Raw genomic sequence first — 72,089 nt, forward strand, 5'->3', positions numbered from 1 at the left:
AAAGCAGATCTAGACCAGTGGTGCTGGGGAGGAGGAGGGTTTTTGTGAGAAAACTATAATAGTGTACTGCAGTGAAACTAGCTTGCCTGCAAAAACCTGATGCAAATGTAATGCTAGACAAAAAGAGAGTACACAAGTTGATAACCTAACAGAATACACAAACTTATTTTAATTACTTTAAATAAGTTTGTAATCCATATAAATGATGCAATCCAAAGTGCATTTGAACAGTGGTAAATCACTTTCTTATGATGTTTTACATTCATATGAGCAGACAGAGAAGTAAGTTTGATCTTAGTTTGGAGCAGAAGAAATAGAAATAAACCTTGTGTAAATTGTCAGCTTTATGCTAAACCAACATTTTACATGCACATGTTACCAGACACGATCATATTTTTTTATCATGAAAATTCACATTGGATCATAATTACTTCTTTTCTAGTGAGACCTTTGATATTTGTATTCTTTATAATAATTTTTTTTATTGTTTTCCAGAAAAAATAACAAAAAATCCATAAAACAAGATCAATGTGATTTATCTTGTTTTAGAAACATCACTGCAGAAGATATTTTGTTTTTTCAGAGAATGTATTTTCAACATGTGTATTTTAACTGGCAGAGTTGTTATAGTCAAAACAAGTGAAAAAATATACCAGTGCAGAAGAAGTAACCTAATGGAATACATTACAAATGTAATTTTACATCATGTATTCTGTAATCTGTAGTGGAATATATTTCAAAAGTAACCCTCCCAACCCTGCTCGTTGTTGGTACCAACAATTTTCTTGTTGCAATGCGTAGTGTTAAGACAAGAAGTTCTACAGGTGTTATCTCAGACAAAGATTAAACCCAGTTACTCAAAACAGCAGGAAGAGCCACGCATGGGGAGAGAGACACATTTACAGACATGTAACTTAAAGTTACCTGTAAGAGTTCTGTCAAACTAGCCGAAAACGTGCCACAATTTTGCCACTAATTATTTCCACATGCAAAAGAGCTTATGATTTGCCACAAAATGTTTGCCAGAGGTTTGCAGCTCTTCACCATTAATGGTGAACCAGCAGCAAACCTTTGACAACAATGGATAATTTGCCACAAAGCTCATTTGCATGTGAAAATTATTACTGGCGAATTTGCAGAAGTTTGCAGCAAATTTGCCATGAACTTTTACTTGAAAGTTTCCGAAAGTTTTGGTTGTGTTCATTGTTCCCCGTCTGTTCGACGTTGTGTCTGAGAATATCCATATGTCCAGGGGCAGGGTATGCAAATACTAGCTGCCAACTACTCATTGGCCTTTTTTCATAGATCAGAGGTATATTCGGTTCTCAAAAGAGACCCCTAGTGTCACTTCTCCGACACAACGTCTCGTTCCTTCCATCAGGGAACAAAGGTTACATCCGTAACCTAGACGTTATATTTGTAAAATAAATAGCAATTCATCTCTATAGTTTGGGCCCTGTTATTAATTACATTTTTTGTAATACACCAAGTTAGATGTTTCCCTGTATAATTTACAGCATTAGTCGTGAGAGAATATCTTTCATATGTAAACAAAATGGACATTATAAATGAAATATCCTCAAATGAATCAGAAAACAAACAAATCACATCAAAATCGAAATTGAATCAAATCAGTAAATCTTTATCGATACCTAAAGCTAATCTTTTTAATATCTCAATTGTTTCTCACAGACAGGAAAGAGATTAAAAGGAGACTTTTGGGTGGCCCTCAGGGTGTTGCTATGTGGTTGCTAAGGTGTTCTGAGTGTTTTAGTGCATTGCCATGCAGTTGCAAGGGTGTTCTGGGTGTTGCTATGTGGTTCTGGGACAATAAGTCATAAAAATTAGTAGTTTTGTTCAAGACTTGGTGTATCTGGTCTTTTTAGCAGGGATAGTCAATCATGCAATTCCCATGCTGGTTTAGGCTGGTTAGTTGGTTAGTGCTGGTTTTGTGGTCTAGCTGTAAGACCAACATTGCCATGCTTTTCACCAGCAAAACCTAGCTGGTAAAGCTGGTTGACTAGCATGGTCTTTCTGATGAAGCTGGTTAAGCTAGTATAAAAGCCTGGTTGAGACATTAGCACACCAGCATCCAAAGTTGTGGAACCAGCTCCCAAAACACACCAAAGGCAGGTGACCAGCAATGCTGGTCTCTTCAGCAGGGAAGTAGTGTATGTTTAAGATTATGCTAGGCATTCAACTTGCAGTGTATTTGTTCTGTTAAGTATAGAGCTTTCAACATCCATTAAAAACCTGGATGATCCCCAAGGATTCACTGAAGCCACAAGATCCTGAGTAACTCTTTCAACAGGTTTGCTTGGCACATATGTTTTTGTGAATGAACCAGCACAGCAAACTTTGGGTGAAAGGGGCATGATAAAGAATTGACTACTGGCTGACCAATGTTTAGCTTGTGTGTTTTAGAATACACCAACCCATGATCAATAGTTTGTTTTGTGCAACAAAGGCTATCCTAAGCCGATATTTGGCTAAGATGGTGCCACGGATGGCTGCCTCGGTATGGAGCTCTCCAGTTCTTTTGCTGTTGTTGTTAGTTTGTCCTATGTTTAGCAATTTATTGCTAAGAGAGCAGAAGCTTTCCTTGTGTATTCTTGTGAGTCTTTATATTCCTCCACACGCATGTGTGAGCACAGCGCTGCAACAGCTGGCTGATCAGATCACAGACACGGAACAACAATACCCGGACTCACTTGTTAGTATTCTTGGAGATTTTAACAAAGCAAATCTCATATGAGAACTGTCCAAATACAGACCACTTTACACCAGAGAAAGAAATACACTGGATCATTGCTACAAAACAATAAAGTATGCATATCACTCTGTCTCTCAAGCATCTTTGTGACTCTCTGATCACTGTCTGGTTCATCTTCTTCCAATCTACAGGCAGAAACTAAAATCAACTAAACCTGTATTACGGACTGTAAAGAGTGGACCAATGAAGCAGAGCTGGAACTACAAGCCTGCGTTGACAGCCTTGATTGGATTGTTTTTGAGGCTGCAGCTACAGACCTGGATGAGCTCACAGATATTGTGACATCATATATGTGACGATATGTGCATTCCTACTAGGACTTGTAAAACATACAACAACAATAAACCATGGTTTACAGCAAAACACAGGCAGCTTTGTCAGGCCAAAGGGGGTGCTTACAGAAGTGGGAATAAAATATTGTACAATCAGGTCAAAAACAGACTGACAAAGGAGATTAGAGTGGCTAAAAGAAGCTGTTTTGAAAAGCTGAAAAGTTTTCAGCTAACGACTCTGCATCAGTGTGGAGAGGCCTGAAAGACTTACTACAAGACACCATCCCCCAGAACTGTAGGGAATCAACAACTGGCTGACGACCTGAATGTATTTTACTGAAGATTTGAAAAGCCTAGTCACACCCCCCACACCCGCTCCGACCTTCACAACACACAAACATTTACACTTCCTGCAATCACCCTCCTACCCTCTCCTGCTACTCAACCTGCACTTGAGACCTGTGAAGAGGATGTGTGCCAGGTCTTCCAGAAACAGAAGACAAGAAAAACACAGGGCCCAGATCATGTTTAACTCACTTGTCTAAAATCCTGTGCTGACCAGCTGGCCCCCATCTTCACACATATCTTTAACAGATCACTGGAGCAGTGTGACTTTCCCTGCTGCTTAAAAGGCTCCACATTCATCCCCACCCCAAAGAAACCCCAAATCACAGGGCTTAATGACTACAGTCCCGTCGCTCTGACGTCTGTGGTCATGAAGTAATTTGAGAGACTGATATTGGCCCACCTGAAGGACATCACTGAACCCTTCCTGGATTCCCTGCAGTTTGCCAATGGAGCAAAGAGTACTGTGGATGATGTAGTCAATATGGGACTGCATTACATACTCCATACAGACCAGGAGCTTATGCAAGGATACTATTTGTTGACTTCAGTTTGGCTTTTAACACCATCAACCCCACTCTCCTATGGACTAAATTAACCCAGCTCTTTGTTCCTGCCTTCATTTGTCAGTGGATCATCAGCTTTCTGACTGACAGGTAGCAGCTAGTGAGAATGGGAAAAGTCACCTCCAGCACATGTACAATCAGCACTGGTGCCCCCAAGGGATGTGTGCTCTCCCCACTACTCTTCTCCCTGTACACAAATGACTGCACTGCCAAGGACCCTCTGTCAAGCTCCTGATGTTTGCAGATGACATGCAGTCATCAGCCTCATCCAAGATGACAATGATTCTGCATAAAGAAGGGATGTTGAACAGCTGGCCATCTGGTGCATTCAAAACAACCTGGAGCTAAACATGCTCAAAACAGTGGACATGATAGTGGATTTTAACCCCACTCACCATTCTGAACAGCACGGTGGCAGCAGTGGAGTCATTTAGGTTCCTGGGCACTACCATCTCACATGACCTGAAGTGGGAGACCCACATAGACTCAGACATAGGAAGTTCAACCAGCCATAGGCGCTGGTGATACAGTTCTACTCAGCAGTCATTAAGTCTGTCCTCTGCACTTCTATAACTGTCTGGTTTGGTTCAGCTACTGAGTCAGACATCAAAAGACTTCAAAGGATAGTTTGGACTGCTGAGAGGAATATCGGTGCTCCCAACCCACCCTGCTAGAACTGTATACATCCAGAGTGACAAAAATGGCTGGTACAATCACTCTGTTCTGTCCATGTCAAATTCCTTGTGTGTGTAAGCATACTTGGCAATAAAGCTCATTTTTATCCTGACTCCGATCCTGTTGCCTGACTATCTGATTTACAAACAGATGAAAATGTCAGGAGGGCATGAGGAACTGTGCAGGGGCTGATGTGCTATCAGTCATCATGTGGGAGATAAAAGAGCAGCCTAGCGACTGTCAAACAATGGAGGAGAAAAACTAACAAAACAGACTGAGGGTGATATGGAGGATAAGAAGAGGTGTGTGTGTGTGTGTGTGTGTGTGTGTGTGAGAGAGAGAGAGAGAGAGAGAGAGAGAGAGAGAGCGAGAGAGAGAGAGATCAAAACAATGTCTCAAACTGTGCTCAGATTTGCCAAGATGCCAACGTTTGCAACCAAAAATCAAGGAGAGACCAGAGGCATTTCTAGGAACCAGGATATTAAAGACTTGGTGGTGGGCTCTTTTAACTGTAGCTTGTAAACAACCACGTAGCAAATACCCAGAAGCCTTATCAACCACCTGTCAATGCCAGCAACCACCCAGAACAACCTAGCTTCCAAGCAGCTACTTTTGAAAATACTTTTTTCTTCTGAAAATTTAAAAATCGAAAAAACTAATATTCCACTGCAGGGAAACGTCATTGAGGTTTCCTCTGTGTAAGTTCTGTGCTGACCATTTTAATATGCAATTTGAATATGGCACTTCCTCTGGCCGCGTTGACAAGAGAGAGAGAGAAAAAGCAAACAGCAGACGCATGTGAAACAGAAAAACATTGTGCCCGCATGAGTGACTGTGTGTGCTGAGGACTGATGGGCTTTTATGGCCTCCTGCATGACAGGAAGTCAAATGTGAAGAAAGAGCTAAGCTCTTGCCAAACTTAGTGAAGCTAGAGAGAAATATATCAGCGGCTATGAAACAATCATATCAGCATTAAATCACTAAACAAACGCTCAAATCTCGCTCCATTCACAAAACCTCTCAAAAGTGATGACAGAATGTAGCTCATAACCAAATGTTTACATTTTCTGAAGTTGTGAGTTATGCTTGCCTGTGCAAATCGTGTGGCTATGATGCTAGTGTGTTTTGGGTGGTTGCCAGGGTTTGCTATGTGGTTGCTAAGATGTTCTTAGTGTTTTAATACATTGCCATGTGGTTGCTAAGGGGTTCTGAGTGTTCTAAGTACATTATTATGTGGTTGCTAGGGTATTCTGGGTGGTTGCTATATGGTAACTAAGGTGTTCTGAGTTTTATGTGTTATGCTATGTGGTTGCTGGGTGTTTATGGTGGTTGTGATGGTATTGCTATTTGGCTGCTAAGGTGTTCAGGGGGTATTAGTATGTTGCTAAATGGTTGCTTAGGTGTCCTTGGTGGATGATAGGTGTAGCTAGGGTGTTCTGGGTGGTTGCTATGTGGTTGCTTACTGGCCCATATCGAATGGTGCTTGACTGTGCAAAACTTGTCACTATGATGCTAGGGTGTTGTGGGTGCTTCCCAGGGTGTTGTTATGTGGTTGCTAAGGCATTCTGACAGTTTTTAGGCCATGAAAGTTGGTTGCTAGGGTGTTATGGATGGTTGCTAAGGTGCTACAAGGTGGTTGGTCCAGGTCAAAAGAATAGATATGCAAGTGGTGCTTGCCAGTGCAAAACTTGTTTCTGTGATGCTAGGGTTTTTTGTGTGGTTGCCAGGGTTTGCTATGTGGTTGCTAAGATGTTCTTAGTGTTTTTAATGCATTGCCATGTGGTTGCTAGAGTGTTCTGTGTGGTTGCTACAGTGTTGCTATGTGGTTGATACGTGTTCTGAGTGTTTTAAGTGCATTATTATTGGGTTGACAGAGTCTTGCTATGTGGTTGCTAAGATGGTTTTTAGTCCTTTGCTAAGAGTGTATTTAGTCCGTTGCTATGGTTTCTGGGGTGACCTGATACATCAAGGGATGTAGAAAGGAAGTCCCGCCTTACAGGTAAAAGAGCCAATCCTTTTTTATATACAGACATTGCCTGTCAATCAATGTGAGAATACGCATTAGCTATACAAGTCGGGTAAATAGCATTTTTTGTGTAATCTGAGGTAAAGAAGCACAATTATATACCAGTGTTTTCAGATTTTACTGCTGATTTGAAATACACTGATGAGCCAAAATATTATGACCACACGCAGATGAAGCGAATAACATTGATTATCTCCTAACAAGGCCACATGTCAAGATCTGGGTAGATTAGATGGTGAGCGAACAATCAGTTCTTGTAGCTAACGTGTTGAATGCAGGAGTAAAGACCTGAGCGACTTGGTGCCAGATACCACAGGACACCTTCAGGGATCTGTTAAAAAAATAAATAAATAAATAAATAAATAAATAATAATAAAAAAAAAACAACAAGCATCAATTGTGGTCACAAGAACCGTGATCGACTAAATCCTGCCGGTTTCCCGCCTCAGGAAGTCGGGAACAGTGCTCGAAAACACTCGAGACCAGCCTCGAGAGGCTGGTTCCCTTAGTTGAAGCTTCGGAAAGAGGTCCTACCGAGGTGGTAGAACCTCGGAGGGCTGTCCCTCTCTGCTGCAGAGCAACCGAGGTTGCTCGCGAGCGGAGTCCTCAGGAAATCGGTGTCGGTTCCCGCCGCCTCTGACGCTTCGGGCCACATCACTTCCACAAAAATAAAAAACACACATCAATTGTGGTCACAAGGACTGTATCGACTAAATCCTGCCAGTATCTCGCTTCAGGAAGTCGAGAACAGTGCTTGCGGGTCGGCGCTGTTTTGGCGGTACACTGAGGACCAACAGCACTTTAGGCACATGGTCATAATGTTTTGACTCATCTGTGTATGCTCTTTGATCTTAATCTTGATAACCGTTTTGGAGATTTAAGTGTTTCTCCATTTAGTACATAGGTGCTGCACTTGAATGCCACTTATTTACATAGAAAAATAGCTGCCCAGTAGCATACCAAAGATGGCACAGAGTGGACTGACTTGCTAAAAAGATTTGAAATGGCTCAGGACTAGCACTGAAGTTTAATGCTTATAACTAGGGGTTTGTTCAAATACCTAATTCTAATTATGAGCACTAATAATAGTGACGGTTTCCTTAGCAAACACCATTATTTATAGCAGGAAATGGTTTGGCCGACAAAAACCGCAGTTGAGGTATTTAGAAAACATTACTATGTGTGTAAAAGGATTTCATTCATCTAAAGCAATATGCCCTCCAGCCTTCAGACATACATTAAAAGCAGATTTGCATCGGGTACAATGCTCCAAATGAGCCCACACTACTGTTGGGTTTAATCCTATTAGCCATCCCACTAGGGGCCCCTGAAACCTTGCATCACACATACATAACAAGAGACTTAAGCCTGTGCAAAGTTCTATACATCTTCAAGAGCAAATCACATTGACAGAAAGGACTTTCGCCAATATGCTGTTAAACTCTAATCGTAATGTTAAAATGATCTGAGATCAGGTTATAGTGGCCTAAAACAGGGAGATCATCTAAACCTGATGTCAAGTCATCACAGCTCATTATCAAAGTCTATAACAGGTTGTTTAAGTTTCAGGCATTGCTACTTATGTAAACTTTTTCAGGAATTACACTAGAAGAGTAAAATTAAAACCCATCTAATGAATGTGAAAGAGTCAATTGACCTGGGAATGTCACGCTAAGGTCACATTATGTGTGGTCAGGCCTGCTATTGTTCACTTTCAGTGTCTTACGAAAATCGTCTCTTGGTTTGGACAGTTTCAACCACATCAGGAGTTCCTTTACTCAACATCCATTATAAAAAACAATTATGCCCACGCTAAGTGTGGACTTTTTAGACTGTTGAAAATGATATCTTTCAACCTCAGAATCGTCTAAGCACATCATATCAAACCGGCTATCTCGTATTCAAAAGTGCACATTATGGTTGAGAGTTAATGTTGTTTGCTTTTAAGTGAAAAGATTAATATGCTAAACTGTGCACTGTTAAACTGTCATCTATGCTTTTCTCTGAGACAAAATAAAAGCTTCTAAATTACTGGGTACTTTGAGCCTGTTGCAGACATAATTATAATCAGAATACTGTACATTTGGCCTTCTCACATTCCCATTTAAAATCTTTTTTTCTCCTGTCTGGAAAATCCAGACAATGTACAGGCTAAATGGCCCAATAACATGCATTTTATGCTAGCATGTGCACGTTGCAAAGATGTTCATGTTTGCATTTTCATCTGAAACATGGAATAAAGTCTTTTAAAGATGTTTTCTGCTCTTTATATCTGGCTACGTCTTTTACAGACATCAGAGGTATGTGTGCTAACTGGGTATAGTGTATGCTAAGCTAATGCTATCAATGAGCATGTTTACATGTACAATCTTAGACTGATGTCTAATTAGGGTTACACTTATGACATATAAGCTGTTCCTGGGCACTACCCTCTCCTGATAAAGGTATATATAGCATATACCTTTATCAGGGTCATAAATAGTCTTACTGACTTATTCAATGTGCAGAAGTGTTGTGTGCTGCCTGTTTACATTTTGATGTCAAAAGCATGTAGAAGTGGGTTTCTTATGCTGATGTGTTTTTTAATACGAAACATATATTCGGCTTTTAGTTAAAATGTCACATTTATTTTCCATGAAAATCATGGATAGCAGTCAGCAATCAAAACACTCATACACGAAAATGTACCATTTACAGGAGTGTTTGCAAAGTAAGAGAGACAATTAAATGCAATCATATAAAATGTACAAATCTAAATGAGATTACCCTGATAATGTTATCGCTGTGTCAATAATGTACATATTGAACTGAAGCCACTTCCTGATGTGTGACTATGGAGCGCAACAGGGACAGTGCCCACTGTTCAAGTAGCTTTGGTTTTGGAATTAATTTCCCCATTCATTTTCTACATAGGCAGTTATGATCCTTGAACCAAACCAACCAGCTCAGAAATGAATCACAACATTACAACATTGATTTGAAGCAAAAAAGTAATGGAAATAAATTACAAAAAAGTACAAGACTATGTACTTTACTTCAGTTATAAGGGAATATACTACTAATCTCATGAAGCATAGCAAATTACATAACTGAATCAGCAATGTCGGTACATTATGAAACTACTGACTCTGTAGGGAGTGTAGTGTCGGAAGACTTAACATTAATTTTAACAAATTGGTTCTCAACTCACTAGTGATCCAAAAAGACCCTGGAATGTACAGGTGATGTTGTTAAATAAATATTTGGTTAAATGATACTGATATACAAAAATATTCGACAATATAAAAATGTGTCTGTTTTTAGTTATATTGATTGTACGCTAAAAATGTATTCCAGTCTGATGCTGTCGCTCTCAATAACACTTTATTACAATGCTTTGTGGGAGTGGGTGTTCACTGTTCAGCATTGTTCCTGCAAGGTAACAGCGACTTCTCTGATTGGTGGGTTTTAACTGAGGATTGTGCGTAGTGTAGTACTTTTAAAAGTTGAAATCACATTGAGTTATGTCATCTACAGAAGCAAATTCCATCGCTTATCCTCACTGCTTAACCCATGATATTTCAATCTTAAAAAGTTTATACATTAATTGATAAAAATGAATCTCTCAATGGAGAAAATGAATGGGATTTTACTTCCAGAACACATTTGTAGCTCTATTGTTTGTGGCTGAAGTCTGACTGAATGACACTTATTGGGCTTCTGAATAATGAGAAGCAAATTCAACAAATCTCATTTTGCTGCTCATTCATATCACCACTGGTTAAAAAGGAGGACACTCAGCCAAAGAACTTTCTATTACAGTTTGCTTAAAACATGGCACATTAGAGAAGATCAAGACAAGTGAAAGGACTGAACTATGAAACACATAGTTGACAAGTAATCACAAGTGCAATGCATTATATGGCATATAAAGGTAATGGATTATGCATGATATGATACATCTAAAGACTCCTAGACCATCAGAATTCATTTAACCCCATCACATTGCAAAGGCAAAGTTGAGTTTCAATTACACTCAAGATGGAACAAACAGTCTCAAACATTAAAGATCAAAACGATTACAAGCAGATTCAGTTACAGACTATCCACTGATGCTTTGGGATATGAGTATCACTTAGAGTGGACATATATTACTGGCGGCCTCTGGACTGCTTTAGAACTGGCTATGTGATCTCATATGTAGAGGTTTAATAAGCAAAATCTATATAATCATGTGGTCACCCAAATATTCATATATGCATTTATCAGGAAGAAGACATGGGTTAATTAATAGAAACTGTGGCACTATATTTGGTTACCAAAAAAAAAAATGGTAGATGATATTTAAATCCATAATCAGAGATTATTTGGCTTTAAAATAGCCCAAAAGAGTTCTTCAATTTCCAGTTGGGCTGTTGGGGAGTAATACAGTGTTCATACTAGCTTGGGTACAGAGAAGCTGGCTGCTGTACCATACATAGCCATGTAGTAATGTCATATCTCCGTTCTCATCATTCTTTCCTCAGTGTACACCTTACAGCAGCATTGCTATACTTTGTTGATTCTTATCAACAGTCTATTATTCACTTAAGGATGGTGAAGTATGCCAAACAAGGGTCTATCACATTGTTTATGCCTCAGTGAAAAATCTTCGATTGTTGCTAATGTACGCAGATGTATTTCTTCCACCACGACTTTGAAAGCATTTTCATTTTATCTGCAGTACTGTGGACCTTACGTTCCCTCTTGGATCTCCTGTCAGAATGTCGGAGCCCTACAGAGATGGCGGCGTCAAACACCTCTTTCAGGTTTTTCTGAGTGAGGGCAGAGCATTCTACGTAGGCTACCGCGCCAACTTTGTCCGCCAAAGCGTGGGCGTCCTCCTCCAGTACAGGTTGCTCATGGTGGTGTGCCAGTTCGATGAGGACCTTGACGTCTTGCCGAAGGTCACACTGGGTGCCCACCAGCAGCACGGGTGTGAGTGGACAACGGCGGCGAATCTCTGGGACCCATTTTTCACCAATGTTTTGGAAGGAGGCAGGGCTGACTACACTGAAGCACAGCAGGAGGACGTCAGTTCGCGTATAGCAGAAGTGACGCAACTTATCGAATTCATCCTGAGGTAGACAAAGAGAGAGAAAGAGAGATGGAAGGTAAATGTGATGCACATACATCAAGGTACAACTAATCACATTAAACAGGTGCACATTACCCATTATAACTGGGAAATAATCAAACATTTTAAGTTTCTTTTGCTTGGCTGTGGTGCAAAGAAAGAAATCGCAGCAGCTGCAAGCAGTAAATGGTAACCCTTAACTTGGGGTTTACCTTTGCAAATATCGCTGGCAAAGAAGGCATGGGTGGAAACCAAGCAACTTCCTATTGGTTAATGCTGCAAATTCACATTTCAAAGTTCACCATCTTTAACTCTACATGAAATTTGTGTCAGGAAACTCTTTGCCAATAGAAGTCCATCAGACGGAATTCCTTATTGCACGGATACCCATCGATATGACAATATTTCATGCAAATGTAAAGGTGACCGTGCCTTTATGGATAGTGCCCACTCACTTTCAGCAAATCAGTAAGGATTAGTGATAGACAGATATTGGCCATGCCGATTAACCAGACAATATTTCCCGGTTTTGATAAAGTTATCATTGGCCAATCAAGTTGCTGCTTGGCTGATTTAAAGAATCTTTGAATTTTTTTCAGAGTACAAATTCTGTTTTAAAAATTTTAGAATGAATTGAATAAAAATGATTGTTACATTTTAATTTTGTGTTTAGAAATTACTGACATTTATAAGGTTTCATAATGCCTTTTTTTGTAAGCCTTCTAAAAATAATTAGCAGGATTCCAAATTGTTATTCCAAACAATAAAATCTTTTTACAAGCTCTGGAGTGTTTTTTAATTCCCTGAAGCAATTAAATGAAATTATGGGTTGGCACAGTGCACTCTTTAATCTTTTAAACTCAACCAAAGTTTTAGACTCTGGCACACCCTGTCCCATTTATACAGTACAAAATCAAATGAAAGCATAAATCTGCAGAGCTTTTGGAAAGCATGGCCTCCCAAATCTTTGACACAAAATTTAAGCTTGACAGATGAGAGCACTAAACCCTTTCAATGCCTTTGCCACATCTACTTTTTATTATGCAATCATATCATGAACTCATATCTGTCTTCAATTACTGACTCAGCACTTAATGGAGCGTAGACAACAACATATTGACGCACAGGCATCGCCTGTTTGAGTTTATCATTATCAAAGAACTACTGTTTTCTTTTGTTGACATGGACACCTGCAAAATATAATGGAACTAGCCTATATCCAAGCTGGCTAATGACACAAAGTTATAGACGTTTGTGATACTATCATTTGTTTTTCCACTTTTGACACAGTACATACAACCTTAGTCTTTGAAAACTATATAAAAGCCTGCCGTATATCCTCTTATAACTGGAAAGAGAATTCTTATCTTGCTGTGTTTTTTCCGGCTTGTCTTAGCATGGTTGTATAAAGGGATTTATTGGTTATGTACTTAAAGGGCAGAGTTGTGTATGTGTTAACCAGGGTAATGCATGATAAAAATGAATGTCAGTTTTTGAAGTTCAAAGGCCACTGTTTGAAATAATATAATGTTCCATGCATTATATTATGCATAGAACAGTGGACTTTTGAATGAATGCAGAAACAGGGTCTTTCCAATCCTTATATGCTGCACTAGGCATGGAATTGTTTTCAGTGATATGTGAAAGAGGTAGTTACACAATGCTGCTTTTAAACAAACAGTGTTGAAAAACTTTGGCATCAGAAACATTGCTTGGAGTCACAACCAGCGGTTACATGGTACACTGTCCAAGCCTGCATGAGTTCCAATAACTGAAGTGCCAATAGCTTGAGGATTGTTCTTTCCACCATCTTTATGGTTTCCTCACAGTAGGGCATCACCACAGAACTTTTCTAATTGCTAAACTATGCTGCTCAATAGCGTTTCCACTATTGGGCCAAATGAGGGTGTGCTAGTGCATGCCAGGGACAGCTGCGTTCCCTCTGTCACTTCCAGGGCTTCATTGTGCCTTCTCAGGGATTCCTCAGGGCCAACGGCCAATGGCCCGCTGATTACCCTTCGGCCAAAGAAGGCCAACTGGGGATTGAGGCGGGGTCAATGTCAAAGGTGGAGTTCCGTTGAGTTAGGTCAGAGGTTGCAGCACCAAGAAACACAATCCCCAATTTTTCATATCTAGCTACCAGCTTACCTCAGCAGATCTTTGGAGAATGGACAATCATCAGTACTGGTCAATAGACGAAATCAGGGCTCTTCTGAATATTTGGACTGATAAAAATGAGCAATGTCAGATCGACGTGGCATCTGCTGAACGAAGACGTGATTAACTACATTGCCGTCAAACTTGACAAGTTGTGTATCCAGCGCACAATGGTACAAGTTTGGGAAAAAAATAAAAAAATTGCAGGAGAAATAAAAATTCATTTTGATGGCTAGCTAGTCTTCAGAGTCTGATACTTTAAAGGCAGGTTTAAGGGCAACGCTGAGGGGCTATTTGGCCGGTGAGCAGATCTATTTTGGTCTTGCGGCTCGAGGTCCGAGGCTATTGGCCCCGACTGACCAGATAATAGCCCTGGCTCGCACTGGCCCAATAGTGAAAAAGAGTAAAAATTACATTAGTTACATCTAATTCCAGTAGTTAGAATTTCGGTTAGCACAGACCGATTTCAGCAGCAGAACTTTCGATCTACTGTGGCCGAATTCACAGTTTGATCAGACTGATGTGGTCAGAGACAAATTGAAAATAGAACAAATAAAAAAGTGGCTCCTTTGCATAAAGTTAAATTTGCTGGACATGCACACATTGCGTCACCAATGGCCGCTTGTTTAGCAGAAAAACGTCATCTCTCATTGAAAATGAATTGCATAAAGTAATTTTGTTGCTGCAAGTCATTGTCAGGCCGAACAGGGCTTTAGGTGGAAAACACTGATGTTCCTTTTTGAAGTATATTCAAATTGAATGGAAATCAACATGACATCAACTTCCTTCACTGTGAGCCACACAAAGAGTATGTGCTTGCAAGCTATAGATGGTGAGTTTCTATTATCATTGTTTGAACATCTGACTGGGATGGGTCACAGTACAGGTGGTGCATTGATGTTATTACCTGTCCGGCAGTATCACAAAGCTGCAGTCTCACTGGCTGACCATCCACCTGTACGACCGCTGGAGAAAAAGAGAATGATTCAAAGAAAGCATAGAAAGGACTGAGTCATTCTTCTGCCAACACACGCACATGCTTCCATTTAGTCACCTGACATTGTAAAAAACAACCTTTGCTGAACCTCAAGGATAAAACACTATAAAATGTGCTATTATAGATCAAACACCATGTCATATGAACAACTTTTACTGTGCTTTTGTATCCTTTTTAACTTTTCACTTTGAGATTAACTATTCCTTTAAGGCAGTATAGCTTGTTTTTGTCTGTGTTAGAAACTGCAAATATAACTTGGGTGCCTGTAGCTTTGAAACAATTATTAATTACAGCTTTAATCTGTTTGAAGGACTGCACAGGCTGTTAAACATTTTGGGAATGTTCAATCCAACATGGCACAGCAAAGTGATCTTATAAAAACCAGTAACACTGAGATCCTAGTGATGGTTTGTCACTTCAAAGTGTTCTTGCCTTCAAGCACCCATTGTGGCATTGTATCCAAATCCCTGTCATATAATCTGTCTTTAATTTAGCCCCTTTCCCCCCAAAGTGCCACCTGTTGGATTGCATAACTACTCTGAAATCAGTTTACAAATGTCAGGTCTGGTTCCAAGAGTTTGAGTATGACATCACCGCAGGGCTCCGGTGTACAATATCTGAGATTTCGCAACAAGTGGCCCAATGGATTTTATGGGCCAGATTTTTAAGTCAGGCGTAATTGCAAAAGGGCTTTATAATAACAAAGACATGCTTGTGGGCATTTACTGGGGATTTGACTAGAGCCATTCTGGCATGATTAATTCACAAATTGTGAAATAAACTATTTAAGGTCAAATAAAAGCACTTTGATTTAAAGCATTATTAATACAGAATGTTAGTTACAATATTATTACCCCCAAATTATCATTCATTTATGGTGAAACACATATGACTTTATTTCTTTTGTGGAACACAAAAGAGGAAATTTTGAGGAATGTTGACACTTCTCTTTTTTTCTACGCAATGAAAGTGAATGGTGACTGAGGCTAACATTGTGCCTATCTTCATTTGTGCTCCAGGGAAGAAATTCATAAGTGTTTGAAATAAAATGAACGTCTGAATAATTTATACCAAAATTTACATTTTGGAGGGAACTATCCGTTTAAATCACTGTACTGAGATTAATTTTGAGATGTAAGGGACTGTACTTGAGTTTTTTGTTTGCTTAAAACCAAAGGCAGTCAATTTTGTGCATAAAATCATCTGATCTTTGCCAAATTTAATGATAGTTTCAAACTTTGGACTGGTGGATTTTTGGTTTTGTAATCTGGTGCACCTACGGATGACATGTTAAGCATTGACCTCAGTTATGATCTCATATCGACTGAGATAACATAGACTTTTAAAAATATATTTGTCACAATGCAGGGCTTTTTAAATGAACAAAAACCTTAAAAGGTGCCATTGTCCTTTTACATTTAAGTTACATTTAAATCCAGAGGTAAATAAAGCTCATGTCCATGTTATTTGTCAACAACTCATAGACTTGTCTAATGCATAACCCCCATAGTAAAAATAAGAAAAAGGCGACACTCGTGTGTCTATTTCGCAACACTTCAAGTAAATACACTCTGAAGCAGGGATGGTACCCTTTGCTCATTAGGGGAATTACCTGAGAAATCGTCGAACGCTGTCGGAACGTATTTTGTAGGGTATCCGTTGGTTGTGTAGCTGACAATAAGGCTGGTTTTCCCCACAGCTCCGTCTCCGAGAAACACACACTTTAACAGCCGCCCCTGAGAGTGCGCAGGCCGGGGGGATTTGGGTTTGTGGGGAGGCACTGGAGGCGCCATCAGGTTACTGTAATCCATTTGGGTACAGACGTGTAGCTGGACTGGACCGCAGGTGGATAGCACACTCCTAAAGGAGTGACCCGAGGAAAAACCATTAATAAGAGAACTTTACTAACCAGTTGATCGGCTATGATCACTGTGTGACTGCGCTTGTTCCATGTAAAGCAAATTTAGATGTCACATAGGATCCGTATGTCCAGGGAAGACAACACTCTCCCCACGCGCAGCACGTACTGATGTCTGAAACAGCTGAGTGAGTGAAGAGACTTTATTGTCAGCCTACATTTGACTAGCTCCTCCCTTTTCTACAAGCTTTTGAAAAGACGCGCGGATCACATTTGAAGCAAATGGCTGGTGAAAAACTGAACATCACTTGTGAATTCTTTGGAAGCCTATTTCTGCCATATTAAATAAAATGCTTTGGTAAATCAAAATGATGACATACATAGTCATAATTATGATATTAATAGTCATAATTATGAGAAGAAGAAAAAAAAATTATGAGCTGCTAAATCACAAATATGAGTTTACAATTTTTTTTATCTAAAATGTTTGACTTTTTATGTCATAATGTTTACTTTTATCTCATACTTATGACTTTTTATCTCATAATGTTTACTTTTATCTCATACTTATGACTTTTTATCTCATAATGTTTACTTTTTCTCATACTTAATGACTTTTCATCTCATAATGTTTACTTTTATCTCATACTTATGACTTTTTATCTCATAATGTTTACTTTTATCTCATACTGTTTACTTTTTCTCATACTTAATGACTTTTCATCTCATAATGTTTACTTTTATCTCATACTTATGACTTTTCATCTCATAATGTTTACTTTTATCTCATACTTATGACTTTTCATCTCATAATGTTTACTTTTATCTCATACTTATGACTTTTTATCTCATAATGTTTACTTTTATCTCATACTTATGACTTTTTATCTCATAATGTTTACTTTTATCTCATACTTATGACTTTTCATCTCATGTTTACTTTTTCTCATACTTATGACTTTTTATCTCATAATGTTTACTTTTATCTCATACTTATGACCTTTTATCTCATAATGTTTACGTTTATCTCATACTTATGACCTTTTATCTCATAATGTTTACTTTTATCTCATACTTATGACTTTTCATCTCTAATGTTTACTTTTTCTCATACTTATGACTTTTCATCTCATAATGTTTACTTTTATCTCATACTTATGACTTTTCATCTCATAATGTTTACTTTTATCTCATACTTATGACTTTTCATCTCATAATGTTTACTTTTATCTCATACTTATGACTTTTCATCTCATAATGTTTACTTTTTTCTCATACTTATGACTTTTCATCTCATAATGTTTACTTTTATCTCATACTTATGACTTTTCATCTCATAATGTTTACTTTTATCTCATACTTATGACTTTTCATCTCATAATGTTTACTTTTATCTCATACTTATGACTTTTCATCTCATAATGTTTACTTTTTCTCATACTTATGACTTTTTATCTCATAATGTTTACTTTTATCTCATACTTATGACTTTTCATCTCATAATGTTTACTTTTATCTCATACTTATGACTTTTCATCTCATAATGTTTACTTTTATCTCATACTTATGACCTTTTATCTCATAATGTTTACGTTTATCTCATACTTATGACCTTTTATCTCATAATGTTTACTTTTATCTCATACTTATGACTTTTCATCTCATAATGTTTACGTTTATCTCATACTTCTGACTTTTCATCTCATAATGTTTACTTTTATCTCATACTTATGACTTTTCATCTCATAATGTTTACTTTTATCTCATACTTATGACTTTTCATCTCATAATGTTTACTTTTATCTCATACTTATGACTTTTCATCTCATAATGTTTACTTTTTCTCATACTTATGACTTTTTATCTCATAATGTTTACTTTTATCTCATACTTATGACTTTTCATCTCATAATGTTTACTTTTATCTCATACTTATGACTTTTCATCTCATAATGTTTACTTTTATCTCATACTTATGACCTTTTATCTCATAATGTTTACGTTTATCTCATACTTATGACCTTTTATCTCATAATGTTTACATTTATCTCATACTTATGACTTTTCATCTCATAATGTTTACGTTTATCTCATACTTCTGACTTTTCATCTCATAATGTTTACTTTTATCTCATACTTATGACTTTTCATCTCATAATGTTTACTTTTATCTCATACTTATGACTTTTCATCTCATAATGTTTACTTTTATCTCATACTTATGACTTTTCATCTCATAATGTTTACTTTTATCTCATACTTATGACTTTTCATCTCATAATGTTTACTTTTATCTCATACTTATGACTTTTCATCTCATAATGTTTACGTTTATCTCATACTTATGACTTTTCATCTCATAATGTTTACTTTTATCTCATACTTATGACTTTTCATCTCTAATGTTTACTTTTTCTCATACTTATGACTTTTCATCTCATAATGTTTACTTTTATCTCATACTTATGACTTTTCATCTCATAATGTTTACTTTTATCTCATACTTATGACTTTTCATCTCATAATGTTTACTTTTATCTCATACTTATGACTTTTTATCTCATAATGTTTACTTTTATCTCATACTTATGACCTTTTATCTCATAATGTTTACTTTTATCTCATACTTATGACTTTTCATCTCTAATGTTTACTTTTTCTCATACTTATGACTTTTCATCTCATAATGTTTAATTTTATCTCATACTTATGACTTTTTATCTCATAATGTTTACTTTTATCTCATAATTTTGACTTTTTATCTCATAATGTTTACTTTTATCTCATATTTATGACTTTTCATCTCATGTTTACTTTTATCTCATAATTTTGACTTTTTATTTCAACAAAATGAGATTGTTGATTATTTGATAAAAACAAATAATTTTGACTTTTATCTAATAATGATTACTTAGCATCTCATAAATTTGACTTATCTAATACTTATGACTTTATTTCATAATTACGATTTTTAAAGTCTTAGTTTTTAATCTTAAAATTATGACTTGTTTCTCATCATTTTGACTGCAGTTTTTAAAGTTGTATTTACAGTATGCAAGATTGTTTTAGGACAATTTGTATTCATCTATTGAGTGAAAATTGGAATACTTCTAAGAATTTGTGTATTTGAGATGATATTTTATTAAAAAAAAATGCAAAGAAGCAAATATTGTACAGTTATTTATTATACTGGGTAAATACTGTATTCACAAGAAAAAAACAAAATCTGTAAACAAAATTTCTCACATTCTGTCAATAACATCGAATCATGTAAACCGTTTAAAAATGCAATGTCGTAATGGAGCTGCGACTTATGTAAAAAAATATATATTCTGGCAATGTTAGTGATGTATTAAGAATTTTCCAATGGTATTGAATAGTACTAAAAAAAAATCTGATAAAGAGTGATAACTGGAGTGATGATGGCACTGGCTCCTTCTTCTGCTATAATGGCATGGTGTCTTAAAAATATTGCAAGCAGAACAGAATTACACAGTATTTAGAAGCTCAGAGCAAAGATGACATGAGAACATCATAGTTCAGGGAGGATTTGAGAGCACATAATTGCAGTACCTTAACTATTTTCAGAACATGCAGTATAACATTCTAAATCTGAAAGGTAAATATGCAACTTTGGGTCTACTGTGGAAAGTTATGTTTAAATAAAATAAAAAGTAGACATAGGCTCTCCCTGTTGAAGAAAGAAAGAAAGAAAGAAAGAGAGCGAGCGAGCGAGCGAGCGAGCAAGCAAGCTTGTTTGTCTTAACTGATCTCCCAGCCTGGTCATGCTGGTCTGTTGGCTGTTTTAGAGGGGTTTTGGGCACTTTTAATCTAGCCAGGCTGGGAGAACATCTTAAACCAGCAAACCACTTTTTGTGGTTTAGTTGTTTATTTCAGCAGGGATAACTGACATTCACAGTAAACCACAAAGGCTTTGATGTACTACTGCTCAATGTTATGGTATTTTACTCTCAATGGAAAATAGGATTTCTCTAATACATTTTAATTTGACTACAATTTCTTGGCAATCTTATAATGGGTATATATTGTCATGTGGATATGCCCGCCATTTGTTGACAGGGATTACAGTAAATAGATCTTTGCTGCCACCTGGTGGTCAACATTCAAAGGTTTCACACTAAACTATTTTGCAGATAAGTATAGAGACCAGGGCTAATTGTTACTTTATACTCAAGTGAATATTTCTCAGGGTAGATTTATATTTGAATGTCCATTTCTGTGTAGCAACATACCTTAAAGGGATAGTTAACCTAAAAATGAAAATTCTCTCATCATTTACTCACCCTCATGCCATTCCAGATGTGTATGACTTTCTTCTGCAGAACACAAATAAGGATTTTTAGAAGAATATTTCAGCTCTGTAAATCCATACTATGCAAGTGAACGATGATCAGAACTCCAAAAGCTCCAAAAAGGAGATAAAGTCAGTATAAAATTAATCCATAAAACTACAGTTGTTTAATCAAAGTCGTCTGAAAAGATCCAGTTGGATTTTGGGTGAGAACAGACCAAAATGTAACCCCTTTTTCACCCTATATCTTGTCATTGCAGTCTCTAGGCATCATGATTTCAAACTCTATTATATTTCATTTTTGGGAGAACTAATCCTTTAAAGTCTTGTCTACTGAAAGTTAATAAACATATTCATCGTTATTGCCCAAGAAGTTTTTTTTTTTTCATTTATCACATGTTGACCTTTTATGACAGGATGCCCCATTATTGGTAAAACCATTGTTTTGGACAACAAATAATGTGATTGATAAATTGTATATAATTATGACATTTTATACATGTGACAACCTGCCCTGCTAAAAAGGTGACAACTTCCATACAAAAGTACAAAACCACTTTTTGATCACACAATTGTGTAATTGAAGGCTTGGCTAAAAACACATAGTGACTGAGATATAGACTTATTGACAACTAACCCATTGCCCCTGTTACTTAAACCTACAAATAATAAAGATATCACTCATAGGATAATGCATGTTTACAACTTATATCATGAAGCAAAGTGATCCCAAATCACTGACCTCATAGTTTGTGTCAGTTTTTATTAATTATTTCTCTTTTTGTAAATCAACTGACAAGGTTAATGCAAATTTCCAGATTTATTTGAGAATACCTTCTCACTTCAAGGCCAACCAGTCATCACATAACTTACCAGGGACATTTGTCTCATTTCCTTTTAAAGTACAGTATAGTCAAATAATAAGGCTATGATAAGGTTTTTATGTTTAGGTGAAAGGTGGAAGATTTTTAGATGAATATTTCAGCTCTGTATGACCATTCATTGCAAGTAAATGGTGGCCAGAACTTTGAAAGTCCAAAAATCACATAAAGGCAGTAAAAAAGTAATCCATAAGACTCCAGTGGTTAAATCCATGTCTTCAGCAGAGATATGCTAGGTGTGAGAGAGAAACAGATCAATATTTAAGTCCTTTTTCACTATCAATCTCTGCATTTACTCTCACATATTTCTTCTTTGTTTTTGGCGATTGGTATTCTTTGTGCATATCACCACCTACTGGACAGGAAGGAGAATGTCTAGTAAAAAAATACTTAAATATTGATCTGTTTCTCACCCACACTTATCATATTGCTTCTCAAATATGTAATGAACCACTGGAGTCTTATTGATTCATTTTATGCTGCCTTTAAGTGCTTTTTGGACCTTTAAAGTTCTGGCCTCCATTTACTTGCATTATATGGACCTACAGAGCTGAGATATTATTTGTTTGTGTTCAGCAGAAGAAAGTCATACATATATATTTTTGTGTGAATTATCTCTTTAACATAAACTGCACAAGTGATTGCAATATGCATAACTTGATATGTGATGAAAAAAAAAGTTATTATACCTTTATTGAGTGTGCAAATGAATCAATTGAGTGCAGCAATTAAACTGACCACTTTCGATTTTTTTTAACATGCTGATTTCAGGTGGTTATCAGCGTATTGCCGTGCATGTAAGTGCGCTTAATGTTACATTTACACAAAGGGCTTAGTTTTGTTTTATCAAAGTGGATGATAAAGAAAGATTATTCTGTAAAGATCTGTCTTTGGAAATCACATGTACAGGTATGTATGATTAGATTAGATTAGGTCTGAAAGAACTGTTATAACAGCAGGTCTTACTGCAGCATATGCATAAAACAGGGATGACTCATACCATTTGAAGGAGTTTACACCATGTTTAAAGTGCTGTCTTGTCCTTGCGTTGGGTAAAGCCACATTTTACACAGGCCTAATCCCAAACCACAATTGTGAATTGTGAAACTAGAACACTGACGTCAGATATGCATAAGAAAGGAAGTACCATCAACACACACTCAGGCCTGTGATTCTAACCATTTAAGGTTTAAATGCTTCCTAATGTTATCTAGAAAGAAGGGTGAGAAAGGGGCATCATGTGGCCGACCCTCATTGTATAATATGAAATTGCTCCATTTCTTAGTTGCACATTGCAGTATTCTCGCATTTGAGTACTCTGTAATTGTTAAACTACTGTAGCAAACCATTAGCAGTCATACAACAGAGAGCTCTCCAATTCCTTTATTAAGACTACCAGACAATAATAAAGTTTCCACTGTCCCAACTTTTATACATAACCTTATTAAATGTAATGTAAATACTATAGTTTTTTTTTTTTACATATTTTGATGAAAATGTCAATGGTGCCTGTGCAAAAGTTGCCACAATGTTATGGTGTTCTAGGTGGTTGCTAGGGCATTGCTAGGTGGCTGTTATTGTGTTCTTGCTGGTTGCTAGGTGGTTACTTACTGGTCCAAGTCAAACGAGCCCACCCCCAAGTGTCTATGATATTCTGGTCCCTAGATATGACTCAGGTCCCTCTTTCAATGTAAGTCCATTTAATCATCCAGTCACAGGCAATAGTTGAAAGTCTGATCGTTTTTAAGTATTTGTTCACCTCTTCTCAAGAATCAGCGTGATTTGAAGTACCTTTCTTGTCCATAACACAAACAGTACACTAATAAGTAACATGTCAAAGTTACTTAGGGTTAGTTTGAATCCCTAACCATATGGTAATAGTGACGCTTGCCTCAGCAAACACCACAAATAGTCAACAACAAATGTGTTTGAAATACTGTTGCATTTATGCTTCAAAAAGACTCCGATTCACATATGACTGGTTCAGTTGGTAAGAAAAGCTAACTAAGCCTTTGTGGTAAGCAATGTTAATAGTCAGTGTTGTTGTAAAAGGTCAGCAGTCAGATATGTGATGCAGTCATCAATGCAAATCAGATACGGTTTCATAATGCTGACTCATCAATTTTGGTAAAGCATGGGAACTAGGTAGATGGATTTGCTTTGACATGAGGTCTAATTTTTTTCCTCTAGTTGCAGTTACTGAACACTAATATAACACCAAGCAAACAAAACATCGGAAAAGAAAAGAACCTAGTTGTTTGAATAGCTCTCAGGTACAGGCTTAAAGAGATAAAATCACTGTCATTATTCACTCACCCTTATGTTGTTTAAAACCCATATGACTTTCTTTCTTTCGTGGAACACAAAAGGACAAAGGGACTCAGTGACCATTTACTTTATAGCTTTTTTTTTCTTCATATAATAAAAGTGAATGGTGAGGCCTAACATCTCCTTTTGTGTTAGACAATCATACAGGTTTGGAACAACATGAGCTTGAGTAAATTATGACAGAATTGTTATTTTTGGGTGAACTATCCCTTTAAACTGCCCACGCATACAGATTATTTTGAGACTGTCAGATGTAAAAGGTCGATCTGGAACCTGGTCCTGCATTAGTGTTTTGTCAGGCAAATTGATGTCAACGTGGTTAAAAAAATCACTGTTTACATTTCTTTTACTTAAATGAATTTATCCAATGTTGGTTTGTTTGGATTACTCTCAAGAGGCTGTTATATTACTGGCAGCTCATGTATTTAAAGCATCATTATTTACTCACTTTCATCCCACCCCAGGTGTGTTTGACTTTCTTTCTTCTGTAGAACACAAGCAAAACATTTCCAAAGAATATCTCAGCTCTGTACGTCCATACAATGCAAGTGAATGGTGACTAAAACTTTGAAGCTCCAAAAAACACATAAAGGCAGCATGAAAGTAATCCATAAGACTCCAGTGGTTTAATTCATGGTTTCTGAAGCTATCTAATCTGGTTTGGGTGAGAACAGACCAACACATAACTCCTTTTTCACTGTACATCTTACCATCACAGTCTATAGGCACGATCACAATTTCAAGCTTGATTACACTTCCTAGTGCTTGATGCATGCGCAGAGCACTAGATGATGCTAAGAAATGTAATCAAGCTTGAAATCATGATCGCCAAGGAGACTGCTGATGTCAAGATTTAAAGTTTTTATATATAATTTGGTCTGTTCTTAATAAAAACGATTTGATTGCTTCAAAAGACATTTATTAACCCACTTTTATGCTGCTTTTATGTGCTCTTTGGAGCTTCAACAATTTTCTCACTATTCACTTGCATTGTGTGGACCTACAGAGCTGAAATGTTCTTCTAAAAATCTTCATTTGTGTTCTGCAGAGGAAAGAAAGCCATACAGATCTAAGAGGTGAGTGAATGATTAGAGAAATGTCATATTTGGGTGAATTATCCCTTTAGAGTATCATCAGTCCAGCCGAGTCACTTCCATACACCCATACTAATATTTCAATGTGGTAATAAAAACAGCGTGTCTTCGATGAAAATAACTTCATTCAAAAATTCCAAAACCTTTCAATTTCATTTGAGATTGTTCTTTGCATGGTCCTCCCTTACATCCATATTCCCTCCCTTATTAGGCCCTGCCTCATTAACCCTCTGGTGGGGTGGGACTCTGAGCACAAACTGCTAATTAAGACATTTTGGAGTGACAGTGTGTTGCTCCTCCCCTCTCCTCTGTCAGATGTCTCAATAGGCTTTGGGTTTAGCTCCACCAGGCGTGGAGTCAGGTGGTGGGCCGCCACCCTGAGTCAGGCGATAAAGGCTGCACAACGGACAAAAAGCAAATGCAATTTTATTTTTAATTTGAATGTTATTTCAGTTCACTCAAAAAGTCAGAGTCAAATTATCATTGGTTGATGGAGACTAATATTAGCTGACAAACAGTTATGATTACAAATATCATGATTCATATAAGTCCTCATATAAGGTATAAGGATGATATAAATTACACTGTGGAAAGTGTGCTTCACAGTTTGCAGTGTGGGCGCAATACTCACAAGTTCTTTATGTTGTCAATGCGGGCTTGTACTGCTACAAAACAGTTGTCTACCTTATCCTGTAATAGAAGAGAATGTATGAAGTTGCAACAAGCAGAGTCCAAAATTAACTCTCTATAGCAGCAAATGTGAGACAAAATTAGTAACTCAATTTCTGATGTTTATAAAAAAGTTACATTTATATTTGCGTAGTATATAAAATTTTTACCATTATGTTTGATTAACAAATACCATTATTAGGCTACTTATAATGACTTTGGCAGCATAGGGCCCCCCTGGTGATTCGGGGCCCTACGCAACTTGTGTAGTTTGCATATAGGAAGGACCAGCACTGGGAAGTATACAGAGAAATATGTGATGACACTGTTATTGTAGACCAACAAGTTTTTACATTACCTGGTGGCGTCTGTAGAACAGAGGGACAGAGAACACAGCAATCACACCTAAACACCACATGATAACAAGAGCAAAACTAGTTAGACAAGTATTAACATTATGCTTTACCTAAAGCACCATACTAATAAAGCCCTACAGTGTACGTCTCACATTCCAAATTACATAACCATGGATATATACTGTACATGTAATTATATTGCAGAATTGTACATTAGGGTATAGAACCTTGACCACACCCCCAATTCCCCTATTGCTTTGATTGCTTATTTAAATATATAATATATTGTATAGTATTTGTTAACTTGTCAATAGGATTGTAATACATTGCAATAATGTCATCCTTCTTCCAACTGTAAGATAAAGTGCATAAAATAAAAAAAAAGTCTTAAAGACCTCCTAATATATAAACTCCAACATAACAGAAACTCTTCTAAATCTCAACATAACAAAACATTAAACACTAACAGATCTCCCCCTTTTTACTCTCCCATCGAGTTCCATGCAAAGCATGCTGGGAAATGGAAATCACCAGCCCAGATTCATCAATGTTTTATAAACACCACATAAAGTATTAATGTAGTTACAACTCAAATGGTTTTAGAAAACTTCCATTCTACAAATTTAAATGGATAGAACACAATGATATCAAGTTGATTAAAATGTTCTAGAATTTTGATGCTTGAGTTTGTTTTAATTAAGTAAATTGAACAAGCAGCAAGAATCCTTTTTTGAAGGCATATGGTAATGGGGGAGGGGAATTCTCATTCTAGAGTGCATTTTATTGACAACAATATGTGTTGAGAAGGATTAGTCTTCAATGTTTTTGATGTTTTTTGGTCTGTTTTCCCCTAAAGGTAAAATGTAAACAAGTATATTTACCCTAAAAAATATATTAATTAATATATTTATTTAGCATATTTATGCATTTCTATTTTATAACAAAATTCCATCAAATTAAACAATGTAATGTTAATAATATAAACGTAGATATAATTTATTTATTCAGTTTTATTGTTTATTTATATGAGATTGAAATGCGTAAATCTTAATGTAATTTTGTTTGTGTATTAGTGCTATCATAGAGTTAACATTAAAGCTGACAGAAATTTACTAAAATACATTTTTAGTTAAGTTTTAAAAAGGGACATCATACCAATAACAAGCAGGGTAAGGCCATTGCAGAGGTTTCCCAGGAATGTCACCAGGTACATCAGCAAAAAGAACTGAGAAAACAAGGCACATTTCATTAACTCACTTCCCAAAATGTTTGCATATACAAACATATATGCAAAACACAAATCTGATCCCACAAGAAACATTCTATAGTAAACCACAGTTCACAGCCAGATAAAACCAGCAGTATATGATGATTGTGAGTTTTACTGATAGGAGATTGTTATCTAACACTATGGTGTTGCCCTTAGATAAAACATTTCTCATTATATCTCTCAGTGTGGAGTTTCTAGTCTTAAACTAGAAACCAGGCACTCAGGGTCAGACAAGACCCTCTTGTATATTCCCGCTGTCTCGTACTACACACGACCACATGTATCCTATGTCACATACCACACAGGTCATAGTGTGACTCAGTAAGCCTTGGACACTCTCAGATTTAAGGACTATTTAGAGTCTAAGACGAAGACTCAATGTCTCTGCACTTGGCAGAGTGTTTGGGTTTGGGTCACTTTTAAATGACCTCCAAAGTGTGCCGAATCAGCCTTGAAGTTCTCCCACTCAGAAGTATGAGATGAGGAGGGGGGTGGGGGTAGTTCAGGTCGAACCACTGGAAGTCCGAGGTAGGGGGAGCGGGGGAATCTATCAAATAGCGCACCTCTAACATTGTACAGTACTAATGAAAATAAGTCACACTACAAAACGTTACAAAATAAAACACAATTCATTCATAATACTGTGAATATATAATTTCACAGACATATTGTTGCATTTTTTTCTGGTTTGTGTGAAATCGTTAAGAATAATATAAAACCAGACAGTCTGCACACCCCCAAGATGAATTGGTTTAGTCTTGATTGGTTGGCAGTAGTTATTATTGATGCTCGAGAGCCAAATCAACACAAATGGATAAGAAAAGGTCTAAGCCATCAGGTGCCCAGTTTAGGAAAAATCGGGTTCTCTTCTTTATAAGTGTGTTATTCTATGTGTGTCTTTGTGTGATATAGGATTTGTGCAATTTAGTTTTATTTGTGTGTTTTTTGTTAGCAGTAGGGTAATAGTGTAATAATTCGATTCTCTTTTTTAATTTTATCTATATACTACAATTTTTTTCTATTTGTCTTTGTTACTTCTTCTTTTTGATATTTATGAGTCTTATTTTTGTATATATTTTAATATGTATATAGTTGTAAATGTTTTGATAATTTGTGTTGTTCCAAATGTCTGAATAAAAATGTGTTAGTGCAGAATGGTAATTAGTTTCCAGGGGGGTTTCGGGGTTCGGCCAGGGCGCCATACAAGCTAGAACCGCCACTGTTTATGGTTAAATGCTAATGAAAGACGTCAAGGAATATGCAAAAACTTGAGAGCCAGATACAGTATATCTCAAGATTTTCATCAAAGGAAATATTTGTAAAATACAAAATAAATAAAAAATAAATAATAAAACCAAAGAAATCTCTCATGGACCACCCAAGTCTGACAACACATTCCAAAAACACTTGTAGAAGTATTTCTTGTGGTGAGTCAGTAGTGTAATTATCATGACAGCTGTGAGCTATGATGCTTTGCTGTATTTTAAGTGCACAGCTGATCTACAGGCCTGAATTAATGACAAAATGTTTGGAGGAGGGAGGAAGACAGCAGAAACTAAAGAAACGTTCACGCACAGAATATACTGAATAAGAGAGGAGAACAACAAAGAGAGAGAATATAATAATTTAATAAGTAGATGAGTACAAGAGAAGTAGAAAGAATCGCTTATGACAGAGCATAAAATTGGAAAGGTGAATGAGCATTAAAAGTGTGATATGTTCTGAAATGGAGACATTGTAAGAAATCAAACTTAATTATTCAGGGTATATATATATATTGTATATTCCCTAGATATTTTAATGATTTTGCTGGCATTATGAAATTTAACAATTTTGTGAATACTGCAATGATTTTAATGTGCTTTTTATTTTGCCATTAAGTTTTTTAAATTAAAGATCACACCATTATTAACAATTGTCCCTTGTCTCCCAAACTGCATGTTTAAGAGTGTTAAGATAGATGTTTCTATAATACCTATAATTAAAATGTGAAGTAGCAAAAATACAAATCGTGTTCATGAGTTCAGTTACATGAATCAGTTAAAAATTCATAATCATTGATTTGTCTGTGTCGTTACTCAGAAATAATTATGGAAATCCTGTGTTTTGTATGGTTTAAAATTATTTAGTGAAAATGTGTGTAGGTAAATATGGCTGTTTATTACTATATTGGGTTATATTGGTATGTATATGCAGTTAATGAAAATTTTAATGAAAATAAAAATGTTCTTTATGTTCATTCAGTGTAAAACATTGTAGAAAACATGCCTAAATTGTTCTATATTTTACTGTAATTCACTTCTTGGTGGATCCTCTGAATGAAAAAAAAAAAAAAATGTTAAGCCATTTTAGAGCAATACACTACAAATTAAATTTTGTCAAAGGGCTGTATTTTTAGCTATATATATATTTAACAGCCCTAGTGAGAAAATAATTATTTTTCTTGAAGACATGCCTAGAAAATGTACATGCCTTACCTTGAGTGAGTTAAACAGGTTGCCAACAAAGAACAGGTTCCTCATTGTATCCACAGCAGAGCAAACAAGCACAATGACTCTCTGCATGTATTGTTGAGTCTCTTCTCCACTTAAACTGATGTCCAAGTCTATATATGACCTGCAGAACATGAACACAAAGATAGACACTCATTGCACCAACAGATATTGACAATTAATTTGGTTTCTTATCATTTGGGGAAGACATGTATCAAAAGTGACTCATTTTAGTTGTTGGAAAATGTGGACAAAAAGGCCTAGCTTAATATTTATTAAAAACAAATCTAAACAAGAAAAGTTAGTATTTTTTTCTATATTCTATATTGGTTATATAGATACATGTTATATACATACAGTGTATTTAGATTTAGGTGTACAATGTGAAACCTGTTATTATCTTAATGGCTAGAGAAGATAAGAGGAGACTAGAGGAAAGGAGACAACAATAGAGGAAATGAGAGGAGTCAAGAGGACGGTAGAGGAGAGATGAGATGAGTGGACAGCAGAGGAGAGGAGACAACAGGACAGGAAATGAGAGAAGACAAGAGGACAGGAGAGGAGAGGAAAGGAGAGTTGAAGAGATGAGACAAGAGGAGACAAGAGGACAGGAGATGAGAGGACAGGAGAGGAGATGAACGGAAAGGAGATGAGACAAGAGGACAAGAGATGATATGAGAAAAGAGGACAGGAAATAAGAGGAGACGAGAGGACATGAGATGAAAAGAGAGGAGATTCAAGGAGAGGACAGGAGATGAGATGAGACCAGAGGAGAGGACAGGACAGGAAATGAGAGGAGGCAAATGAACAGGAGATGAAAGGAAAGGAGAAGAGATGAGACAAGAGGACAGGAGATGAGATGTAATGAGACTAGATGAAATGAGAACACAGGAGATGAGAGGAAAGGAGAGGAGATGGGAGGAGATAAGAGGACAGGAGATGAGATTAGATGAGAGTACATGAGATGATACCAGAAAAAAGGACAGAAAAAGAAAGGAGATGACATCAAAGGAGAGGACAGGAGATGGGGTGAGATGAGACATGAGGACTGGAAATGAGAGGAGACGAGACAAGAGGAGATGAGAGGATAGGAGATGAGAAAAAAGGAGACGAAACGAGAGAAGATAAGAAGACAGGAGATGAGAGGAGATGAGAGGAAAGGAGGGGAGACAAGAGTAAAGGAGAGGTGAGGAGATACGACGAGACTAGAGGACAGAAGATGAGAGGAAACGAGAGGAGACTTAAAGAGAGAAGATGAGATGAGACAAGAGTACATGAGATGATACGAGAAAAGAGGACAGGAAAAGAGAGGAGACGAGAGGACAGGAGAGGAGATGGGATGGGATGAGAGGACAGGAGAGGAGAGAAAAGGAGAGGAGATAAGAGGACAGGAGATGAGAAGAGATGAGAGGAAAGGAGAGGAGACAAGAATAGTTGAGAGGTGAGGAGATGAGATGAGACTAGAAGACATGAGATGAGAGGAAAGGAGAGAAGATGAGAAGAGATGAAATGAGAGGACAAGAGATGAAAGGAGAGCAGACAAGGGTAGAGGAGATGAGTTGAGACAATAGGAAAGCAGATGAGATGAGACAAGAGGAGATGTGAGGACAGGAGATGAGAGGAAAGTAGAAGAGAGGAGAAAAAATTAGAGAACAGGAGATTAGAGGAGATGAGGCAAAACAAGAGCAGACGAAAAACATGAAATGAGAAGAGACAAGACAAGAGGGGAGGAGAGGAGACAAGATGAGACAAGAAGACAGGAGAACAGACTAGATTAGAGGACAAGAGAAGAGACAAGAGGTAAGGAAAGAAGAAGACACAAGACAAGAGGACAGTAAATGAGAGGAGATGAGAGGATAGGAGATGAGAGGACAGGAGAAGAGATGAGAGGAGAATAGAGGAGCAAACAGCCATCACTCACTGGAAGGGGTGTGCTCCGTCTCCCAGCTGGAGTGCATGCAGCAGTTTGTAATAGATTCTAACTGAGATGGTCAAGCACATGATGGCCAGGGAGAGAGTAGACACCACAGTAATGATGCTCAGCTGGAACAGAGACAGCAGGCCCACTACCAGCCCTGTGAAAACCATGCCTGTCCGCTCCATATCCTTCCAGTAGATCAAGTCCATTACTGTATCAATAGAGAAAGAGAGAAGAGCAAGTACTGAGATTTTAAACTTCAGGTGTGGAGATGATTTTGTTCTGGTACAGGGCACCCACATGAAACATAATAAATAAAATAGTTGAACAGCTCTTCAATATATATAACACACTTACAATTCACGCAATTAATGTATGTTCTAACAATGGACAAAGTTTATATGAACATTGTTATATGTTTGTCCCATACATAGGCTTCCACTGTAAAATAATTTTCTGTGGTAATCAACAATATTCCACATATTTTTTCGATGTATTAAAAGTAAAATGTAATTGTTCAGCATGGTTAATAGTCCAAAGCAACAATAACAAAACAAAGTTTAAGTGAACTTCTAATTTACACACTTAGTTTTAAAGCAAGTACTAAAGGCCTTGGCTAAATGAGTGGGTGAGTGTGTCAAAGTAATTGATGACAAGGATACATACTGCAAGGAGTCTTTTGGGCTGACCTGGACTATTATTAGACAACGAAGAAAGGAAGAGTAACACAGAATTTTAAGTGGTCTCTTAAGCACCTGCTGATAGAACTCATCCTGCATCCCAATCCTTATCACAAGTCTCAAAGCTTCAGGCACAATACAACTTACTCTCCTGGAGTCTCAGTGATGAGAACGGAAGTTTTATTAATTGGGAAAAACTTTTCCAAAAACCTAGTGAGCTGTGCCTATGGATCTTTGTCTTATATATGTGAGATGCATAGATTTGGTGTATAAACACTTTCTTAGTCCTTGAATCATGACATTGCAGCCATTGGAGGGTGAGTTTTAGCAGTTCTAAGCAGTCGCAAATTTACACTTTCAGACATGCTGTTATTCAGATGAATATGCCGGTTTGTTTTTTGTGAATAATAAGGTGCCCAGGAAAAAGTATGAACGTAAAAACATATTAAACTAAAAATAAACATGCAAACACAAATATGAGTATACATGATACAAGGAGAGTTATGCGTGCTCTCAGTTTCACTCACTCAACGCAAGCACTTTCTGTGTCAATCGAACATGCATGCTCTCAGTCTCTCATCAGTCACTTATCCCAGCGTTATTTGTGAGAACCCAGATTTGAATCAGATGTTACCTCAAAACCACTATGGTAATAACAGCAATAACAGTTTAACCTTCAATAATGGCACCGCATCTTCACCCAGTTGCTTATTAATTAGTGATTAGCATTACAATAAATTGTCAAAGATGGTAAACAACTCATAGATACTAATGATTTCTCACTAAAGCAGTTTTAGAGATTGTAATGGATATTGTATCTCTTATATCTGAATGTATCTCATCTGTGTGTAATGCTCTCATGGTGTTTACTGGTTGCTAGTAGATCTTTTACAGTGGCAACATATCTATTCATAACTGCTTTCAATTTAAATAAATGTTCTCTAGAGTTTACTCAGAATGGTGCTAAAAACACACTCAGATAACCACTCTGTACAATTGAATTGAACAAAATAGCATCTCAGAATGCACAACACATCGAACCTTGATGCGGATGGGCTACAACAGCTGAAGACCACGTGGGGCAATTCATTAGGACCATAGTGTTCCTAATAAAGTGCTCAGTGAGAGTAATTGCAGCTAATAACTTGCAAAAGTGTGACAAAGGGCACTTATAAAAGAAGTATTGGCGATTGGATCGATATCAGCTGATCACAGTATTAAATTAACAGTGATAGTAATCTGCCTCAAATTTCCTGATTGTAGCACCACTACTAGCTAGACTTTGTAACCCAGCCTCACTTTCCCCTGTCTAAAGAGGCTCGTAAAAGCTAGGCAACAGCTCACGCTAATACTGAAGCTAATCCATTCAGAATTACCTCAACACTAATGCCATTCATGCCTGCAGTTCGACCCTAAATGGCTGGACCAACAGTAGAAGCAGGTGGATAGACTATTTATGTCCTCAACGTAACGTATACAAGGACACCGGCTTTGAACATGCCTGTCTATTGTTCTGGCAGGTGGCCCATCAGACTTATTTAATGAGGTTAGCAAGCACATATTAGAAACACTCACCTCAGGCAATATGTATATGCATATTAAACAATTGCAAAGCTGCAATAAAATACTCTTGTTTTGTGCATCTAAGATATGAAAAGGTACAGTTTTAAAGCTTTAATCATGTCAGCCACACAATAACTTATGTTTGTACATATATTGCTATATGTAATGGATAATGTACAGTCAGACAGTCATTATCACAATATGAACCCTAATTTATTTTGTTTTATTTTATAATGTCCGGCTGACTGTACATTATATCTGTACAAATATTGATTTGAGGTGAAGAAAAAGACCACAGAGTAGTACGACATGGAATGTAATATATCTGTGTAAGAAATCAGTTCACAGGGACAACGGCCAACAGTTTAGCGGTTATTATCCTAAAATATATCGCTGCTAAATGCTGTGATTGACCAATCAGAGTCAAGTATTCCAGAGAGCAATGTAATAAATATAAATGCAAATAAAAACTACCAAGGACATGCACTGATTAATATCAGCAAGCACACATGCACATACAGAACTGCTTATACATACACCATCTTCAGTATGTATATTGACTCAACTGCAATCTCATCTCTTCAGACATCACACTAATCTTTCATTCGAAGAACAAAAAAACAATAGTACAAACCCTAGTTCCCTACCCTAAATTCCTAACTTTTTGCAATGTGGTACAGACAGGCAGAAATCAACCTAACCCATGCAAGTCTGTACCACTAACCCTACTCAGCTCAAATGACCCTCTAAGCCGACAAAACCACTCAAAAAGCACCAGTTTTTGTATAGTTCCTGGCTCCTCACCTTTACTGGTCATTTTGGAGTCTTCATGGGCTGATTCCTCTCTCACCTGTGTCTATATCACTGATCTACTCGAAACCCCCTCAAGTTGTTTTGGTTGATGTTACTCGGTCAGCAGCCCCCTAGCCCAATGACCCAAAAATAAAACTGCACAGTTGTGGCCACCCCATTACAGAAGACAGAAAGAGGCAGTCAGGGTTAGACTGAAATGAGGGGGCATTACACATATACTCACAAACACAATCAACATCTACAGTACATGCATGTCTGTGGTATGTAAACTTATGAACACAAAATGAACATCCTGCAAGCCTACATAACTTCACAGGGGAAAATATGTCCTGCCACTGTTCACTAACTATTGACTATGGGCCATACAGTATGCCTTGGTTCTTAGATTTCATTTACATGGCCTCATGAGCGGGTTTAAGTCAGAATAACTTGTATATGTAAACTCTATGTGTCATTGAAAAATAAGGTTGTCCGAGGTGATAAAACTTTTGAAATCTTTTTAAAGTATAGTTTAAAGCATGTCATGTTCATGAAAATATGTCATGTTCATTGAAATGTAATCTTTGTTTGCATGTTGGTTTCATAAATTTTTGCTAGGCAGTTGCTAGGGTGTTATGGGTGGATGTGGGGTGTTGCTAGATTGTTGCTAGTATGTTATTGCTGGCTTTATAAAAACTTCACACACAGTCATAAGGGTTTAGGTTTTCTGGCACACGAGAACACAATGGATACTTGCATGTTGGTTACACCACCTGACATTTTTATATACAGTATATATATTAAGGCTGTCATTTTAACGCTTTAATTCAGTGTGATTAATTATATAAAAAATAAGCATAAAAAATAAATACAGCAATTATCATGTCCCCGAACCATAATAAGGAATATTCCTACTATCCGAGCAATTTCAGCTTGAAGTACCACCTATTTTCTCCAGGGGGCAGTAAGCACAGCTTATACAGAGAACAGTAAACCACACTTACCAACAGCAGACAGCACAAGATAAGAACATGTTATGGAATGCAAATCCGAATTTAGGGATCTCAAGACATATTTTTCGAAGTATTAAACTACATTTAATTTGACAGTGACTCCAAAAGCCTTTGTCTGACGCAGGTGTACATTGGTGCATCCTTAGACAAGCCCTCATGATAAATCTCGGACTGATTGACGAATTCAGTTCCAAAATGGATTTCTTTGAAGTCTTGGCCAATGTTTGGCATATGTTCAATAATATGGAAATAAACAATATATTGGATTCTAAAGGCAATTATAAAGGCATTATCTTATCAATTCTGTACTCGTCTGCACAATAAAGTAATGCTTTTTAATTATCTGAATGATAATTTTTTTAATAATACATATATTTTATTCATGATAATTTAAATATAACTATATATACTTATTTAATCATTATTGAATTATTGATATTTGAGAGGATTTCTCAGTGAATATTTATATATGTGATTAATTCGATAAAAATTTTAATTGATTGACAGCCCTAATATAAATAAATATATATATATATATATATATATATATATATATATATATATATATATATATATATTTAAACAAAATGATTTCACTGCTTTTTTATCATTTAAATAAATAATAATAAAAGATTATTGCAAACAACTTAAGAATTTCTTTATCATATATACGTATTTACACAAGATGGGATGTTCTAAAATCATGCTGCGATAACATAAATCATCAAGTTTTACACAAACCTGTAGAGTCCATGCAAACTCAAGTGCATGCTGTTTTTTAATGCAAAATTATAAAGTGTTGAGACAATTTGTAATAATAATAATTATTTTTTTTTTTTTTGCATCAAATTAGAAAAGAATGAAGACTCATTACCTGTTCAGATTAAATTTCTCAGGCTAAAGATTTCACACCTAACCTCCGTGTTGGATCTACATGCCAACAATAATGGATCTAGCCTGTAACGCACATGCAGACATCATGACTTGTCTTGTATTTGTTTGTGTGGATAATGAAGACAGACTGGCCAGGAATGCACTCAATGGCATCAGCCCATTATGGAAACAGCCCATAGAGTCTGTTACCATGGAGATGGACACTGTAAAACAGGAGCATATGTGCTAACATGTGGGAAGCCTGTGCTTACTGTGAACATGGGAAACCTTATCCCTAGTTTCTGTTTCATATATTGACATATTGACTGACAAAGTGCTTTCAGAAGAAACCGTTCATATGAAAAATTAAAGCTGTTTCAGAGAAATCAAATACAGCGACTAGATTGAGAATTAATTTAATTCCATACAGCAATAAAGTTGCCTAACCTGCAATTTTGATGCAAATTGTTGGCCCCTCTGATAAGTTGAGAGTAGAGTACCACTGCTCACAGATCTGTTCTTCCTGAGTGATTCGACCAATGGCAGGAGGTGTTGTATGTGATGCGTCCACCATCTGCAGAGTGACTGTGGTTTCCATGGCAACAGAAGTATCTGACCCATGAAGCTGTGGTGCTGCCAATATAATTAACATTTAATCCTCATTATATGACCTAGATTATTTATATTTATTGAAGAAAATGTAAGTGTAAAATGTAAGTTTGCTTGGGTGTTACTCTACGGTTGCTAAGGTATTCTGAGTGTTTTTTTAGCACATTTTTATGTGGTTTCTAGCGTGTTCTGATTGGCAGCTAGGGTGTTTCTAGGTGATTGCTACAGCAGGGTGTTATGGGTGGCAGCTAGGGTGTTGCCAGGTGGTTTTTAGAGAGTTAAGGAAGGCTGCTAGGGTATTATGGATGGCTGCTAGAGTGTTGCTAGGTTGTGACGGTTAGCTATGGTATTAATGTTGGCTGTTTTGGTGTTGCTTGTGTGTTGTGAGTGGCTGCTAGAGAGTTGCTAGATGGTTGCTAGGGTGTTATGGCTGGCCCTTGGGTATTGCTAGGTGGACTCAAGGGTGTTCTGGGTGGCTGTTAGGGTGTTGCTAGGTGGTTGCAAGGGTGTTATGGGTGGCTGTTAGTGTGTTTCTAGGTGGTTGCTAGGGTGTTATGGGTGGCTGCTTAGCTGTCTAATTCAAGAGAGATATTCTATGGGATTTGGTCCTTCCTTTTATGCAAGTCTATGGGATTTTTTTTCTAGATTTTTGTCCGCATGGTGAAAATCATAAGTCTGATCCCTGATTAAAGTAGCACAGCTCTGCATGCTGAACAACTGCATGATGTCCCCAGCACAAATTTAAGTATTAAGGGTATTCATAATTATTAATACTAAGGGTTAGGGATTTGATCAGCTAAAATGTGTACACATGTGTATGGGTCATGCACACAATAGTAACTTCATGAACACCTGTTATTTGCTCATCTTTATGACTGCATGTTAAGCTGCGTGTTTGGATGCCTGAGATCTCCTCAATTGGTTCCCATGTCCCTGTATCTTTATCCTGAAATTCCTCAACCCTTTTCTGAGAAGAGGGCTCCAGAGTCTGCTGCAGGGTCTCCTCTTCTCCTTCCACAGGCAGGAAGGCATGGGGGTCCCACTCCATAGCAGGAGAGTCTATGGATAACTGACTCTCCACAGTGTCCGTGCGGTTCAGTGAACCGCGGCTGCCCCTTCCCCCTGTCCTGCGGCGCCCTGAGTCTCTCCGTGATGAGCTGTCAGTCTCAGAGAAGGCAATGTAGGAGAAGGTGAGCTCAGAGGAGTTCTGACGTGGCGTGCCCCATATGGATGAGCTGCTGAGACATGTGTCATCATCCTCAAGGCCTTCTTCATCATCAGACCATTCCCTGGCTGTCTGCAGTTCCGGGAAGTCGGACTCCTCATTTCCACCTGAGCAAAGATAAGAAAGATTTTTAGAGGGTCAAGATCTAAGAGTATTAACTACATTCTCAATTGCTAAGCTAGATTTCTTACCTCCTAACACAAATGTTACTTAAGCATTAAAATAATATACAGTATATTATGGTTGAACTATCTGTTTGACCAAGCAATGACAAATTCACCACTGATCATTTTCACATGCAAATGAGCTTTGTGGCAAACTTGCGGCAAATTGTCCATTGTTGCCAAAGGTTTGCTGGAGGTTCACCACTACCAACAAGTAGCTCCAAACTTCTGGCAAACATCTGCTATTAATCAAAAGCTCATTTGCATGTGAAAATATCAAGCTGCAAATTTGCAGCAAGTTTGCAGCTAGATTAGATTTTTTGCAAGGGTGGGGCCAATCCATAAATGTTAAAATACTCATGGTTTTAAAAGAAGTAATCAACATTATAAAACAAATGCTTTCGATTGAGCTTAACTTGTATTGAACCCGGAATATTCCTTTAACACACACAATGTGTTCTGGCTACAGTATACTGTATACTGTGTATAAAAGCATTTCAGTTCACAGGGATAATCAGGACTATTATAGATGTGGATATCAGGAAAACATGCAAAGATCATATTTTTGAATATATTTAGATATACTGTATGTATATGAAAATGTCCTTACCATCTGAGCAAGGAGGAGTGGAGTCAGGTGTTGAGTTCACTGTTCCAAATTCCTCTGAAATGAGAGAACGAAAGGCAATATGACAAATGCAGACACTTGAAATATCAAGCTTCTCAGGTCTGGAGTGCTGCATTAGGACCTGCTACTTTGACAACGTTCAGGATAAACAGAGATGAACACCACAATTATGAAGTCTATAATATAATGATTTTAACACCATAAGATCATTTCTAATTTCAGGATTAGTTTAGTAACAAATAAGTCAATTGGCAGGAGATTTTATCGAAAGCAACTCACAGTAAATTGTTAGAGGGGAGAAAGTAACCTGGCATTGTTCAATAGCACAATGGCTAGTTGAGCACAATGCTGGTTGCTAAACCCTAAGCTTTAACTACTATGCCACCATCAAGCATTTAACAACGCCTAGTCTCACAGTGACCATCTGCTGCAAACAAAAATGTTCATCAGTTTCAGTCTTATTGACTGGTGGAAGTAGTAGAATTCGAGGTGTTATAGACAAATTTTTTTTTTTTTAAATTGACCAAAATTGAATTTAAGTTAATGACATCAAACCTTTGAAAGATTTTTGAAGTTTTGTTTAAGGCATTTAGTAGCAAGTAAACTTGATTTCTACAAATCTGCTTTGTTGTCTGTTTGTGAAATAGCTTAAGGAATATTCAGTACAATCAAGTTAAGCTCAATCGACAGCATTTGTGGCATAACTTTGATAATTACACACACACACACACACACACACACACACACACACACACACACACACACACACACACACACACACACACACACACACACACACGTTGTGTTTCCATGTTTTATGGGGACTTTCCATAGACATAATGGTTTTTATACCGTACAAACTATATATTCTATCCCATGACCCTAACCCTATCCCTAAACCTAACCCTCACAGAAAACTTTCTGCATTTTTAGATTTTCAAAAAACATAATTTAGTATGATTTATAAGCTGTTTTCCTCATGGGGACTGACAAAATGTCCCCACAAGGTCAAAAATTTCAGGTTTTACTATCCTTATGGGGACATTTGGTCCCCACAAAGTGATAAATACACGCTCACACACACACACACACACACACACACACACACACACACACACACACACACACACACACAAAAACTATTTTTTGTGTGACGGGTTTTCGTCATCGCATAACATTGTCATGGCATGCATATTGTTTACATAATGTGGCTATAGTTTTGAAACTGTGAGTATTTTAAGGTGGACAGATTGACTGCATTCACTTCCATTGTAAACCTTACTTGCCACACTGCCGGGGACGGATTACCAACCGGGCCAATGGGGCCAGTGCCCAGGGGCCCTTGACTACCAGGTGGCCCTTGACTGCCCTGGGCTTTAAGGCTGCGCAATCTAGTTTGGTGATCCCCCCCGCTTGAAAACCCTTTTGTGCATGAACAACAAACACCCATCCTCCCAACGCTCTACAACGTTTGGGTGGAGGGTTGCCCTTGGAGGTAATTGGCCCCAGGACAGTTCATAATCCGTCCCTGCTCACTGCAGATTTTTTCTTTTATGAAAAGAAGGGACGAGTCGAAACTAATATTGATGTTAATCAATATTGTGCTACATTTGCTGTCAATTGAACCTGGAATATTCCTTTAATAGCTTTTGTTTTTGGATGGACAATTCAGTGAAATTGACTGCAAAGTCTAAATATGTGTCTTCTTTTGTGTTTTCTGCACAGCTGGTTGCAAAATTACATTGAATGGGGTTTTTTCATTCCAGTCTATTGTTGTGGTATCAATTCCCAAAGCCACATCGAAAGAGCATGTAAAACAAAATGAACAGTGGTTGGTCACTTTTCATGTTGGTCAGACAGGCCTTTCCTATCAAAAAGGCCCCAATATGCTTAATATGAAACCGAAGAACGAACAGGTGTGTCATCATTTAGAAAATCTTTTTGCCAAAAAGGTGTTTTTGTGTTCGTTTTGGTGGTTCGTAACATCTCGCCAGGGCAAACTTTAAGGAAAACGTCTAACTGGCTGCTAAACACCTTACTGCCATTAGTTCATGTCATAGGTATACGTGACCTGGAGCTCTACCTAGTTTGAGGCCAACAGCAAATTTTTGTTCAATCAGTTTAAATCAGTCAGCATGAACACACCGGCATGCAGAGTTATTTGCAAGCTGGTGTAAATGTACCTACATCTGTAGATCGTTTGCATATGACACTTTTCCACTGCACGTTATGGTTCGACTCGCCTCAACTCTACTTGCTTTACTTTTCTGAGCTTGCATTTCCACTGCAGTTTAGTGCCGCATCAACGTGTCTGGGATTATAGGCTGATTGTCATAGTTGCACCGCCTCTACTGCCGTGACATAATTTTAAACACGACACAAACTGCCCAAAACAATAACAAGACCGCTAGCTGTTAGCTTGTAGCTTATTGTGCTGCATAAAGCAGTTGTTGCATGGTGATTTTACACAAGTGTAACAGTTAAATTGGCCTGGTTGTGTTAGAAGCAAGCTTCCAGTAGCTGGTGAACTAAATAAAGTGAAGCTTTCAAGCAGAATATAGAGTTAATGTAACAAAACGTACCATCCTCCATCGTGGCTGAGTCCAGGGCACTTTTCCTCCCATTGCTCGCCAGTTTAGATAGCGTACATTTGATCGAACCACTTCCACTTTTCCTTGATGGTTTTGTAGTCACTTAAGTTTTTTTTACTTTTTCCTACACTGTTGGTAGGTCCGGTGGTAGCCGTGTGCGGCCAACAGCTGAGACACTTCCTGAGATATCTGTTCTCATCGCTAAAGAGTGGACTGTCTGCACCTTGTTTATTGATCATGGCGTGGTTTTGCGCACAGACGTTTATTTTTTCACAATTCGAAAGTTGCGTGAACAAATTATACTGTTATCACTGTTGCTAACTTTAAATCTAGCGGGTTGATGTCGTGTGTAGGAAATCCAGTGACGCTGGTAGTGATGATTCTCCCTGACCAATCAGTGATCTGCAGGATTGTGGCAGGGCGGAGGGCAGGGCCGGGTCGTGATCCTAATTAAGCCTCCGTAAGGGATAAAGGCCGACTGCAGAGGATCGAGGCTTAATTAACCTAATACGGAATCGGGTGTGTAGGATCACGACCCGGCCACGCCCTCCGCCCTGCCACAAGGATTTTGACGTCACATTTAGTATCGGCTCGGCTCGCTTGGAACCTCGACGAGGTGGTACTAAAAAAAGTATCAGGTACCAGGTACTATCCATAGTGGAAAACCCCAAAAAAGCGAGCAGAGTCGAGTTGAGTTGTACCATGCAGTGGAAAACCCCCAATAAAGAAATTTTCCGAGACCACATCATTAGATTTTTTGTTTTGTTTGTTTAATTAGTCTACAAAAGGAATCAAATCTACTCAAATACTCTCAGGTTCCCATTCACTCATGTCCCATCTGTAGCCGAAAGCCATTCAAACATCTGCCCAAAGTAAGATATGCCTCTATCACCATTCTTTTGTCTATATTTTGCCCATTAACACTCTTTTATACATCCATATTTGCAGTAGTGTCAGTGTCATCATAAATTAGAATAAAATATTTTAATCGGTCCATATTATGTCTGCGTATAGTGTGTTAGCACATTAGCACCATTCATTCTGTATGTAAATAAGACAAATTAAACATTATCTATTGCATATATTACTTAAAATTTTCATCGAGTGCTTAAAACCACTTATTTTACTGATTTTTCATTACATTTTCTCATTGAATCATAGAATAATTATGAGGCATAAAGTAAATGATAACCCATTTTCATGTCACATTAGTTATGGTTTTAAATGTCTTGAGTGTCCTCATATTTAAATGTATTTCTAAACACCCCCCACAGCGGTGTGGCAGTTGTCTTAATGTTTGCAAACAGTATACTGTTGCACGGCTGTTTTGAACATCTTTTTACCCTTGAACGAAGATGTTTGGCGTGCTTCTTGGCCATAAACTGCAAAGTAGACCAGACTTGGCCAGCTCATGTCCATTTGAATATTATGGATAACCATAAAAGAAACATGATAATAAAAGCCGTTGCTCCACAATAATTGTGAGCTCCAGAGCTGGAACCACCATTTTATACACTCAATGTAATGAATGAAACTTACCAAATGTACCTGTATGTAACGTGTGCTTTAAGTGATAAAGAACATATGTCCAAGATTTAAGGACATTATCCACAACAGTTCCTGTTGAATACCCCCTAGATTAATAGATGTTTTACAGAATGATAGAAAAAAATAAAAAATAATATATATTTTTAACTGGGCTTAACACTCACATAGGACAAACTAGACAAACACAAACCAATACCAGTTGATTCCATCACTAACATCAACACAAACACAAGGTCTCACTCCATTTTGTATGATTGTTATTGATCATCCCTAAAATGCATGTAAACACACCACAAGTCATCTTTACAGTTGCTGCAGCTAGTACACACTGCAACATCAGCAAAATCCAGCAAAAGAGATTGGTCAATGGATGCTGTAGTCAGTACATGACAGAGAAAGATGCATGAGGGAGGATTCAAGAGAATGTGAACACAAGAGAATATGATCAGCTACATATAGGGAGAAACTGATCAGTTGCGAGCAGAGGAAACAAAGGAAGCACTCACTGCAGTGGGAGAACCCTAGAACCTGACCCATGCTCCATCAAGACACCGCTGGGCCCATCCAGTCTGGAGTCCCCCTCTCTCCTCCGCGCTATGGCAATCCTCCGATGAATCGCTCCCTCGCTTTCCTGCTCCTTCTTCCTCATCCGCCCCTCCCTTCTTTAGAGCAATGCTGTTTCTCTCTCACTCCCTCTTTTACTTCTCTTTATCAGCCGGCCCCTCCCAGGCTGCCTCTACCTCTCTCTCGCTCTCTCTCTGCTGCAGCCAATTGAGGGGAGATGGAGAGAGACTACTAGGGACCTGACTCAGAATGCCACTGTGTTTGTGTGTGTGTGTGTTATCAGTATGAGTGCATCCATTACTGTGTGAATAGCTCATCTCTGCCTGCTCTTTGCCATCTCAAATCAACATCCTCTTTATGTCTGTCTGCATAAATACAACAAGGATTAACATGTAGGACCCTTGAAATGGCCCATCTCTTTCCTCATTAAAAAATTCTAACCTCTAAAAAATGTATTATATATTTAAAGAATATACTCACATGAGAGACTTCGGTTATATCAGTTCAGTAGCCTAATAAAAGCACTTTTATTTTAATATACATGAGCTTGGCTATCCAATTGGGGCCCCCATGTTGAAATCACATGACTAGTTGAATGCCACTAATTTATCACAGTTGTGGGCCCTTATTTTCAGACTAATTAATCGGACAGAATAAATGTATCATGCCTGACTGCGAATTGCACAAATCAATGCTGCATCCACACCTCTAGGTGTCAGTAAAAGTCAAAGATGACAGCCATATTGGCTAGCGCAAAATAAATAAACATAAAAGAGTTTTTATAAAACAGCACTTACACACCGTAATGGGTTCAGGAAGGTGCATTGGACACAAGATACAATGAAAGATATCCAACATTTTCAGAAATAACACCCTTTCAGTTATGCAAAAGCAGAGAATAACACAAAAGAATGGCCAATCAGTTGATAACAATTACACTGATCTTCCCTTTGTTAAGGGATTATGAAGGAGTCCGTTAATGATTTACAAATGCATTATAAATCATTTATATGCAGTTATAACAGCATGCATAAAAAGACTTTCATGCCATATGACTTGTCCCTCCTTCTCTTTATAAACAAAAACAAAATCTGAGTTACAATGATGCAAGTACAATGGAAGTGAATGGGGCCAGTCTGTAAACATTGAAATTCTCACTATTTCAAAAGTATAACCACAAGACATAAACTATGCCCGTTAACATGATTTTAGTTTCATAAAATTGCTCATTAACCTTTTCTGTTATAGCCAGTTTTACAACTTCATTGCCATGATGACTTAACTCTGTTAATCCTAGTAAACGGTGATTTAAACAACTTTACAGCTCCAATAATACACAAGTTTTAACAGTAGAATTAATGTAAGAGCTTTTGTAAAATTATAAGCTTCACATTTCTGCTTTTAAAGCCTCCAAAAATTGGCACCATTCACTTCCATTATAAGTGCCTCACTGTAACTTCAGTTCTCGCTTTTTTTTAAAGAGGATGGATGCGTTGAAAAAGTTTTTTCTGGTGATCAGCATTATGTAACAAATGCTGTCTATTGAACTTAACTTGTATTGAACCTGGAATATTCTTTTGAGGAGTTGCCAGCATGTACAGAAAAGTTCAGAATGATTTAATGGTCATATGGCTTCATTATGTGATATATACTGTGAATGAGCATCAAGTAAACTAAAAACAAAAAAAAAAAAAAAACATTGAAGAGGACTTTAGCTAACTAGGAGTAAGTAAAACCATTATTTTGACATTAACTTGACAAGAAAACTGACAACACAAGAGAGTCAAGACATTTCAGTGATTAATATAAACACAAAGTGGTAGAAAATGGCATAATCCCTATTTTAATCTCACTATAATAGTCAATTTGTGCTGTATTGTGACATAAATCATGTATTATTGCATTGTGAGTTTTTGATTAATTACAGTATGAATAAGTGTATTAATAAAGCATTTATAACACGTAAGTTAAGATGCACACTATCTGGCAAGTATTGTATGAAAGTTGTCTTTTTATGCATGTTGCTGTAACTGTATATACATGCTTTTTAATGCATTTTTAAATGACTTAATAGTCATTAATAAACCCCTTTAAGAACCCTTAACAAAGGAAATATTAACGTAATTTGTTACCTTTTTTTAAGAATGGTAGAATGTAACACAGATTGTTCTACTTAGGGTTCTGTTACTGCTTTAAACGCAGCAACAGACTGTATGACAGTATGTATTGTAATAGGAGTCTTCAGTCTAAAGTCCAATGTAGATTTTGTTAGTGTTTTTGGATTTTGAGCCAAAGCCACATGAGTTGCAAGGTACTTATGCAAATGAGAAATGGTCATGTGGTCAAGCTTTATCACAATGCTAAATTGTACAGTGGCCCATAAAATCTATAGGTATGGATAAGAACAAAACATTACTAATCAAACAAAAGGCTCTGGGTTACTGATCAGAAGGTCATGGGTTCAAGACACCACTGTTGGGCCCTTGAGCAAGGCCCTTGAACCTATCTGCTCCAGGGGCGCCGTATCATGGCTGACCCTGCACTCTGACCCCAGCTTAGCTTAGCTTAGCTGGGATATGTGAAAAATAAATAATTTCACCATGTATATGCAGAAATGTATGTATAATGTGTGCCAATTGATCAATTAAATTAAATTAAATTAAATATTCGTTTTTCTGTCTATTGAATTGTTTTTATTATTATTTGTTATCAGAAAACAACATACAACCATTCTTGGTAAATTCAGCAGTCTTGCAAGTGATTTGTCAAGAAGGATCAGGGTCAATATCTTTTGTTCATCTTGGAACAACATTTTAACCCTATTCCTTACCATAACCCTGACCAATTACTATCTCTAATATCAGGCATCACATATTGGTTGATAAGAATGTAATTTAAGACCCAAACCTCAGCCTTAAGACTTAAAGACTTAAGACCTTAAATACCGGGTTGAAGGGAATGTTCTTCCAGGACCAACAAGAATGTTGACATGACACTTGGCTAAATCATAGTAAGCAATGTGTTAGTTAAGACATACAGTATAATACAGTATATATACATATATACACTGTACAGTACTGTGCAAAAAGCTTTAGGCACTTAAGATGTTTCACAAAAACATTTGTCTTAAAATCAGGGGATTAAAGTCATTGAGTAACAGTATTATACTTATATATTATTTTTCAGGCCCATAGCCAGCCTAGTTTAAGGGGGGTTAATGTTTTCAAAAAGTGGAACTTTTTGCAGTTTCCCCCTCATTTTGTATTTAATTATGAGGTTCAAATACTTAAACTCTCATTTGTGCTGGATTAGCTTGTCTGCTGGTATCTTAACGAGCACGCTTTTTGATGGACTTCATTCGACATTCGGTTTCGCAGGTGTAAGGGACTGTCTGAACACTCCACTCACTACGCTAAAACATAGGAGATGTCCACTCTGTCACGGTTTCCTGTCACCCGCACCATGTTTCGCGTCATCCGCACCGTGTTTCGCATCATCTGCACCATGTTCCGTGTCGTCTGCACCGTGTCTCGTGTTGTCCGCCCCGTGTTTTCCGTTTCACCCATCACTAGTCACTTTCCATGTCACGCTCCCTTGTTGTCCGCTCACGCTCACTGTCATGTCTTCCTTGTTGTCCGCCCGTGTTTCACTGTCTCTGTGAAAACTACACTTCCCTTCTTCCCGTCGTTTCCGGCCCTGTCTGCGTGTTATTGTCCGCACCTGTCTGTCATTTTGTCATTACCGTGTCTCTTTATTTAAACCCCGCTGTTTTCCCTTCCCGTTGTCGTGCGTTGACGTTCTCTGTTGGGCGCCCATGTCTGTGCTGGTTACCTTCGCCTTCGTTCTCTGTTCTTGTTTCTCCACCTTGGTTTGCTTACCCTCGCCTTTGTTCTTTGTTCATGTTCCTCCACCTTAGTTAGCTTTTTCCCATTGTGGACCTTTGATTTGCTCCTGTGTTTGTTTATTTAGTTATTCCCTTAGTAAACTGCGTTTGGATCTGATCCACCTGTCTGCCTGCTCCTGCTTCCCACACTAACGTTACACACTCATTCATTCAATTCACGTGTAAGTTATACATTAATTTTTTTTTTAATGTAAATACATTTTCACATTCAGAATGTTCTTATAACTTCCCAGAAGACAGACAGACATACTTCAGGTGAGATTATTACAGTATGATCAATTATATAAGTACATCTCCCATGTTTTAGCATAGTGAGTGGAGTTTTCAGACAGTCCCTTACATCTGCGAAACCGAATGTCCAACGAATGTCGAACGTCAAACTAACTTTACCACGTTCACAGATTTTGCTACGAGTGCATAAAAGCAGTTGCTGCGTATGTAACTCCTGTAAAGGATGATATTAATGAATAAAAATATTTTTTTACTTAAATTCTGGACCTTTGGCAGTTTGGAGGGGGGGGCCGTTTGAATTACCCAAACCCCCCTGTCTACGGACCTGTTTTTAGGGATTTGTACTTTACTCGAGTGCAGTTTAAATGGAATTCTTGTACTTTCACTTAATTACATTTCCAAAGAAATAGATAGTACTTTTTACTCCTTACAATTTTTATTTTACTTGAAAAGTACTTTTTTACAGATAAATTTCTTACTGGGCTGAAGCCGCCATTTCACTGCATCCAGCAAACGACACATGACAGACCAGAGGTCAGTTATTGCAAATGTTGTGTCATGCAGCTGCTGTGTGGAGTTCCGACCATCTGCAGAGGCAGAATTTCGGATCCGATTTTAGCTTCGGGTCCACTGAAATATTTGTGTGACTAGACGATATGTGACCGCCCGACTGAATGTGATGTATTCATTCAAATCTATGAGCACAAAATGAGCACTTCTACAGATTGGATAGTTAAAGTCATAAATGATCATTCACGTTGCAAATATATTATAAAACATAAAGCTTTTGTAATTAAATGTATTTAAATCATATCTATGAATTTCTCATTCCTATTTGCTGAATTATTATTGTTGTTGTTGTTGTTAGGCAACTATTAATAATAATAAAAACAATTAAACCAGCACTGATAATGATAATAATAATGATAATAAAAATAATGGAATCTGAGTACATTTTAATTATGAATTTTATTAAATTAATAGCAAACCTCAGAAAACAATTCACAAAACCAACATCATTACTAGCTTTCTTCGAAGTTTATTATTTTTTTTTTTTTATCTTTCTCTTTGTCTCAAAGGGCTGGGAGATCACAATTCGTGAGTGCCTTCTCCCATGCAAGAAACATTGCGTGACAGTGACAACATTCTTGCAAAATAAAATGATGTTGTACATTACACGTCTCACTAAAACAGAGTGAAATGTTCTCCCGGACAGATGAGGTTTTTAAAGTTAATGTTCTATCGATAATTTAAAACCTACCACCAACAAAACCTACCTACCTTCCTACCCTAAACCTTAAACATAAACTTAAACAATAGTGTCAGAAAAACAAATGTTAGATGAAAAGCACAATTTCTGAAGCAACCACGTCATTTTGTGGTGCTTCTATGACACTTATCGGCTCACGTGTCGACTCGCATGCTCTTCAGGACTCGTACCCTGGTGCTTTGTATCACATATGCAACACTCCATCAGTTGAGCTACTGCGCACACTTAAACAAGCTTATAAATGTAGTTGATTATGCAATGAAAATATTAAAATGATTCATGCGCTATAGTATAAGTGTTTATATGTCATACGATAGCATTGTGTGAGGAACAGAGTGAAAATTAAGTGTTTATGATAATGATAATCTGCCATTTTACTCGTGATTTGAGTGAAAGGGGATACAAGTCATTGTTGTTTTAGCGCCTCTAGTATTCATTCAACTATGCAATTGCCGTGTTATGTACAACAGGCCACATAAATCATTATGCAAAAATATAGTTATTGTAACATGATTCTAGGACAAGGTTGCGCTTACCACTGGGGGAGAAATATGACAGGTGACTTAACAAACAAATCGAATTTAACAATATCCTCTCACACACAGTCTCCTCTATTGATTTCATTCTTTTTTAACACTTACCGGTAAGATAAATTTAATGTGAATGCGTTTTACTTTTACTCAAGCATATTTTTAGCTAGATACTTGGATTTTTAATTGAGAAAATGTTCAGGAGCCCTACAACAGAAAGCAAGGCCCCCACAGATAGATATACGTATTACAGCTTAATATATAATATAATGTACAACAATTAGTTCCGGTCCTCGAATCTGATTGGACGAGAGACGTTTAATGTGTTCTGATGGTCTCACACCATCAGCACTCGGATTCTTCACTGTGTGTGTATCACTCCGCTTCTGTTCGTGCCGTTCTAAACTAAACTGTAAGAGCAGTGCAGATGTGTTAAGAGCCAACTGTCTCTTTACATTTAATTTTGTGACATTACATATTTTAGCCAGCAGGTGTAATGTGAGTCAGTTGGTGACACGAAAAGAGTCAGCGTCACTCTGTGTTTATATTCAACAGAGCTCATTCATCGCTCATATTACTACTACACTACTAATGCTAGGAAATAGCTTTCAACAGCTTTAAACCAGCAACTATAGCATTGAGGCTCATCACAGCTGAGAGACACAACAGACTGATTAATTACACAAACTCAAGGCGCCAGAGTTTCCACATTGGAGAGGAAAAAGAGGACACTGCAGTTTCTATAGTGAAAGATTCTTGCACACCGGCTACTGTGAAATAGAGAGGAATACCCTCGCTCAGACCGCTATTTTTCCAGTGAGAAAATAGGATGCATTTCACCAAAATGACATCATATCCAAAAAGCTGACTAACAGACTACAGCATCATCAACAGGTGATCGCACATGCTCTCTCTCACTCTCTCTCTCTCTCTCTCTCTCTCTCTCTCTCTCTCTCTCTCACACACACACACACACACACACACACACAAATCCTTGTTTCTCTAATAACATTTTAGAAACAGCCGAAGCAGTGATACTAGTAGTTCTGAAGTGATGTTTTTGAGAGGCTTGGATGCATCATTTGGTTTGAACGAGCAACAACAGATTCTTATCTTTTTTGTGACCGTACTTAGAACCGTACAAAAAAAATTCAAATTTACTTGTTAATTGAAAGGGGTCATGACATGAGAAACCAAATTTGCCTTGATCTTTTGGTATATAAGAGGTCTTTGTATCATTAAAACGTCCTGCAAGTTTAATATTTTAAGACGTCCTCCCCATTCTAAACGAATCATTTATTTAATCAAGCTCAAAATACAGCTCGTTCTGGATTCATGGTTAGAAGTGACGTGTCGGTTAGAAGTGACGTAACAGCGTTTGCATATGACCGCCTCCAGCACAAGATAACTACGCTTTAAGCGCAAGACAACTACGCTCATTTCAGTATCGCCGTGCGCCTCACAAGTGTTCAGTCGATGGACAGCGAGCTCTGACAGAGACTACTTGTGCACAGGAAAATTACGATGCCACACAGATGTGCTGTTCCTGGCTGTGGTCAAACAAAACCTCTGAATAAGCTGCCGAAAGATCCAGACGTCAGGGAAAAATGGATGCAGTTTATTTTTTGCGGACGTTCCAGTCACGGCAGTGTTAACTTAAGCGTTTGTTCTGTACATTTTAAGGATGACTGTTTTGAGAACAAATCTCAATATGATGCTGGCTTTGCCAGAAAACTGTTGCTCAAAGATAAGTCTGTGCCGACTATTCTGGGAACAACGACGACGCAAACTGTAAGTAATCTATTTTAAACTTTAAACTACTTTTTAAAGCGCAATTTCATTCATTATGAATAATCACAGTGTTTTTACTTAGTTTACTTGCATATTGTTCTGGCTGGGGGCGTCAATAATTGATACATAGGCACTGATGTTAGCCAATCATAACAGTGGGCGTTAACACTGAAGTCTTAAATGGAAAACGCCCCAAAACAGACTGTTTGAATCAGAGGATGAGAAACAGGGTGGGAAAAGGTCATAAATCACTAGATTTTAAAAGTTTTTCTTAAAAAAAAATATATTAATACTATAATTGCACCTAAGGGAACATAATAATACAATAAAAAAAACCATGTCATGACCCCTTGAACTGTTGTATATAAGCAATATCACACTTGCAATAGTGCTTTATGGCCCTAAATCAGCTCTGCTGTCACAGCACTCCTGTGCCAAATCACAGCAGTGCTGATATAGGGCCATATAGCACTCCTGCTCGTGTGATATTGCTTAAATATAATTGTGGCTGGGCGGAGGGCGGGGCCGGGTCGCTTCGTAAAATACCAGCTACGGTGTATCGGAGAACTGGCGAGTAAGTGTTTTTTTTTTAAATCTCTCTCTCCTCTCTCTCTCACACTGCCGCTCCGCGTTGGCCTTTTCCCTCTCATTTAAATTGTACAGTGTTTTTGGGGGGTATTACACTGTTACAGGAAGTATCCCCCCTATTTAATTATTTCTGTTTCCCTCTCCTTGTCCCCTCCCTCGTCCAGGTAGACGGGGATGGGGGGGGGGGGGGGTGTACATCATGCCGGGGCTCCCCTGCCAGAGAGAACGAGGGAGCAATGTGGCAGGGCGGAGGGCGGGGCCGGGTCGTGATTATACACACCTGGTCCCTTATCAGGCTAATCAAGCCTCCGAGAGGGATAAAGGCCGACTGCGGAGGATTGTGCGGGAGAGAGAGATCGTATACGGACATGTCCGTCTTGAGTGTGTTTGTGTCGTCTGTTTAACATCTGTTTTATTTTAAAATATTATTTATATTGAAAATCCAGTTCTCGCCTCCTTTCCATTGACTTCTTTACAATAATATAATATAATATAAATGGGGTGTATATATTTGTACACAACTATTAGATTCTATTTGATTACGATTCTTTACCTAACGTTTACAATGCATCGTGAAATCTGAAATTTGGTCATGATTTGATAATTTAAGAATAATTCATATTTATTTTCAAAAAGATTAAAAAAAAGATTACAAGTTTTTATTGAATGTTCTTAATTTAGACCACACAGACATGCACCAGATTTGAGCACTAGAGTCACAGATGGATTTTGGACCAAGAATGTTTGGCTTATGTGTGACAGAATATATAATCACAAAAATAATATATTAAAGTTACATGCATTATAGAGCTAATATGGAAACAGACATTATGTATATCCACCAATAATTACAAATAAAATCTGTCATGTGCAGACAGATAAGGCCCATTATTATATCAAGAAGGGTCATAGAAATAAAAACTAGCTATTAGTAGCGTATTAATGTATTTTTAACATGGTATGTGTAAATGCAAGTTTCAATGGGAGAGGCGGCTCCATTGAGAATGACTTTGACAAGAATGTTTTACATTTTCATGGCTGCCATGTGTCATTGACCAATCAGAGGTAACTTTAATCAACCAGCATTTCGTTTTTAACTGGTTAGTTCCCTTCAGAACTGTATGCAATCGCCCTTATTCCCTATATAATGCAGCATGTGGTATTGATTATAAAGAGAGAGAGGGTGAACGAGTAAGTGATTTCACTCATACACATTTGTTTAGGCTGTGTTCTGTTCATATTTAAATTAATGTATGGAGAAATAAACATAATATATAATACTTAAAGAAGAAATCAACGTCAATTTAACTTAAAGTTACTTACCTAATCACGCAGAAAGTCAAACTCATTCAGACTGATCTTACATTGAAATTGGAAACAGAAGGTTGATAAAATCCATCTGTGCTTACCGAATTTCGAAACACTGCCCCCAGTGTCCAAAGCGGTAAGTGTTTTTGGGCCATCAGTGGAGTGTGTAATGTAAAATGTAACCTCTAATCACTCTGGAAATGTATTATGTAAATGTGATTACTTCCTGGTTTCAACGCAAGATCCGAAACCAGATCTCTAATGCTGCTGATGCAACATGCTTCTGGTCGCACCACAATGGAAGGTAAACACACATGAGCCGATGAAACACCAGTTGCAATAAACAACTTTAAACTACAGGAACTTGTAGGGGAAAAAAAAATGTCACCATAATTTTAACAATAGTTTACTGAAAAAGTACATGAAATATCTTGTTAAACATAATATACATTATTACAGTTAATTATATGGTGAAATATATATTATACTGTATTTTCTCTGTAAAAATTCTCTTTTTCACAATGGAAGAAGTTTTATGGACATATATTTTTACAGACGTCTCAGGTTAAGATGAAATTTACCTTCATTTAAAGGAGAATGCCTGTTTTTTTCAGTAACATATGATCAGTTAAGTGACAGGGAAATTAGCAATTTTATTGAAAAATGTGGAATAAATGTTAAATTACAGTGTATTTTCAAATTTTTTTACAATAGAGAGAGAGAGAGAGAGCACGTGCATCAAAAAAGTAAAGGCAAGATTTATGCATGCTTTGTTGATTTAAAAAAATAATTCGATTCCATTTGGCATGATGGTCTATATTATAAAATTCTACAATCCGGCATTGGGGGTAAAACATATGACACTATCAAATCTATGTATTCAGACAACAGGTGCGCAGTTAAAATTGGCAATAAAAGAACAGAATTTTTCACTGAAGGGCGAGGAGTGAGACAGGGCTGCAGTTTGAGTCCAACTCTGTTCAACATTTACATTAATGAGTTAGCAGTGCTACTGGAACAATCTGCAACACCCGGTCTTACTCTAAATCATTCTGAAGTTAAATTTCTTCTCTATGCAGATGATCTGGTGCTGCTGTCAGCTCCTGACAGTCAATCTGAAAAAGATTTTCCAGAAAAAAGCCAGATTACAGGACACCAGATACACATTCACTCTGGGGAACACTGCAATAGAACACACCCGACACTACGACTACCTCGGTCTAAAAATTTGTGCTTCAGGGGGTTTTGGTCTGGCAGTGAATGCACTAAAAGAGAAAGCTAGAAGAGCATTCTATGCTATTAAGGGCAAATTTACCCAAGTTGACATTCCTGTAACAATCTGGTGTAAGATGTTTGATAGTATTATAATGCCTATTGCTCTGTACGGAAGTGAGGTTTGGGGTCCCCTCTGTCTGGCAGATTACTGGAGATGGGACAAACACCCCATAGAATCCCTGCATGCAGAATTCTGTAGAAACATTCTAAGAGTTCAAAGAAGAACACCTAATAATGCATGCAGGGCCGAACTAGGCAGATACCCCCTTATTATACATATTGAAAAATGATCCCTCAAATTTTGGACACACCTAAATTCAAGTTCCCCTAACACACTGCAACTTGAAGCCCTTAAAACCCAAGAGCTGAAGCCTAAAACCAGTCCCCTTTGTCAGCTGGCTCTGAAACTCACAAACCCAGTAACAACTAACAAACATCAGTTTCAGACCAGCACAGCTGAACAAAACCAGATCAGAATAAACCCAATCATAAAAGAAAGCAAAAATGCATATTTGCACCATTGGGAAAATTAAAGTAAAAACCAAAGCAAATTGGACTGTTATCGGCCCTAAACAGAACATATAATTTGGCACACTGTAAGAGATCCAAAACAGAGACGGATCCTCACCAAATACAGACTAAGTGATCACAGTCTGAACATAGAAAAAGGCCGTCACAGACAAACATGGCTTCCAAAGGAAGAACGAGTCTGTGCTCACTGTGACATGGGTGTGTTCGAGACAGAGACACACTTTCTCCTTCACTGTGAGAAATTTACAGAGGTGAGAGAGCGATACCTCCACAAACTCTCAACCCTCATGCCACAGTTTTCCAGTTCAGCAGAAACCGATCAGATGCTGGTGTTACTGGGGGAGATCAGATCAGATGCTGGTGTTACTGGGGGAGATCAGATCAGATTCTGGTGTTACTGGGGGAGATCAGATCAGATTCTGGTGTTACTGGGGGAGATCAGATCAGATGCTGGTGTTACTGGGGGAGATCAGATCAGATGCTGGTGTTACTGGGGGAGATCAGATCAGATGCTGGTGTTACTGGGGGAGATCAGATCAGATGCTGGTGTTACTGGGGGAGATCAGATCAGATGCTTGTGTTACTGAGGTAGGACTATCATGTATCAGTTGCAGCTAAATTCATTTTTGAGCTGCACACCCTCAGAAACCAATTACTGCCTTAAAGGTGGGGTATGTGATTTGCAAAACGGCCGGCAGATTTTGAAAATACACAACTCATAAGGTCCTACCTTCTCTCCTCCAACGCTGGCCCTGACTCCACCCATTCGAAAAACATGGACGCGCAATCATGCACGAGCGAAAACTCAGATGCGCGAGAGCGAGCCAGGCTAGCATAGGTTGGAGTTTCTGCATGACGTCACCATTTACCTGCTAAGACCGTCAACATGGCACAACATTCAGCGTTAAGTTGCACCAGATATTATTAACATTCAACAGTCACATAAATCATTAGTATTGTTAGAAAATTGATGTTTTTGAAATGTAAATATATATTGTATAAATATAAAATATATAAAAATATATTGGACGTCCTGGTTGTCACCGAAGTTTATGGCTAAATATAGGGCTGACCGATATAACGTTATCAGATGAGATTGTTATGCGCATCTCGTCAGTAAAGCACATAACATAAAGTGCATTCATTGATTAGTAAATCGCCATCAGCTGCTTTCAGATGGAGCGGCGTATACTACACAGAGCCGTAGTTCACTAACAAGCTGGGCCGTGATAATGAAGGGTAAATTGCCCAGCTTGTCAGTGATGAACTACAGCTCTGTGTAGTAAATGCCGCTCCATCTGAAAGCAGCTGATGACGAACGGGACACGCGCGCCAGGGTGGTGGGGGAGGGGGGCATGGTACGACCGTTTGATTGACACATTTTCTGTCCAATGATTCTAGATGGTCTTGAAAATGATCGGCTGGAGTTTTTCGAGTCCTGCCCGTTCCACAGATGATTAAATTGCTTAATTTTCATTTCAGTGCTTCTAATTTACAGCCAGTAAGTGGGTTAGGAATAGGATTTCAAGTTATTTTGAAAAAATGGTCAAAAAAGAAAATCACATACCCCACCTTTAATGTACTTCATTCACAGTACTTTTATTTTCTTATGTTCATAATGTCCTGTTAAATGCATATTTTATTTTATATTGTATAGTGTATATTGTTATTATAGTTTTTATTTTATTTGATTCATTACCTGGCACCTTATTTTAATTCTATCTTTATTGCTATTTGTTACTATTTTATTATTATTATTTTTCTTGTCATTATCTGTTTTGTGTATTAATGCTTTGGCAATATTGTATGTAAACACAATCATGCCAATAAAGTACTTTTAAATAGAAAATTGAAATTGTGAGAGAGAGAGAGAGAGAGAGAGAGAGAGAGAGAGAGAGAGAGAGAGAGAGAGAGAGACAGAGAGAGGGAGCGAGAGAGAGAGAGAGAGAGAGAGAGAGAGAGAGACAGAGAGAGGGAGCGAGAGAGAGAGAGAGAGAGAGAGAGAGAGAGAGAGAGAGAGAGAGAGAGAGAGAGAGAGAGAGAGAGAGAGAGAGAGAGACAGAGAGAGAGAGCACAGCAAAAGGGTTTTTGAAAACTGGGGCTGAGGATACTGAGGCACCTGTTATCTAATTCTAGATATGTAGCTGTTTGTTTTAATGTCCGAGTCCATCAAATGCCCTGTCTCAATCTATTCACTCATTTTGTATGAATGGCTCTGGTCCAACATCCCACACCTGTGCTAATTAAACACTGATAATCTGCAAGCTTTCTAAGAACTAGGGCTTCCAAAGGAGGCTAACTCCTATTACTCATAAAGACAATTAGCTTAAGAGGCATGCTGATATGCTATGTAACCTTTCAAGTAGCCACTCCCCCTTTAGCAATTCAGCTTTTACATTAATCTATCTATTCATTACAGAGAAATCCAATGTTTACATACAGTGGATTAAGAATGCATATGGCGACTTGTGGTTCTCATACGTGGGGGGACATAATGATACACGTTATACAACAGTTAGTTCCTGTTCTCCAATCTGATTGGAGAAGTGATTGCTGATATATAATAAAACAGCACTTGGGCACTTCACTGTTTGTATTACTCTGTCTGTGTTTAAGGCATTTCAGACATGCTGTCAGTCTTTGTGTAGCTCAGCGACACACTAGTGATTGATCCTGCTTTGGCTTTGTGTGGTATTTGGCAGCAAAACAAAGAGATTAACCAACTGCCCATTTTGTGTCTAAAATGTAAGTTAGTTACCTTCTTGTCTATAGAACTGTTGTTTAAAAGCAATATCACACTTACAATCGTACTGATGTACTGAATATTAGTGTGGCACCTTCTTCCCTGTATACATTGACAACAAGTGTAAAGTATTTAAAACATTCACTATGTAGAACAACTTCGGGACCATTCAGACAGAATGCTTTTGGAGGGATAGAATAGAAGCAGTGCAACGAATGGAACAAAAGACGCATTTCTAAAAGTTGAAGCTCTATAAACTTGACACACCATAAAATGCTGAATGAACAGTGTGACAAGGCACAGCGGTCAAAGACATCCATCAAGAGCATGTTTACAAAGACAAATAAAACACAGCACAAATGGACACACAAACACTTTTTGTGTGAAAGGCCCCTTAGTGACTCTAAAATCAAGATGCAAACAGTTAAAGAATGGGATTATGTTGTTTAAAGTGTACATTTTATTTGCTATATACTACATTTACTCTATACACATTGATCCACAGGATGTGTACCCAATTTTCCTCTTACTATTTGGTAGCATATTCCACATTTACATAATTAAAAACTGTTATAAACAAGAGGGTTTGCAAATTGTACACATCCCACTAAGACTCAATATCAATATAGTGTCCCAATAAATTCCATCCTGTTTGCCTGTCCCTGAATTTTATATGTAACATGCAATATGCATCCATGCTTTGGATGCTTATCATGAAACACTGTGTGGTTCATCAAGTGGAAGTGAATCCGCAAACTAATCCAGGCACATTACGAAGTAGGGATTAGATGATGGCCTAAAACAGAGGGAGCGAGTGACAGAACACAGTGTAGCTAGCGTTAGTGTCTAAGGATAAGTGGACATAAATAGATTGGCCAATCAGGACTTGATAGGTGCTTGGCAAAAGTGATAAACAGACAGAATCCATGAGACTTCAGAACATAAGCTTCTGTAAATTCTACCCAATGGCTTTCATGTGGACCAACGGAGTCAAGTGAGCTATTGTACAAACAAAAATGTCTTTAGCATACAAAAAGTGACCAAATCAATTGTAAGATTTGAAAGCACACCATTTGTACAGCCAGCACCCCTTCTTTATTGTCTCAAACTCAATTTGAGGCACTGGATCACCTCCAAAGACCAGGAAGAGGAATTTGAGGAGTAGTACTAGCAGGAGACTCAAGTGGAGAATCCGGGTGGCCATGAGAACAGCCAGGCGGGCCAGCACCGTGGAGGTGCCCTCTTTTCTGAGGCAGCTGGTGAAGGAAACTGAGAAGATGGTTACCTTCTTCTTTAAAGGTGGGCGAAGGCACCCAGGGACCGATGAGGATGACTTTGATAATGAAGAGGACATTCCCAGCCCCTACCTACAGATGCCAATTTTGAATAAGGACACAGAAGAGGGGGGCTCAAAATGTGGCATTAACTACGCCATGGCCAGTATGCAGGGATGGCGTGCCCAGATGGAGGATGCCCACACCTGCATGCCAGAAATGGCTGATGGATTTCCAGACTGGAGCTATTTTGCTGTTTATGATGGACATGCAGGGAGGACGGTGGCTCAGTATTGCTCCAGACACCTGCTGGATTTTATTCTTGACACAGGTACTCACAGTTTATACAATCTACAGTATATGGTAGTCAAATAAAGCTGTTTGTAGAATACTAAAATAAATCAAACCTTCATCCCTGCTAGGGTGATCTCAGTGGTTGCTAGGGTGCTGTTATATGGAATTTAAGATGTTCAGAGGGATAGGCAGTTGTTTTCTGGCCAAAATCAAAAGACCTCACCCCCAAGTCTGGTACCTATGTTCTGGCCCCTAGTAATGACTCAGTTTCCTCCTTGAATGTTAGGATTTTATTTGCCTGTTTTATTGTACATTGTACAAATTATAATCTGATCGAAAAAAGTGATAGCACACCTCTACTCATTTTAGACATTATTCATGTCTTTAAAACAAGCTGGATGAGTTAAGACAAAGTCACATTTACCTTTATATTGCATAAATCATTGGGACATCTCAATGGGAATCTGAATGATCAAGAATTTCGCCTGGTGAATTTCCCTATGCTAGGGGGTTCCACTTGAGCATTTTCTTGCTTCAATATGGGACACAATTCCATTAATATGGTCTGTTTTGACCTTCCGATTGGGCACGGGGAGTCCCCCACCAGCGATTCACCGCTAGGACAATAGTCGTCATAGCATCTTCATTTCGGCCATAATACGGGATATCCTGGCTAAAAGTTGGCAACCTTAGGTGATGATTGCCTTAGCATGCACCGCTAACTAGATAATTGAATAAATCTTTTTGTTATTATTATTATTAATTTGCCTACAACTAAAATTGGCACGTTTTTAATACTGGGTGGAAAAAGAATGTTATCCAAAAGCTATTGGACAAAAAACATGACAGACCACTTCAAGGCCAGAGCGTCAATCATTTTAATGATAATCATAAAGCTGAACTTTGTATAAGCTTTGAAATCAATAAAAAAGAAAGGAATATTCCAGGTTCAATTCAAGTTAAGATAATTTTTGATAAAAGGCACTTACAATGGAAGTCAATGGGGCCAATCCGTAAACGTTAAAATACTCACTATTTCAAAAGTGTATCCGCGAGAAGTGGAATATGCGTGTAAAAATGATTTTAGTGTGATAAAATTGCTTACAATGCCATAATGACGAAATGTTGTAAACCCTAAAACGACCATTAAATTGATGATGTAAGCAACTTTACAGCTCAAATAATACACTCACTTTCCCATTCACTTCCATTATAAGTGCCACTGTAACCATGATTTTTGCTTCTTCTATTTTTTAAAGAATCACAAATTTTGTCAACTTGTATTGAACCTGGGATATCCTGTTAAATGCATTGTGGCAAGAATGAATACTGTGTATGGAGATAATTTAATTAATAGGCTTGGCTGATATATCGGTTGACATTAGTCGCATTAGCCGCACGTCAAGAACATGCAACAAATCTTAATCATGGTCAGAGAAACTAGCCTAAAAGCTTAACCGTCAGTCTGTAACAAGCTTCAGTCAAGTAGGTTGAAAGTCAGGTCAGGAGACAGATAGAAAAGCCTTATTTAGAAGTTACATTAATTGACCCTGTGATTAAACAGTATGATTATATAACCAGGTGGCGTAACGGTGGGTGAGGATGTAGAACAGGTCAAAGGCGGCATCAGAGATGGCTTCCTTGGCATCGACAGCCACATGTACACCCTGGCCCGCAATGAGAGCTGGGACCACAGTGGTTCAACAGCAGCTGCTGTTATGATCTCTCCACGGAACATCTACTTCATCAACTGCGGCGATTCGAGGACCTTCCTCTGCAGGAATGGCCAGGTGTTCTTCTACACAGAGGACCACAAACCCTTCAACCCACGTGAGAAAGAGCGCATCCAGAATGCTGGTGGATCCGTCACCTTGCAGCGCATCAATGGCTCACTGGCCGTGTCTCGGGGTCTTGGCGACTTTGACTTTAAAGAGGTGGAATGGAGGGCTCAGACTGAACAGTTGGTGTCACCTGAACCTGAGGTGTATGAGCTGAAGAGGACTCCAGAAGATGAGTTCTTGGTTGTGGCATGTGATGGTGTCTGGGATGCCATCAGTAATGAGGAGTTGTGTGCGTTTGTACGCAACCGCCTGCAGGTCTGTGACGATCTGAGGGACATCTGTGCACAGGTCATTGACCTCTGCCTATATAAGGTTGGTTTCAACAGATTGGCAGTAGATAGTGTATCAGCCTCAGACAGCATGCCCACAGGCTGTTTACAGACCATCTGGTACTTATTGCAAACAAAAGTTTCAAGCACTTCACCTCCAACTGAAATGATAGATTTTTATGAAACTTCAGGTCATCAGGGTGGGCAGGTTTTCAAACAGTCTGCTAGGAAACAAAGTCATGTTTACGGGGTACCCGTGCAACGAGTGCTTCTATACATATTTTGGATAGCGCATACTGTAACTTTAAAGACAACACAGAATCCGAATTGGGGTTTTTGGCTTTAAGTTCTTGTCTATCAGCTTTGAAGCATCTATATGCTAGTTTTCTCCTCAAAGTTGTAAACATTAACCTTAAGCAGATATACATTTAAAATATACCACCTAATGAAAAATATAGAGGGTTCATCCTGCACTTACTGCTTTTTTCCAATCAAATACTTTCTAGTATGAGAATGTCCCTCCCCTAATACCACCAGACTAACAAGTAGCCAATCATGGCTCATCATGGCTGTGACATAACTAAAGCCTATTGGATAAATCCCTTTGTTATACTGTATACCACCCAAACATTCCAATTCAATAGAAAATATATCAACACTGAAAGGAAAACTGAGCTCATCAAGCAATTATTGTTGTAGTTGTAAGAATAATATGAAACAGTATGCAAGGTGAAATGATAAACATTTAAAATAATAGTATATGACTTTGTTGTCGCATGACCACATTATGTTGGATGTAAATAAATAAAGATGCTAAAATCGCTGGTTCATTCCCAATGAAATTGGAAGATCAAGTCGAGTGCATTGTAGGGATGGGCATTTTGAGTAATTTTGAGTACTCTTACACATAAGAAAACGAGTAATCGATTACTTGAAATTTAGAATTTAAATTCAACCTTGAACATTTGAACCTGTATTTCTAATAAAAAAATGACAAAAAACATTCACACTTACACATAGAAAAACACTGTACATTCCAAGTCTTTAAAAGCGATACAATCATTTTAAATAATGACAGAATAAAATTTTTTGGTGAACTGTTCCTTTAACAACATCAAGCAACCACAGTGCCAACCAATGCATTGAGTTGTAATGGCAAGATTTAGTCAAGAAAAGCAGATTAATTGTATCCCATGGAAAGTCAAAGGCACATAGAAAAATCGAATTGCATTATTCGAGTAGTGATTTTACTAGTCGAATATTTAAAGCTGAACAAGTACTCGATTAATCGATTTCTCATGCACATCGTTAGTGCATTCCAATAAATTTGTGGGATATCGTATTCAATGCTTTGTGCTCACTAGAGGTGCTAAAACAACGATTTTTAGTCGCTTTTACATAAATTACAAGTAAAACAGCAGATTAGCAGTTCAAAAACACTTACTTTTTGCCCTGTTCCTCACAAAATGCTATCTTATAACATCAAAAATCTCTTTTACTAATGTGCATGACTTCTGCATTACATAACCAACTCTATTTAGAAGCTTGTTCAAGCCTATAATATTACAGTAGTTCAACTGAGTGTTGCATATGTGTGTCAAAAGTGTTGTAGATGTGCAAAATTATGTGGTTGTTTCATTTTGTTTGTCATGTTACATTTGCTTTTTATGACACTATCGGTTAGGATAAGGTTCAAGGTTTAGGGTAGGTAGTTTTGGTTGATTTAAAACTTGATAGAGCATATTATTCTTAAAACCTCCTCTGACATTTCATCTAGGAAATATCGCTATATGTGCAAGGAGCAACGTAATATGATTTTGCAAATATTTTCCAGTAAGTCTCTACATTTTTCAGCATGTATGTACAAACATTTGCGAAAACTGATGCATAATAATTTAAATAGGTTATTTCTTTATAACTAACCGGTATTCTATTATTGTGACATCATCAGAATGTCTGGCTTTGCAATACAAAACAGTAGATGATCCCTGAAAATGAATGCCACTGTACCATCAATGTTGTCACATTATAAACATCATGGCATCAATATTTCATTGTATACCACTGACCTGCATCATTAATGAACAAATGACTAGAGTCAATGACTCAAGTCTGAGATTGATTAAGTCATCTGGTATTGATCAATTGCCAGACATAATGTTTACAAGCAGCCTTCTAAAATGGTAAATTATTTATAAAAGTATTTCTATAAAAACATATTATAGGCACTATATTTCCCTGCCGCATGTTAAAGTGAGGAAGATTACAATGCACGTAATAGAAACAGCTTGACCTGTTCTTTATGAAGATACTGTGCTTTAAATAGAATGATTACAAGAAAGACAGTTAGAGAGAGAGAGAGAGAGAGAGAGAGAGAGAGAGAGAGATGGGGATTAAGGGTGAGATTCAGACTAAGTTTTCAGGTTCAGGGAGATCCATGCCTGCTACTTGACCAGGCCAAGAGAGCCTTTTGTTTGTAACCAGTCTGGATTGGCATTAGCTGTCTGTGAACACAGTGATCTGAATTCTTACTTGAACTCTACCACTTCCTGTTTGATATTTAATCATCTATTATAGAGTTTTGTGTTTCTATTTCTTAGTGTGTTCTAGTATTATTTACATATCTATTCTATTATAATATCATGAAAAATATCATAGCATTTGTTGTGAGATTAAAAAAAATACATTTGTTTACACATTTAGGCAGGCTTTTTTAAAGGGGCCATGACAAGAAGAATCAAATGTTCCTTGATCTTTTGACATATAAGAGGTAATTGTACTATTAAAGCATATACTGTAAGTTTCAGAACTCCAAATTTCTTCCTCAGTGCAAAAAGATAATTTGTTGAAAACAAGCTGCCAAAATGACTCATTCTCTTCTTCCTTCACATTGTGATGTCACACTGTGGTAAACATTTGTATCTGACTGCCTCCACAACAACACAACAACACCTAGTTTATCTTATCACTTCCATAGCCCGTTCAGTAGTGGTGAGCAGTGAGATGGCAAGGAGAGTGCATGTCAGTCAAGAGCAGAGAGCCAATCATAATAGGGGGTGTGTACTGTCAAGTCTTAAAGGAGAAGCAGCACAAAACCAAAATGAGGGTGGAAAAGGATTATGTTTTAAAAATATATGACAAAATAACTTTACTAATATTATAAGTTCACCTCAAGGAACATGAATAATAAGAAAAGGCATGTCATGACCCTTTAAAGTAAAATATCAGGTAATCTACACTTTTAGAAAAATAAAACATGTAATTGGGATTCTATGTAGAAGACCTCTTTATAAATAAAAACAAATAACAAAAAGTGTTTTTTTAGGCTAAACAATAAATTAAGTTAAATAATACATTATTATGGCTACTTCAATTTCTAAAAGTGAGAAAGCATCTTTAAGCAATGTTTACTTAAATGTTGGAGCAATAAAACAAAAACAGAATTCATAAATGTTATGGTCAATTGTGATGGTTTCATAGAATCTATTCACCTAGTTACAAAGAATGAAGTGAGACATAGAACACAGGCTCTAGATAGATGAGGTTTTATAGGTTCTATAGTATTAAAAAGTTCTAGAAAGTATTCTTTCAATATTAAACTTCTGTTTAATTTTAGATTATTAAAATGTCTCTCACATCTTCCAGGGAAGTTTAGACAACATCAGCATCATCATCATCTGCTTCGATGGCGCCCCCAAGGTTAAACCGGAGGCACTGCAACATGAGACAGAGCTGGAGCAAATCATTGAGCAAAAAGTGGAAGGTAAACGGACCTTTTCATTCAGTATAAAAAGTTGCAGATTCTATAAAGAGGCCTGATTAGATGCAGTAGTCCTCCTAGCAGATGCGTGTAATATAAAGTCTCCAAAATGTTAAGAGTTTCTCTGTATAATCATATCTTTTCCTTTAACATTACTCAGAGATCATTCAAATTATCAGAGCTAAAGATAAGGAACCTGACCTGCTTTATGTGATGAAATTTCTGGCATCTGAGAACATTCCGGGCCTTCCACCAGGTGGTGGCATTTCATGCAAGTGAGTGGTACTGAAAGTGAGAAGTACCTGCTTTTTTTGGTCCTTTACAGTCTCTGAAAACATGATAGATTTTATGACTAATTAATGATGTAGTTAAGGGGGCAAGAAAGAAAGAAAGAAAGAGAGAAAGGACAGCAAGTGACCATATTCAGGGTAGATACACTATATGTGTGTTATACTGTTGTGTACCTTTGTGCTGATCATTTAGCCAACAATACAAAAAATCAATTTTTCCAAAAACATTTCCAGTGGACAAAACGCTTGCAGATTTCTAACTCTTTTCTTTCTTTTATAGGAGAGATTGCATAATTGCCGCATATCAAAAATATGCAGCAGTCTTTAGATCTACTGAGCAGATGGTAAGTGTTGAAACTTTGAAATCTTATTTCACATGTAAAATCTTTCTTGAATTAAAATTTGAATTATTCCTTCCACACAATGTAACAATTTAATTAAATCACATGCAGTTATTTGGTGTCAAAGTCATGAAAAGTAATTTATTACATATACATTTAATCTTTCAAAACATCAGTAAAACTAGTGATATAGTCATATTTTGATTTGAATTCTCATATATACTTTTATATTAGGAAACTGGCGGCTCGGAGGATTCCAACTAGTGGCGGTTAACCTGGAAATGGAATCAAGCCTTGTATCTCTGTAAACATAATAATCAGAGGAGAATAATGAGAGGGACATTTTCTGTGCCACCTGCTTTAAAGAGGTCAAACTGTTTAGCCAAACTGTACAATGTTGTTTATTGTAAACATAAAGAGATGGTGAAATTATCAAAGACTTTCATGAAGGCAAAGCATTCTCCAGTAGACACTGTGTTAAAGAAATTGTACTTCTTTTGGAATGCATTCACTTTATTTAAATAACTTCACTTTACTAACATTTCATTTTTCTAAATCTTCTGCAATGAATGCTTTTACATAATATTGTGGTTCTGGATTGTTTTACAGTTAACCAGGTTAACTAAAAGTTTAGCATTATTTGACAAGATTTTTATGACCCATTTTTATGATTTATGACACAAATGTCTTTAAAGGAATATTCCGGGTTCAATACTAGTTGAGTCAGTCGACAGCATTTGTGGCATAATGTTGATTACCACAAAAAAAAAATTGACTCGTTCCTACTATTCTTTAAAAAAAGCACAAATCTGGATTTCAGAGGGGCACTTATAATGGAAGTGAATGGGGCAAATTTTTGGAGGGTTTGAACAGAAATGTGAAGCATATAATTTTATAAAAGCAGTTGCATTAATTCTTCGGTTAAAATTTGTGTATTATTTGAGCTGTAAATTTGTTAAAAATCATAATTTTCACAGTCGTTTTAGGGTTTGTTTTGACATTACATCATGGTAACAAAGTTGTAAAATTGTTTATAACTTTACACAGAAAAGGTTAGTAAGTGATTTTATCACAGTAAAATCATTTTTACACACATATTATTTATGTCTTGTAGCTATAATTTTGAAACAGTAAGTATTTTATTGTTACATAATTGCCCTTCCATTGTAAGTACCTCACTGGAACCAAGATTTTATTTATTTATTTATTTTTAAGAAAAGGAGGGATGAGTCAAAATATATATATATATATATATATATATATATATATATATATATATATATATATATATATATATATATATATATATATTTATTAATTTTTTTTTAAATTTTTTTTGTGGTAATTAATATTATATTATTATAATATTATTACAAATGCTTTCGATTGAGCTCAACTTGTATTGAACCTGGAGCATTTCTTTAAGACAGGCCATTTCAGTATAGTCAATAATATATTTATAAGTATAATATATATAATATAATCATTATAATTTTAATTATATAGTCCTTGTATTTGTTGATTTATGTTTAGCTCTCTGTTTGTCTCTGTCTCATATTTATTTTTTCTCCTCCTTTGCAATGTGTATTTGATGCAGTTTTTTTTTTTAAATACATTTTAAATGATAATGTTTTTGACTTGAGTACACCTATAAAGATGTGTTTGAAAGGTCTAATTTTGTATAAGAGCATTTTCTCTTTTTCTCTCTATGTCTGTTTGGAAGTGTATATTATTGTTATGAGATCCCTGAAGTCCCAGGATGAAGGAGAAGGGTCTGTGTTGTGCAAGACTACTACAAATCATGCCCACTACAAGTTACACCATATTCAAATAACCGGAGAAATACTGATGTTTTGCAACAGTTGGATGTCACATTTATACACTGTGAGTGTTGTGTTTATTAGCAGTGCTGCAGCAAACCTACAGCTACATCTTCCCCCGCCCCTTTACCTAACCTTAACCACAATTATTAATTATTAAAAAACGAAAAGTTTGTAAAATGAATAAACAGACCGGAACTTAAAGGTTCTTATGAATACAATTATACCGCCGTGTCACTAGGTAGCAACAGTGACCATAAATGTGATGAAAATGAAGAGGAGAAGAAGCTAGCAGCATGCTAAGCTAATAGGCTAACCTATTGCTTGTGAGCTAACTGGAGAAACAGAACAGATAAATGTTTAATTTCACTTTTATATCTTCGGTTTAATAATATAATATGTGACATAATTTAGTTATTGTTTGCTATAGCCCATTTACACAGTTAAGACAACATGAATCACACAGTGATTAGATCACTTTACTATCCAAGGGGGCATTCCTTGAAATGGGCATGTTGTGTTAGTTTCTTGTCGACTTGCAAGATGCAGCAGCGCTGAAAAAGAGAATTGTGACACTTTTTGAACTCGCCACCACTGGTTCATGTAGATCTCAATATTTCCAAACAAATCCATGCTGTCAACCTGTTTGAATGGGTTTAAGCGGTACAGACAGCAGTAGCGACTATATTTGCAGCAATTTTCGGTAAATATTAAAGCAAAATGTGTATTATTTACTACAATGACTACATTTATAATAGCATTTCTTCTGGGGGGTGATGGAGAGACGGCATTAATCCGTATTTCTGTGTTTATTTTTGGAGGGAAGGGTGATTGCTCCCATAACGTTGAATACAATTATACTATATATGTATTAATATATTTCTCGTGCGTCTATGATCATAATTACTCACATCCTAATGTTATCTTATGTTAAGACATTCACATAAGCATGCACAACAAGTGGATATCAATGAATGTAAGCAACTGCTCAATTTAACACATTAAAGAAGGCAACCAATTGAAGTATAAGTACCTCAAATGTGTACTTACAGTACTTGAGTAAATGTACTTTACATTCCACCACTGGAAGCAGACCATGTCATAGGCCCCAGAGGAGACCTGGTCTTGAGTCGAGTTAAGGCTGTTGCTGCTGGAGAGAAATGGGAGTGGTAAAGAAAGATGAAACTGTGTTAAGGTAAATACATTGAAGGGCACAGTTTAAATACACATCGAAAGCCAATATTTCCCAAAGTTTTAATGAGGTAGAGATTACAAAAGTGAGAGTACACACCCACAGTTAGGTCCATACTTATTTGAACATTGGCATGATTTCAGTCAGTACATTGAATCTGAAATTAAATAAGGACTATGGACTTCAAGTGTAAACTCTCAGCTTAAATTTGTTGGTATTTTCAGATGTATCAAGTGAACATGAAGTAATTATAGACATTTGACAGACTGCCAATTTCAGAGGTCCAAAAGTTATTGCACAAGTTCCTATAAACCTAAATAAAATTATCATGTTTTATTCACACCTCTTAAATGAGGTGATAGAGAAGATACATTTGACACAATTTGGATTTGAAGTTATCTTAAGATAATGTAAAATTAAATGTCTTCCAAAAATACTTAAGTGATGGTCCAATAAGCACACTGTAATGTTCTTTTTAGGCTGCACTCAACACAATCTTTATGTAAATGTTTCATTGGTCTAATCAAAGTTGGGCTGCAATTCCAACTCCACAGTAGAACTGCCCTATTTACATAGCTTTCTTAAAAGATTAGACAACACAAGCAGCTGGCCTAAGAGATGAAGTTTTAAATGCAAGGGAAAGTGAATATTTTCCACATGCTTTGGTTGTTTTCAGTAACAAGTCTTCGCTCCCTAGACCTGGTACCACCACAAGGCCGTGCAGTCTCGGTAGCCATTTTTCTATTTCTTCCACTGCATTAGGACTGTCCCTTGATATAGCTATTATCTAACGATATTCATGAACTAGAGCTGGCTTCATAAAATACCGCTATTCATGAGAGGTCAGCTAATGCGTTAAAATGTCACAAAATGCAGTCATTTCATCAAGTTACCAGCGAGTGTGCTTGAGAAACACTGAAATGAATGGGGTTCAGTGCTGAAACTATTCTGGGTTTGGAACTATTGGTTGCCCCACGACACACGTGTTGTGTTTCCATGTTTCATGGGGACTTTCCATAGACATAATGGTTTTTATACTGTACAAACTTTATATTCTATCCCCTAAACCTAACCCTCACAGAAAACATTCTGCATTTTTACATTTTCAAAAAACATAATTTAGTATGATTTATAAGCTGTTTTCCTCATGGGGACCGACAAAATGTCCCCACAACGTCCAAAACACGCACACACACACACACACACACACACACACACACACACAAACAACAGGTAATTTCAAGGTTCTGCTAATGGCAAAATCCAATGTACAACAAGTTCTGTAGAATTTGTTAGTAAAGTGTTGTGTCACAGCACGTCTATAATAATCACTCAAACCCTATCTTTGGTCATCCTGACATACTTTTACTTTAGAAGAGGGTTAAAAACAGAAAGTACAGGAGCATTTGGAGCTCACAGAAGATCAGTGGAACCTGCTCTTTGTTGCGACTGTTTTAACTATACCAATGGAGCGTTTGTTCTAACAATGAACTGAAAACTGAAACAAAAGCAACCATCATAATCAGAAAGATCTTCTTTCGTTTTCAAACATTCCTAACAGGTAAGGTGCACCTTATGGACAAGGATTAGTCTTTCTACAGCAATTTATGTTAAAATGTCATGCCTAGTGTACTGTTGGGGAAACGTTTATTTTTGGTTGTATATATTTTTTATTACAACCAATGATTTTCTGAGCTCTCTGTAACATATTACTGTATTTGCAATTCCGTTTGTTGTCACAAATGAAATGACACATTTCTGCTGATTCCATTAGTAAAGCCAAGCATGATAGCGTATATCTTTCGTTCAGAAGTGTCTGAGAGGCTGCCATACTTGAAGTCACTGGGGGTTGGAGCTGTGATCTTGGAGGGGATGTTCCCCTTCTAACCTGAAAGAGATTGACCAACGACTGGGCACTCTTCCACAATTCAGGCAACTAATCATAGAAAGCCTTAAAGCAGGTAGATTTGCATGGTGAATTGTCTTGACTATTGCACTTGCTCTTATTTTCGTATTTAGCATTTCTGCCATTCACTATCTGATAACATTTAAACGTTTTGTAAAATGACAGCATCTCACTGCATTGGTTCATGATTGTACTACCCTTGAAATTCACTAGATGGCGCTGTTTAGCAATATTCTTTCAGCGTGGAACGTCACGCCCAGAACCATAAGTACAAATAAATATTTGGAGACTCAAGCCAGACTGTAGAAGCATATGAATGTCATTGGCTTAAATAACAAAATATCAAACCAAGTGGCATTTGAAAACAAATAATGAAATAATGACTTTACTGACTGATGGAAAACGTCTATCTCTACCACATAATTGTCCAATTTACTTCTTAAATCTATAATGAAGTGTCTATTTTAGTAGTAATAGTTTAACTTGGCAATTTAACACCATTTAATGCAATGCTAATTGATCCGACTATCTGATTTGGTTCAGGTGTATAAATAATTCTGGATCTTTGTGCATTTGAACTGTCTGAGCATCAGCTGA

At 37.3% G+C, this 72,089-nt stretch overlaps 3 protein-coding genes and 1 pseudogene across 3 annotated transcripts; 2 read left to right on the top strand and 2 right to left on the bottom strand.

The window, feature by feature from the left end:
* Window positions 1–9,263: 9,263 nt before the first annotated feature.
* LOC127629936 (rho-related GTP-binding protein RhoU-like) lies at window positions 9,264–16,929 on the bottom strand. Its single transcript, XM_052107253.1, has 3 exons — window positions 16,519–16,929; window positions 14,817–14,875; window positions 9,264–11,753 (listed from the first exon to the last, which is right to left on the bottom strand). The coding sequence occupies exons 1-3, from the start codon at window positions 16,715–16,717 to the stop codon at window positions 11,298–11,300; spliced, it is 714 nt and encodes a 237-aa protein (XP_051963213.1). The 5' UTR covers window positions 16,718–16,929; the 3' UTR covers window positions 9,264–11,297.
* Window positions 16,930–22,492: 5,563 nt separating this feature from the next.
* Window positions 22,493–44,374, bottom strand: rtn2a (reticulon 2a). Its single transcript, XM_052107247.1, has 10 exons — window positions 44,277–44,374; window positions 39,614–39,667; window positions 38,467–38,946; window positions 37,453–37,638; window positions 32,088–32,295; window positions 30,152–30,290; window positions 27,560–27,629; window positions 26,407–26,453; window positions 26,011–26,069; window positions 22,493–25,775 (listed from the first exon to the last, which is right to left on the bottom strand). The coding sequence occupies exons 1-10, from the start codon at window positions 44,305–44,307 to the stop codon at window positions 25,700–25,702; spliced, it is 1,350 nt and encodes a 449-aa protein (XP_051963207.1). The 5' UTR covers window positions 44,308–44,374; the 3' UTR covers window positions 22,493–25,699.
* A 15,051-nt stretch (window positions 44,375–59,425) lies between these two features.
* ppm1na (protein phosphatase, Mg2+/Mn2+ dependent, 1Na (putative)) lies at window positions 59,426–67,793 on the top strand. The gene is made up of 6 exons (XM_052107248.1): window positions 59,426–60,110; window positions 61,655–62,226; window positions 65,829–65,946; window positions 66,104–66,218; window positions 66,514–66,577; window positions 66,809–67,793. The coding sequence occupies exons 1-6, from the start codon at window positions 59,708–59,710 to the stop codon at window positions 66,836–66,838; spliced, it is 1,302 nt and encodes a 433-aa protein (XP_051963208.1). The 5' UTR covers window positions 59,426–59,707; the 3' UTR covers window positions 66,839–67,793.
* Window positions 67,794–71,371: 3,578 nt separating this feature from the next.
* The window catches only part of LOC127629697 (4F2 cell-surface antigen heavy chain-like), a 5,358-nt pseudogene continuing 4,640 nt past the window's right edge, over window positions 71,372–72,089 (top strand).

This window comes from Xyrauchen texanus, chromosome 36, assembly GCF_025860055.1.
Source record: "Xyrauchen texanus isolate HMW12.3.18 chromosome 36, RBS_HiC_50CHRs, whole genome shotgun sequence".
NCBI lineage: Eukaryota > Metazoa > Chordata > Actinopteri > Cypriniformes > Catostomidae > Xyrauchen > Xyrauchen texanus.

Bases quoted from the DNA above. Each gene is read 5' to 3' on its own strand.
- ppm1na (XM_052107248.1), top strand. From the start codon at position 59,708: ATGAGAACAGCCAGGCGGGCCAGCACCGTGGAGGTGCCCTCTTTTCTG. The intron at 62,227-65,828 runs GTTGGTTTCAAC...CACATCTTCCAG, and splicing joins TTGACCTCTGCCTATATAAG to GGAAGTTTAGACAACATCAG. The intron at 66,219-66,513 runs GTGAGTGGTACT...TTTCTTTTATAG, and splicing joins GGTGGTGGCATTTCATGCAA to GAGAGATTGCATAATTGCCG.
- rtn2a (XM_052107247.1), bottom strand. From the start codon at position 44,307: ATGGGTCAGGTTCTAGGGTTCTCCCACTGCA. The intron at 32,296-37,452 runs GTTAGGCAACTT...CTATTGATACAG, and splicing joins AATTTGCATCAAAATTGCAG to TAATGGACTTGATCTACTGG. The intron at 26,454-27,559 runs GTATGATGTCCC...TGTGGTGTTTAG, and splicing joins CCTTACCCTGCTTGTTATTG to GTGTGATTGCTGTGTTCTCT.
- LOC127629936 (XM_052107253.1), bottom strand. From the start codon at position 16,717: ATGGATTACAGTAACCTGATGGCGCCTCCAGTGCCTCCCCACAAACCC. The intron at 14,876-16,518 runs GTAATTCCCCTA...CTTTTTCTCCAG, and splicing joins AGCGTTCGACGATTTCTCAG to CGGTCGTACAGGTGGATGGT. The intron at 11,754-14,816 runs GTAATAACATCA...TGTCTACCTCAG, and splicing joins TTTGTGATACTGCCGGACAG to GATGAATTCGATAAGTTGCG.